This window comes from Mus caroli, unplaced genomic scaffold (genome assembly GCF_978045245.1).
Source record: "Mus caroli unplaced genomic scaffold, Mus_caroli_1 scaffold_10, whole genome shotgun sequence".
In the NCBI taxonomy this organism is placed as follows: Eukaryota; Metazoa; Chordata; class Mammalia; order Rodentia; family Muridae; genus Mus; species Mus caroli.
The window spans coordinates 82627329-82699417 of NW_028227265.1; the positions used below are offsets into that span (position 1 = coordinate 82627329).

At 44.5% G+C, this 72089-nt stretch overlaps 1 protein-coding gene and 2 pseudogenes across 2 annotated transcripts in view; 1 reads left to right on the forward strand and 2 right to left on the reverse strand.

The window, feature by feature from the left end:
* The window catches only part of Ing2 (inhibitor of growth family member 2), an 8266-nt gene extending 8082 nt beyond the window's left edge, over positions 1–184 (forward strand). For both annotated transcript variants that reach the window (XM_021170004.3, XM_029480953.2), the window contains exon 2: positions 1–184. This exon is cut by the window's left edge and continues 2028 nt beyond it. The gene's annotated coding sequence lies outside the window, so the exon portion shown is untranslated.
* Positions 185–27224: 27040 nt separating this feature from the next.
* On the reverse strand, positions 27225–27984 carry LOC147002454 (uncharacterized; annotated as a pseudogene).
* Positions 27985–48395: 20411 nt separating this feature from the next.
* Positions 48396–48616, reverse strand: LOC115031856 (U2 spliceosomal RNA; annotated as a pseudogene).
* Positions 48617–72089: the final 23473 nt, after the last annotated feature.

Genomic DNA, 72089 nt, shown 5'->3' on the forward strand with positions numbered 1-72089 from the left:
TGAATGTCGGGTGATCGATCGACCTAGAAAATGAGTTGGCTTAACCATCTGCAAGGGCCTTTTGAAATTTCAGTGTTGTGCCGTGGTGAACGATTTTAACAATGAAATGGCTTGCTTTTCTCTTTCATTAATGTCCTTCATCCTGAGGTATGATGACAGTTTTAAGGGCGAGCTTAGAGGCGGGTAAATGAACATTGTTTTATTTCCATCCCAGGGTATTGTGCTTGGTGACTATCATCTTACTTCTTAGTAAGAAATATTAGGTAGTATGGTATTTATTTTTACTATAACTTTGTTGTGTTGTAAAGAAACCCATTTCCCTCTTGAATGTAGCTCTTTTACTGATGCCATTTATAATGTAGTCAGTAGCACCAAAGCTCTCCAAAGCTTTGAGGTCTGACTATGGAGAACTTAACTGCTCTTTTAATTCATACTGTGTGACAGAGATCCCCAAACATTCCTCATAATGGAATTACCTTAGTTTGAAAGCATTGGTACGTGGGCCCCAACCCCAGCAATTGAGATACAGAATTCATTTGGAATATGACTTAAGCATTAGACTTTTTAAAAGGTCCCCATTCTAATATATAGAAAAGTTTTGAAACCACTGCCCTGTTTTGAAATTTTCAGCTTATTGAAAACCTTTGGGAGGTTGTCAGCATCAGACATTTGTGACTCTATAGCTCCCACCATCTGTAGTTGAGCGCTGCTGCCTCTGCACCAGGGATTTGCTCTACCCTATTGTGATATGCAAAGAGGTTCCCTCTTGAGGACCACACATTCTAGCAGAAAGTCAGATGTACAGAACATTAAGTAACTGTTTCCATGGTTAAATGAAAGTAAAGCACAATAAAAGTGGAAAGTGAAAGAGGGGTGAGTATGTATCAGACACAGTGGGTTAGGAAGGGCCTCTGGGGAAGCAGTCAGACCTCACAACAGTGGGGTTGGGGGTAGGGTAGGGTAACCGACACAGCATTAGAATACTGAGGAAAAACCTGGAGAATAAAGGCTTTGGAAATCATGGTGAGCAGTCTGGAAGAGCATTGAAAGACTGAGTGCCTGATTTGTATTTAAAGATCAGTTTGGTTATTGTGAATAGAATCTGTCCCCCCCCCCTCCCCCCCACCCCGCCATGGAAGTGAGGGGAGGGAGATTAGACAACTCAGAAATATTTGCCTCTTAAATGGCAGTTTAGATTTGTGAGGTTAGCTATGGAAAGGCTGTCTAATGGTGCCTATCTAAAAAAAGAATGTTAAAGATTATCTTAAAGCCAAAAAGTGTGTTTATACACTGTGTGTGATGCTCAGAGAAGCTAAGAGGACATCCAGTCCTCAGACCTGGATTATAGACTATGAGCTGCCTCATGAGTGCTGGGAACTGGACTCAGGTCCTCTGGAAGAACAAGAAATATTAGCCACCGAGACCTTTGGTTTAAACGGCATAGTTGATTTGATCTAGGGATTGGAAAGCAATTCGGTAACAAGGGTAACTCTTAGATCTTTGGTCTGAGGGTGAGGATGGAGGCTCCCCACATCTGGGATGGCAACCAAGTGGTTCTGAAAGAGAAAGGAGTTTACACTTGGGTTTGAAATGACTCTCAGATTTCTAGGGCAACCCAATGTGGAGTCGTGGGTTTGACAGGCTATGGGAAGAGATGGGATAAGCATTGGGAGAGTCAGTGGGATTGAGGTAGTGCTGCTCCACTGTCTGCGCCATCTCCACTTGTTACAGTGCAGAGTCGGCTCAGTAGATCAGTGTAGGGGCTGAGAGTCAGCACTGTAAGCGAGACTAGCTGGTGCTGATGCTGTTGTTCAGAGATCCACACCATGAGGAGCGGCCAAGATAAGTCATCCCAGAAGAGGAGGGAGTTGGCTGGGAGCTATTCCGACATTTGAAATAGGAAGCAGCTGAAGTGCCTTCCCGACCCTCAACAACCCAGAAAAGTGGTCCACTCTTTATTCCTGAGTAGAAATGTTCTGAGAAGAGCATCAGCATCTCAGTCAGGCGCCTTCAAGTAAGACGAGCACAGAGAACCATCAGGTTGATTGGCTGAATAAGTTGCAGGTATGGTGGGTGAAGAACCCAACATGGACCACAGGAGGACTGAGGTAGTTAACAGGACTGTAGCTCAAGCTTTGATGCAAAGGGTTGAGCAAGGCTGTTCTCCTGATTTAAATATGTACTAGTACTTGTTTGCAAGAAATGTTTTGGGTAGTGGCGGGGTAAGACAGTGAGTGAAGACAACAGTCTGAGTTTTGAGATGTTTAGATTCCAGGATGCATAGGGGTAAAGGCAGATAGGTAGCTAAAGATGGTCTGGGGACCATGAGATTGTACATTCCTGGTGAAGAGCCGAGGATGGAGAGGATGCTGGAAATCTGTAGGAATTAAAGATAAGTGTGCGAAATGTTGCTAAGGAAAGTTGGAACAAGAATAGTTCAGGGAAAGTCAGTCTGAGCTATTGCTATGCCACGGGGTTGGGTCCTATTTGCAAACTGCCTGGGTCAAAATATGAAAAAAAAAAAAAGAAAAAGAAAAAAAATACAAAATAGCCCCTCTAACTCTCTGAGCCAGAAAAATGGCATTTCCTCTATGTGTGCCCACTCGTCCTCTGCAGCATCCGGCCTCGTTGCCCTGTGGAGAGTGGAGAGGCGCAGCAGTGGATGGAGCAGGTGGGCTCTGCTGCACTTTCTCAGTCAAACGCTGGTGCTTTGGTGGAGAGCCAGGGATGGTTTCAGTAATGTGTGTCAGTTTGGACTTAGCTTAATTGTGATTGCTTGACCGTGGTGCACAAGCCGGGAAACTGTTCAAGTGTGAGGGCTGTGCTCTGAGTCAGGGTTCCAAAGGCTTTTATCTGTGAGCCTGGTCAGGTCCCTGCCCTTGGCCTGCAGTTTGTGTAAGTAAGAAGTGAGCAGTGTAGAATGGTTATTGGAAAAGCTGCCATCATTTATGTCTCTGGCGATGTCTGAAGGATGAGTGTTCCTGATCTCAAGCTAACTATTTAGGGTTTCTAAAATGCCAGCTTTTAATTCATGCATGTGGTAGCTAGACCTTACAGCAGGATTATTATTTTAGACACCAGGCAGGAGGACTAGCTCAATAGATTTAGCCATTTCTGTCTGCTCTTTGAATCACATTTTAAGGTATCACTCAATACTTTTTTTTTTAAGATTCATTTATTTTATTTATGTGAATACACTATAGCTGACACACCAGAAGAGGGCGTCAGATCTCATTACAGATGGTTGTGAGCCACCATGTGGTTGCTGGGAATTGAACTCAGGACCTCTGGAAGAGCAGTTGGTGCTCTTAACCTCTGAGCCATCTCTCCAGGCCCAATACTTTATTTTTAAAACTCATCTATGTAAATCTATTTTATAAATACAAAGGTATCATTTGTGCATGTGAGAAATTAATGTAACAAACCAAAGCAGTGGCATTCTATGTGTGATTACTTGCAAGGTCAGACCCCAGAGTCCACCCTTATTAAATAATGTGACTAGTTAATACTAAGAATGAAAAACCAAAATACCAAACAAATGAAAAGTATTTGGAGAATTTTCCTGAATACTTCCTTATCATGCTCCTCCGAGAAATAACTTTACCAACAAAAGCTAACCATTGCTTTTTTTTTTTTCCCCACACTTAAATTAACATTCTCTTGACCATTGTGGTAGTACACACCTGTAATCGCACCACTTGGTTGGTGGAAGCTGAGGAATGAGAGTTCAAGGCCAGCCTGGATTATGTAGTGTCTCAGGACACAAGACGGATGCCTTGCATGAAAACAAAATTCTTAAAGCTAAAAGTCACAGGGTTTCTATAAAGCCTGCCTACAAGATGCTAATCAACATTATCCATATAAACATTATATAGACTGATCAAAAGTCAGTATGCTGACCCATAGAGATTTTAGTGTGGTCTGTTTTTTTATCTAAGAAATCCCCCACACCTATCCCAGTGCCTCATTTACAAGTTGAGAGAACTAACTTTCTTTCTTTCTTTTTCTTTCCTTTTTTTTTTTTGAGACAGGGTTTCTCTGTGTAGTTCTGTCTGGAAAGCGGATTTCTTGGGCCAGCTTTATACCATTGCTTTTGGGCCAACTGTTCACAGAGTTGGAAAAAAAAAATTGTGAAAGCTATCTACATGACTTCCTTGGTTATTCACCCCCAGTCTAGGGGGTCTTCCTCCAAAAGTAGAATGCCCAGTTCCTTACAGACCGGACATCAGCATGTTCGTGGTCACCATAAACACTGAGGGAGTGAGATTTTCATAAGATGGAATATTGTGGCATTTTGGGTAGCTACGTGCCTATAAACACAAAAGTATTCTTCACAGATTTTGAGAATATTGGAAAAACAATTGGCCTGCTTTCTTAAGTAGGTCCTTAGTCCCCTTGACCTTTGATGGGACTTAAGTAACGTGTTGACCTTTGTGACTCAGCACGTGATGACACATGGTCCTCAGACCTTACTCCAGTCAGGAGGACCATGTGCTTCTGAACTTTGCCTCAGGCTGGTGTGAAGAATGTTTTTCTTTTTTTTCAGTTTTTCAAAAACTGCTTAGCAGCTTTGCCTTGGTTTTATATCTTGAAAAAGCACTTGGTTAGATTTATATCTAGCTTAAGAATAAATAGGCTCTGAGAAACTGGGGTGCCCAAAGGCTTAGGTTTTGAATATGTGGATTTTAAGTTAGGTTTTAATGTGTTTTGTTTTAATGTTCTGTCTTTTTATGAGACAGGGTTTTCTTGTATTCTTGGCCAGCATGGAACTTAGCGTGTAGACCAGGCTGGCCTTGAACTCAGTGATCCACTTGCCTCTGCCTTTAATTCTAGCCCTAGGATTAAAAGCGTGCGCCCCTCCTAGCCAGACAATGTGTAGTTTTACGCTTCCCTCTCAGCTGTGTCTCAGAGAGCAGTGTTTTACTATGTTCTTACTCTGAAGATCAAAATCTGATTACTTTGTTTTACCGCAGCCTTTAACTTATTTATATAGTATGTTAACATTAGAAACAGTCTACACGAAACAATGGGTCCAACTGGCTGCTTTCCTCTCCAGGCGTTCAGGTATTAGCCTAGCAATGTGGAATTCCGCCATCAGCGACAAGTAATAATGTTAGTTCCAAAAGAATGTACCTTATCAAGAATGTAAAATGGTAGCACATAACATTTCTAAGCTTGAAAGATGGACTTGAATTGTTTGGGTTTTTTTTGGGGGGGGGGTGGGATGTTTGAGTGTGTGGCATGCCCCAACTAGCAAAAACGTCCTTCAACAATTTTTAGAGTACATTTTAGTTTTCTGTTACTAAGCGTCATTTCCTATCAATTTGAAAAGGGCAAGTTCTCACAGATTAAAGAAAAGAGGGTGTCTCTTTTTTTCTTCCCCTCCCCCCCTTTTTTTGTTGTTGATGATGGGTTTTTTTGTTTTGTTTTGTTTTTTTGTTTTTTGTTTGTTTTTCGAGACAGGGTTTCTCTGTATAGTCCTGGCTGTCCTGGAACTCACTTTGTAGACCAGGCTGGCCTTGAACTCAGAGGTCCACCTGCCTCTGCCTCCTGAGTCCTAGGATTAAAGGAGTGCATCACCACTGCCTGGATTGGGTGACCCCGATTTTTGGCCCATCCACCAACTCACCTTTTCCTGTATCCTCATACTGGAGTCTTGATGTCATTTGAACTGTTGCTTAAGACTTCAGTCTTTCTGATTAATCGTAGTAACTATATGTGGATGTTAATGGGAATGTCTGTGTTTGAAGCCTCCCTGAGCAGGTCGGATACAGCTGATGGTGGTAATGTTCAGTAAGAGATGTATAAGCGACCTTCTCACTTTACAATCAATTGAATTAGCTTAGCTTCTTGATTAAAGAGGCTTAGATTTTATAACCTTAAATTGAAGATGGTAGCCTTCATTTCTGATCAGACAAACTCCAAAAGGGACTCCTGCTAGCCTTGAACTCATTTCTAGGAAAATAAGCATGACAAGAGACGGGTGATAATGAGAATCTTAATTTAGCCCACATATTTTTATTACCAAATGGGCCGAGTAGATGCTGTGAGAGGTTTATTAGGATTCAATGTCATGATGTTCCTTTGGCTTTAGAACCTATAAAGTTCCTTGGAGAATGTCATTGTTGTTTCAGAGTAACCAATATAATCTGTTTCTGCAAAATGCATTTACTGGAAAGTCTGGATTGCTAAGCCAATGGCACAGTCAGAAATTTCTATAAAAGAGAAGTACGGAGTGTAGCTGGTACTCAAATGTAAGGAGCATATAAGGCGCCAACTGCAGAGACAGGGGCTAGCTGGTTGCCTGAGATTTAATTCCTGGGGTGACTGTGGGAGTTCCAAATGTGCCATTTCTAATACAGGTCACTTGTTACTGAGAGAGTGGAACATTTGTCTTTTAGGTTTTTTTCACCTCGTTAGTTGGTATTTCAGGAAAATAATCAAAATTTTCCTGGAACGTATGTATGTGTTGGGTGGGTTTTTTTGTTTTTTTTTTTTTTTTTTTTTTTTTTGTCTTTTGCATTTTGAGACAGGGTTTCTCTGTGTAGCCCTTGGATGACTTAGAACTCACTCTGTAGACCAGGCTGGTCTGCGACTCAAAGAAGGCCTGCTAATGCTTTGTGAGGCCTGGGATTAATTAAAGGTGTGCACTACTTTTACCACTACCAGGCTTTATATACTGATTGTTAAAGATTGTAGGGGTGTGTCTGGGGGGGTGTTACCTGAATGTAAGTTTGTACACCATGTATATGCCTGTGGAAGGCAGAGACAAGTGAGGTCAGATGAGGGCGTCAGATCCTCTGGAACTGGAGTTACAAATGGTTGTTAGCCACCACGTAGCTGCTGGGAACTAAACCTAAGTTCTCTGGAAGAGTGGCCCATGCCTTTTTGGCAGATTAGCCAGCTTTCCACCGTGGAACTAAGTTTAACTTAGGGCAGTTATTGCTTTGCTGTAGCCTTAAGTACCATGCTGGATTCTAGAAGCAGCAAGCTTCTCTGTCCATCTCACAGATAGCTTGTTAAAGCCGCTTTTGAAAATAGCTCGTGCTTATTCAGAAGAGGCTGAAGTGTCAAGTGGGAACAGAGATGATACGCAAAGGGAGGCCTTCCCTTTTCAGAATCATCTTTTTTTAAGAAAGAAGATGACGAAGCTTCCACCCCGCTCTCCCTAGTGTGTCAGCTCAAGACTTGCAGTCTGCTGGGTTGGGGAAACCAGCTTTGTACTGTCATTGCTTCAGGATAGCCTTAAATGCCATGCTAGATTCTAGAGCATCCTTACAACCCTAGCTCCTTTCCCGGAGGGATGGCATTTACAGGGTTCTGGGAACAGAATACATGCCATCGTGCATTCTACTGCCGGGCTGCCCCCTTTGCTCCTGCTTTAAGCTTTAAAGATCTTAGGGAACAACGGAAAGAACTATTTTCTCAAGGAGCTTCAGAATTCACCCATGAATTCTTATAATGGTTCAACAGAATGAGTTAAAGAAACAATTAGCAATATTTATGATGTCTTTTAACTGCTAACTAATGATACTAATATTAACTCACTTCAGAGGAAACTATATATAGTTTGGTTACAGAGTGGTATAGTCCGACTCAAGAATAGCAATGCATCATTAGGAGACTGAGAGGAGTTGGGGAAGTATCCGGAGGAAGCAATATTAAAGGTTAGTTTACAGGTACATTAAAGATCTAGGGTATAGCATTTCTATTTCATCCACTCACTCAATTTTAAGTGGTTTGCTTTATTTTAAAGTAATACTATAAAACATATCGGAAATTACATCTTTACAATCATATAAACTTATAATTAACCATTTTAGAAGTCAATTTATATGTGTGAGAAGGTCTATAGTTGTGGTTTTGTCTTTTGTTTTTCATCTTAGAGGATGCGAGAGCAAAGTTTTATTAGAAACTGTTGACATGAACAGTCCACTCATCACTCTTGGTCTTTACTTCCTTGACTTACACTGCTTTTCCACCGCCACCACCCTCTTCCATGGTGTTAGACATCACAGCGGCCAGTGTCTGTGGCCACTTCGTACTCCTGCCTCTCCTCAGACCTCCAGTCCTTCCAGAAGATGATTAACTCAATTGTTTGACTCAAACAAGAACAAAGTTCATCAGAGTTCTCTATTGCTCCCCCTCCCCCACCACCCCGTGTATGTGTGTGTGGGTGTGTAAGTACTTGTGGAATCCTGAAGTTGATGTCATGTCTTCTTTTGCTCTCTATTTTGTTTATTGAGGCAGGGTCTCTCACTGAACCTGGAACCTGCCATTTTTGCCTAATCTAGTTAGCTACCTTGTCCCGGGTCCCTTGTCTCTACCTCCAGAGTGCTGGGATTACATAGATGGGCTGCAGAGCTGCCTGGTTTTTATGTGGGGGCTGGGAGTACTTATTTTGACCCTCATGCACAGCAAACCATTTAGCCACTTGGTCATCTCCCCAGGCCCCCGACACCTGCTGCGTCCAGCAGAGCTACCCACCTCTCTTCCCTGGGATGGTGGCTCTTCTCAGGTTCAGACTCTACCAGACGCTACTTATGCACAGGAACTTTGTTCCTAAAAATAGTTCCTCTCTACATTTTCTAGCTTTCCACTCCTATTGGATTTTTCCTTTGTATTGCTATGTTTCTAATTTTAAAAACCAGAAAGAACAAAATAGCGAAGATAATAGACCACATCTCATACTAACTACTATTCGTGTGTGTGTGTGTGTGTGTGTGTGTGTGTGTGTGTGTGTTCCTTAAATCTGAGGTAGCTCAAGAGATATTCCGGGGGTTAAGAGCAGCCTTTGATGGTCTTCCAGAGGCTCTGGGTTTATTCCCAGAACCAACATGGCTGCTCACAGCTGTCTGTAATTCCAGTTCCAGGGCATCTAATGCCAACACTCACGCAGCCTTAAATGCACACACATATATATAAGCAAACAAAACCTTTTTTTTTTTTTTTTTTGAGTTTTGTTTTCGTCTCTCCCTCTCTCGAGTGACTCTGGTGTGCCACACGAAGCTGATTCCCACGGTCAGCTTTGACTGGCCTGCCATGATCTTTCCCTGCTGGCACTGGCCTCTTCCAAAGGTGCTTTCTTCGTCTCCAGAGTTGGAATACCCGTGTTGGTCACATGGTTCTGTCCTCCTGCTCTGCCAAGTCTTCCTCTGTCCCAAGGACTGAGGTGTTCTAGGCTAGGCCTTCAGAACAGTCTAGGATCCTAGGAAACGACACACTTTCTCTGATGGCTCTGATGACTGCCAGAGGCCTACCTAGCTCCCACATCTAGGTTCACACAGTCAGCTGCCTTCCCGCCTTGGTCCTTATGTTTCTCAGGCTAAAATTTATGACGTCATCTTTGACTCTTCCCTTTCAGGGTCCCAAACCATCTTGTTCTGTGAGCCCATCAAAATATATCGAGCAGCCCGCCATTCTGTTCCTCCCCTCATCAAGACCGCCACCAGTCACCTCTGGGACGACTGTCAAAAGAGCCTGCTGACCAATCTTTTCTACGTTCACTTAATTTTGTATGATTATTGCCTCCAAACTGGCTAAACAGATTCAGCCAAATCAGTCTTTCCTCTTTTTAATTTCCTGCAGTGGCTTCTTATGTAAAACCTACAGGTCTTGGGATGGCTTAAACAGGACTCTTTTAGTCAGGCCTCAAGCTTCAACTTCGAGTACTCTCCTTTCCCCACTCGATTCCAGCCACATTGGCCACCCTGTGCCCCACCCTGTGCATTTCCAGGGTTCTCCAGCCACCGGTGTGTACTTCCTATGCTTCAAGCCCATTATCTTTGATTTCTATTTTGCTTTTTCCTTCTTCTGAGGCCACCCCACAAACATTCAGGCTCTAAATACCCTCTGTTCCTCCTTCCCACAAAACCTTAGCCAGCCTCGCTTGTTATTGAAGAAAGATTGTAACATCCTCTAATCAGAGGACGGCTATTTGAAGTTTACCTGCTCAGAGAATGTCATAAAATGAGCTAAAAGGATGCGTCTTTAGTTTCTGTAAGTTTGATAGAGTGTATAAAGACCTAAGCAGGAAGAGAGAGCACCCGAATGAGAGGAAGCGTTCCTAAGGTGTGTTATCCACTTTATCGTGTCTCCGTCTCTTCCTCACGTCTCAGGTAAGTTATTTGAATGTCTCCTCCCACTAAGATGTAAGCTCCTTGCGAGCAGGAACCGTGTGTGCCCCCCACCCCCAACAGCTGTACTTTCAGTGACACACAGTCTGTTCTTAATAAATATTTTTTTGAATAAGTGTCATGATACATTTATTAATCGAGTCCAGTGTCTTTGGTTCCTTAGGCTACAGAAGCTAGCTGGCCCATGTCCTTGTACACACTACTCAGTAGAACTGAATGCTTCAGATAGGAGAGCCACCTGTCAGGGCATCCTGGGAGCAATTAGCTGTGGCACTTGGCTTGGTTTGTTTCCTGTTGCTGTGATAAAGTACCCTGACAAAGGCAACAGAGAGGAGAAAGGGTTGGCTTGGCTCACAATTCCAGGTACAGTCCATCATTGCGGGGAAGTCAGGGCAGCAGGGACTCAAAGTGGGAGTCACACTGCAACCACAGTCAAGAGCAGAGAGCCATGAAGTAATGTCTGCATGTCAGTGCCCAGCTCTCTCCCCACTCACACAGTGAAGGAGCTCCCTCTGCCGTGGTCCAGAGAATGTCCTGATGGTTTCCCTCAGCCCAACCAAGATTCCCCACAGGCATCACCACAGGCCAACCTAATCTAGACAAGTCCTCATGGAACCTCCATTCCCAGATGATTTTAGACCATCACGCTGACAACCCCCGACCGCCAAGTGCACATTAGCTACACTCGTTCTTTTTTTTTTTTCTTCTTCAACTTAATGAGTTTCATGCAGCCTTTTGTGCATACTTTCTATTGATCTTCTTTCCTCTTTCTCTCCCCCATTTCCCGCCTCTCTGAGTCCCCTTCCTCTCTCCTCCACTTCTGCTTTCCTGTCACGTGTACTCTGATACACCCACCCTTAAGACCTCTTTCCCTTTCTTACGGTCCCATTTCTGACTCATGACATACACTCTCCTACACACATATACATATATATTAATTAGCTCTAGGATCTGCATAGGAGAGAAAACATATTTGTCTTTCTTAGTCTGGGGTATTTTACAACATAATTGACAGTTCTAGTCACTTTACTGCATAACATTTCACTGTGCATGTGTGTCACAGTCTCCTTATGTATTTGTCTGTTGATGGACACTTAGGCTGCTCCATATGATGTTCCCTCTTTAAAAGGAGAGATGGTGCAGTGGTTAAGAGCACAGGCTGTTCTTAAAGAAGACTCAGGCTCAATTATCAGTGCCCACATGGCAGCTCACAACTGGTTTAGATCTCCAGGGAATCCAATGCTCTCTTCTGGCCTCCACAAGCACCAGACATGTGTGCGGTACACATATATACTATACACACTCGTGCACAGAAATAAAAAGAAATATTAATTTTTTAAAAAGTGATTCATTAATTTGGTTCCAAAGCAAAGAGCTTTGTTGCTAACTCAAGGAAATGAGAAATTGTTAAAGGAAGATTATGTAAATATCCCATGATGAACGCACTAGAAGGATGATAAACCATCACAAAATACCAAACTGCTTAGTGGACAGCTTGGTTAAAATGCAGGAAGACAGGGCTCTCCGAAGTTCTACGTGAACCCTTGACCTAAAAACAAAATTGTCACCTGCTATAACACTGGCCACCATATATCTAGGGATTGTTACTAACAGGTGGCAAGATGAAGGACCAATTTGCTACTGTTTCTGTGTTAAATTGTAGACAGCGATCATCTCCTCTTCCGAAATTAAGACAGCACAGCGTTAAGAGGGTATCTCCCAGTACTGTCTCCACCAAGGGACAGATGCTGTCTCAGAGTGTTGTTTTCCATCCAAAGAGGCTGGGGATACCCAAGCAAAGATGGCTTCAAAGAAGCACTGAAAATACCGCATCCCCCAAAGATAAGGACCGGCCACAGCCTGGTATGATTCAGGGAAAGGGAGATGTAAAAATAGCTAACTGTTGCTAGCTGGGTACCCATGCCAGATGAAGTGAATTTTCTTCAAAGCAGTCTGCTGGTAACCTTCAATAGCCTCAAATGGTCTTCGTCAGCACATGTCTTTAGCCATTATTGGTTGGTTAGCTTTAACACTGAACATCAAAATCTCTTCTTGTTGCTATTCTAATGGAGCTTAGAAGATCCTTGGGGGTTGTGGCCAATGGTAGTATGTTTGCCTGGCATGCACGAGGCTCGGGGTTTAAATCCCCAGTACCACTAAAAATTAAATAAAAAATATACAACAAAATAAAATAAAATATACACATTTAATAAAATAAAATAGACAAATTAAATTTTAAAAATACATTACAAATTCTTTACAGGAGCTCAGTTGTAGTGATGATTTTCTTTAAAATTTCTTTAAAAAAACACAGAAATAAGAATATGTTTTCATTTTAATCCTTCAGATTGTCCAGAGCAGTTGACTAAGATTTTGCCTCAGGGTGTAGCAGAGGCATGATTTTGCCACCAGCAGATAGTTTCTGTGATGATGTGACACTGAGGATTCTGGGGACCTTTCAGAGGATGTATAAGTGCTAGGGCTCCGAGAGAGTCAGGGTGGGTTGTTGGTTGTTGATTGGTTGCTGTTGGTGCTTGTTGGTCAGGGTTTGTTAAGTAGGTATGCACAAAGAAGAAATTAGATATCCTGATGACAAAGCTCAAACTTGCCCCACAGAACTCGGTACCCCTAACCAGCAGGAAGTAATTTAACACCATCCCCTCCTGTCCTTCCTCTCCTTTCTTTTCTCTTCTCTGGTGTTAGGGAGTTGAAAGGATAGAGACGAGTAGAGGAGGCGAAAGAAAAAAGAATTCACAAAGTAGCAGAAGAGCTATACTCAGTCAGTAAAGTGACAGGCATGAGAACCTGAGGTTGATCCCCTACACTATGGGAGGAGCTAGATGTGGTGACACAAGTTTGTAATTCCAGGGCTGGGAGATAAGACATACAGTGAGACCTGGAGCTCACTGGTCAGCCGGCCTAGTGGGATAAGGCCCAGGCCAGTGGGAGACTGATTCGAACAACCGAGGTGAATTTCTCTTAAGGAACAACACCTAAGGTTTATTATCTCCAGCCTCTGTACATAGATACATGCATGCACAGACACAGACACACACACAGAGACACAAACATACAGACACACACACAGACAGACACCCCAACACCCCCACCCCGCACAAACACACACAAGATAAATCAGTGAAGGTTAGATTTTTTTCTCTACTGGCCATAGTCCTGCTCTCTGAGTGTGATTCTATGAACATACATTTGACAAATGTAAAACAAATTATCGTTGGTCACTCAGCTGGGTCGGACAGGATCTGCAAAGAGAATTTACCACGTTTGCTTTTTTGCTTATTGGGTTCCAGTGCTAGATTTGTTTTTTTTTTTTTTCTTTCTCTGTCTATAATGAAGTCTTTCCAGTTATTTTGAGTTGGGAAAGTAGAGCTTACAGAATATATGTGCAACAAACATCGTTGACGGGCAAACGGCAGCAGGAGAGAAGTCCAAGCCATCTCTAGGTCCTATTTGCTCTCATCAAAAGCTGGTGTCCGAGAGCCTGGTGTGGTGGCTGGACAGCATCTTATTCACTTCCAAAAGGCTTTCTTGTTCCTCTTGGGTTTTGTGAGGCCTGACTGTGTTGTCATTTCCCTAAACTGCCTGATTGCTTTGGCTGAAAGGACACCCTTGAGCTGGGGAGGCAGAGGCAGGCGGATTTCGAATTTGAGGCCAGCCTGGTCCACAAAGTGAGTTCCAGGACAGCCAGGGCTACACAGAGAAACCCTGTCTTGAAAAACCAAAAAAAAAAAAAAAAAAAAAAAGGCCCCCCTTTTCCTCTCCTCTGGCCCCTTATTTGCATTTGCTGTACTTCTTTCTCTGGCTTCTCATCCGGAAGTGTCACCCGATGTCACTTCAGCCCCGTTCTTCTGCCACTTTCTCCACACTCCTCTGAAATCTGACTATTTTGGTCGTCAGCCACTACCTTGCAGATCCACACAGATCTGCTGCTGCTGGACACCCATGCTCTCTGTTTGGCTTCCCTAGCAGTTCCAGTAACAGCTTGTACCAGTATGTGTTCTGACATCCCAGGTCTCTCCCAACATCCATGCCAGTAATCCTACATAATTTTTTTCCTCCCAAGGCAGGTTTCTCTGTGCAGTCCTGGCTATCCTGGAACTTGCTCTGTAGACCAGGCTAACCTCAAATTCAGAGATCTGCCTTCCAAGTACTGGAATTAAATGATGTGCTTCCATGCCTTGCTTGATATACCGTTTACTATGGACAACAGAAAACACAGTTTCTTCAACAGGCTTCAAAGTAGAGCCGTATACCAATGCTCAAACTGCTTCTTTTTCTCTCTTTTAATTACTGGTCCTATGGCTGTGCACTCCTGTAATCCCAACACTTGGGAGTCTGGGGCAGGAAGATTGGGCAAGTTCAAAGTCAGCCTGGGCAACATAATGAGACCCAATTTCAGCAAAGGGTATTGGTCCTACTTTTATATTTGAGTCTTCTCTTTGTTGCATGCTACAACATTTAGACAAGCTTGAAATTAATTTGGAATTAAGAATTGCACAATTAGCAGGACTCAAGTCTAACCTAGAGGTGTATGTGGAGGGGGAGGTTTTATTGGCACAGAGGACCTTAGAGCAACCTGGGACATACCTTGTAGGTCTTTGTGGGTCACCATGCACTAGCAGTAGAGCTATATAATGACCTAAAGACAATGCATGCTGAGCGGTGAGAATGGTTTGAAAACCAGATAGGAATTTGGATAAGGAATAATTCCCTCTGGATTCTTTTGCTAGTCAGCAAGAAATGTACATTGCTATCTACCTACTACCACACAATTGCAGTCTATCCTGTGAACAGCCTGGGACCAGGAATGTGACCTGTCCGAGTCTGCACATTACTTGGCTACAGTCATGCCTTCCCCCGGCTTAATACTATTAAAGCTGGTGTGTTAATCTGCATCTGCCTATCTCCTGCTCTCCCCTTCTCTATTAGCTCAAGCTAATAGAAAAACAAAGATGTTATTTATTTCCCCTCTTAAAGCTTCCAACCTTGGTTAGTTAATAATTGATCTTCAACAAATAGCTCTTGAGCAACTAAAGAACTTTTCCATTGCACAAATCCTCATACCATCTCATCTGGCTTTGTCTAAGAGAGGGCCCATTGGTGTTAGGGTCCCGGAAGTCCTGGGCCAAAGAAAGGGGAGATGTGTGGTAAGAAGGCTCAGCAGGCAATGGTGCTTGCTGCCAAGCCTGAGTTTGAGCCTCTGGATCGACGGATGGAAGGAGAGAAGCAAGTTGTCTTCTGAGTTCCCCATGCGCGGAATAAGTAAGGCACGTGGACACACCCTCATCGTTATTCATTTTTTGTAAGCCGTGGAGTAAGGTACAGCCTGGAATAGTCTCTATAGTGAGAAGCATCCCTTGGTCTGCTTTCTAGGCTCCTCACACATACCTTGTCTCAGTAGTCAGGATTTGTAGCAGAGGTAAGTAAGGCATGGGTAGGACTTAAGTCAAGGGCCGCACTGTTCTTGTCGCGATTATTTTATGTCAACCAGCACAAAGCAACTCCAGGATAGCTTCATCTATTCATGCAACACGTTTTCAAGACAGGGTTTCTCTGTATAGCCCTGGCTGCCCTGGAACTCACTCTGTAGACCAGGCTGGCCTCGAACTCAGAAATCTGCCTGCCTCTGCCTCCTGAGTGCTGGGATTAAAGTCGTGCACTACCACTGCCCAGCACTTTTTTTTTTTTTAAAGATTTATTTACTTATTATATGTAAGTACACTGTAGCTGTCTTCAGACACCCCAGAAGAGGGTATCAGATCTCATTACAGATGGTTGTGAGCCATCATGTGGTTGCTGGGATTTGAACTCAGGACCTTCAGAAGAGTAGTCAGGGCTCTTAAGTGCTGAGCCATCTCTCTAGTCCCATGCAACTCTTTTTTATTTGGTTTTTTCTTTTTTTTTTGCTTTTTTTTTTTTTTTGGTTTTGGGTTTTGAGGTACGGATTTTCTGTGTAGCCCTAGCTGTCCTGGAACTCACTCTGTAGACTAGGCTGCACTCAAACTCACAGAGATCCACCTGCCTCTGCCTCCCGAGTGCTGGGATTAAAGGTGTGCGCCACCACGCCCCGCCCACGTAACATTTTCAAAAGTGTCTTTCCATTGTGGATGAAGCACTTTCAAGTCTTTTAAGAAGTTTGGATAGAGCAGTTACTGGGACTGTCACATTTTCTGCATTAGTCTCTTCTCTTGGTTGTATTTTTTCTTCCGTTTTCCTATCTCAAGGTTTCCAAGGAGGCAGAGAAAGGTGATTGAGAGTGGCCCATGCAGTCTGGCTGGTATTTCCATGCAAGTTTGGAATGTGCAGAATCAGCCCCAGCTATCAATAAAAGTAAGCAAGACTCTAAAGCAATGATCTCAAGAATGCAACTGTCCAGACACAGCTAAGCCCCAGTCTAAAGAACTGGCCTGTTGGGAGGCTGTCTTTAAGACAAGTCAATGACACTGGGTCTCAGTTCAGAGCAGTGCCTGGATTCCTATCATTCCCAACTTTGTTTACCTTCTTGGGGAGATCAGCTTAGCCGCTGACTGCATGCAAGGATGCATGCCTGCCTGCTTTGGGCATCCTCAGTTTCCAAGGGTTTGAAAGCCCCTAAGACAGACCACCATGAGGTCACCATGTAGTCCTTGCAGAAAAATTGACAAGGAGATCCATTGCTCAGAGATCATGAAATACAGCAGTTTGAAAGGGTATGGAATGTTTACCTACCTAATAGGATGGGCTTCCCGGAGTCTCATCTCAGCCTTTAGTGATTGACTTCTGAGGAAAGGCACTGGGTCAGTGGGGTGACATTAAATAAAGCAATCATTAAGAATGGTGAGCCATGGCAGTTGCACGGGCTAAAGGCATTTGTCACCAACTGTGATAACCCAAGTTCTAGCTCCAGAACCTACACAGCAGCAGGAAAGAACCGACTCCTGGAAATTGTCCTCTAGCTTCCAACGTGTGTGTGACACCCCCTCCTCCCAAATAAATAGATGTATAAAAAAGAAAACATTACTGACAATGGCCTGCCCAAGTCATATACTCTTCAGATATAACCTCTAGAAAGGATAGGGCAAAGTGAGATCACAATATAAAAGAGCAACCAGAACAAGTCAGCATGTGAGTAAGCTGGCATGGATATTAAAAAATAAAATAAATCAAAGCTGGGGGCTGCAAAAAGAGGGGCAGCTGTGAGCTTTAAAAGACAGGGTGCACTCATAATTGGATTCTGCCTGAATAAAAGCAGCTATAAAAAGACACATTGGGGTGCTAGGGTTGGAGCCCCGAGAAAGAGTGCTTGTTGAGTGTGCATGAGGTCTTCCGTTCAAATACTAGTCCCGAGAAAACTATATTGCATTAGAACAATCGAGAAAAGGTTGATTATGACCGGAGATTAGATTATAGGAACTTATTACTAATATTTTTAGATGTGATGATGTAATCACGATTATACATCATGCTCCCGGATTTGGGAGAGGCATGCAGAAGTATTTAAGCGTGAAATTTCATGATAACTGTAATTTGTTTTCTAGCAGTTAAAAACAACAGCCATGAAAGTAAATCAACTATACACATACAAACAAACACAGCCATTATTAGATCTTGGTGAGGGAGGAGCTTCCTGTGGCTTTCTGGCCGTGCAACCTGGTCTATTTGGCACGTTCTAAGCTGTCTAGGGACTCTAGTTTAACAAGGTGGCCAGCTGTTGAGAAACTTCACCCAAGTTGATCTCTGACCTCAGTGTACACACGTGTGCACGTTCATGCAAAAACGCCCTCCCCCAACATGTGCATACACGTGCACCACGTGCCCTTAGGACAAAAATGTGCCCTTAGTACAAAATAACTGGTATATGGTAGCGATTTTTTTTTTTTTTTTTTGGTTTTTCGAGACAGGGTAGCGATTTATGTGGTATTCTTCGTTGTATGAAAATGACAGCAAGCAGCTCATTGCTCTTGGAGATGCTGAAAGCTGTGGTTTCAGATCTTTGCAACACAGCGTGATGTGATTGCCATGAATGCTTCAGGACATGCCCATTCTGCTCTTCACCCTGTGGTTGGAAATCTTCACTTCAATTTTTTTTTTTTTTTTCTGCTTTGGAACTGTCTTGATTGGCAGAGGATCCTTGAAAATGTCAGGCAGTCCGCACAACCAGGAAATGGGCTCATCCCTTTGCTTTGGGATAGCAGGCACTCTCTTCGGCTGGACCTAGAGAACTCTTTCTGTGGGAACCTGCAAGGATTGCTCAGATGTTGGCCCCACGCTGATCCAGAAACTGGGAACCCTGCTTATGAGGAAACCTAGTGGTTGCTCAGCTGGAAAACCCAGGCGGCTCAATCCTAGTAGGTACTAACTGGATAACTCTGTTCTTGCCATCAGAGAGCAGCTCCGTCTCCAAGGAAGGGATGCCCAGAAGCCTCGGAATTTCCTTTCCTTGCTTGACTGTATTCCAAGAGGCTGCAACCAGTGGAGACCGACTGTAGCTGGGGAAAGCAGGTTCCTGGCCACAGAAGGGAGCTGTAGTTTTCTGATTACAGTATAGTTCTTTCATACCATGCCATCCTTTGGGAATATTTCTTGGCTGGGTGTGGTGGCACTCACCTTTAATCCTAGCTCTCAGAGGCAGAGACAGGCGGGTTTCTGTGAGTTTCAGGACAGCCAAGGGCAATGTAGAGAGGTCCTGTCTCAAAAAACAAAACAAAACAAAACAAAACCCCAAACCAAAAGACTATTTTTTGATGAGACAGCTAATACAACTTTGGGTGTTTGTTTGTTTGCTTGTTTGCTTGCTTTTGAAACATAATGGCCAGGTATGGTGGTTAATGCCTTTATTTCAGCACTTGGAAGACAGAGGTAGATGGATCTCTCTGAGTTAGAGGACAGTCTGGTCTTGTATAGGGATTTCCTTGCCAGCCAAGGCTACCTAGTGAGACTCTATTTAAAAAAAGAAAAGAAAAAAAAATCAACGGAGGGAGAGATGAGAAGAATTCAAAGAATCAGTCCATTTATACAGAGAAGTGGGGTCGAGCTCCCAATTTCTCTTTATCCACCACTTGGGTTTAATCATATTCTGCACACTGCTGCTACTTGAGCATAGTCAGCCTGATTCCAGTTAACAATGGCATGTGGTGCTTTGAATGAGAATGGCCCCCCCATAGGCTCATCTATTTGAATACATGCCCCCAGCTGATGAAGTATTTGGAAGGATTAAGAGGTATGTCATTGGGGATAGACTTTGAGATTTCAAAAACACTCACCAGCTGCACACACACACACACACATACACACACACACACCCCGACCACAGTCTGTTGTCTGAAGATTGAGATATAAAGCTCTCAGCTCCTTCTCCAGCGCTGTGCCTGCCGGTGAGCCACCACGGTCCCCACCATGACGATAATGGAGTAACCCCTGGAAACTGTAAGCCAGCCTCCAATTAAATGCTTTTTTGTTTTGTTTTAAGTAAGAGTTGTTTTCTGGTCATGGTGTCTCTTCCCAGCAATACAACACCAGTTAAGACAGAGTGGGTCATTCTAAGGTTTCTTCCTTGCATCTCCGTGTTTTGTTCCAGATTTTCCCCATCCCCATCACAGTATGTGAGCTGGGGTCACTTTTGGTAGGGCTGTGAAGCAGAGGACTCCTGAAAGAAGGGGCCAGCTTCCTTCAGTATCCACAGGGAATAATGACTTCCAGGGCCCCTGCAGTATGCAAATCCCAGACACTCCAGTCTCTGGGGCAGATTTGTATGGCGGTTTCATATCAGCTCCTGATAGTGTGGTCTGAAGGGGAAATAACCAGAGTGGAGCTGGGGATGTGGCTCGGTTGGTAAAGGGCTTAGCATGCACAAGGCTCTACGTTTAATCCCTGGCACCACATAAACCTGGTACATGCCTGTAATCCTAGCACTCAAGGTAGAGGCAGGAGGGGCAGAAGCTCTAGGCTTTCCTCAGCAAGTTCACAGCCCACCAGAATTACCTGAGACTTTGCCTCAAAAAATATATATCATATATAAATAAATAGATAAGGAAAAGATCAAAGCATCTATCCTTTTAGACAAAGAGCAATAAATCTATGAAAAGATTGGCAGCATCGATGGCTCGATCTCTGGACTAGGAAGTGAAGTCCTAGGACGTTCGTTACCAAGGGAACGCAGAAGCTTCTGGATCACAGTTTGTTTATTCAGCTCATTGCAAACCCAGCTACCAGCAATGTCATGTGAAGGACATTCCTCAAAAAAAGAACCTTTATGTCTGGTCTCGTGTAGGAAAGCACTGGTGGTCCATTGGCCCTTTCTGAAACCACACTTCCTATCTACGGACTCCTATCCATACACTGGCATGGATGCCTATCCGTACACTGGCATGGACGCCTATCTGTACACCGTACACTGGCATGGCACAGTCTGAGCTGTATATCTGAGACTCCTCACTGCCGTCGAGCCGACCATCCAGGATCAAGCCGGGGCCAGTGCTGTGATTACACTTCTTTCATGTCATGCAGGGATCACCTGAGGATGGTGAACTCTGCAGTCTCTCTCAGCTCAAACATCCCACGAACATCTGTGTCCATTGGCTTAGCAAGACTGTGCAGACGTTCTGCAGCTGACAGGTGAAGTGTGGACTCCTGCTTGCTAATCCTTGAGTTGAATTTGCCTCCGAATACTAAATCCTTTCTAGGGGGTTAACATGTATGGAAAATATTAGAGTTATTGTTTTATCAGAAGTAAAGAAGAAGAAAAAAAAAACAAAAATGGTTAATTTAAGGGAAGAACAAAAATCAAACCAGGCTTGATTCTTCCATAGCTGAATCAGTGCAAACAAAGGCAAAGTGTCTCCTTGAGGCACAGACAAGGACATCAACATCAGCGGTATCCATAGGTTGGTCGTTCACTTCATCTCTTTAGAGCCTGCCTAGTTGGAACAGTCTTGGGCTTTTCACTTCTCACCTTTTTTTTTTTTTTTTTTTTTTTAGATTTTTAATATTTCTCCCCCCCCTTTAAAAATAAAAAGCTTTATTCATTTTATATCACTCCTGACCTTTTTAGAATGTTCTAGTGCATTAATCTCAAGTGTTGAACCTGGGTCAGCCCTGCTGAGACCCTCTCAATTAAATAATGCACATCTGAAATCTCCAAGGCCAAAGGGCACGCTCCCTAGCGATCCTAGTTTCCTCTCGCGTCCTTTCTCCGCAAGTCTCAACTGTTTTGCTCACTATAACATGAACTGAAGAAATTAATCTTTGTGCAGGGAGAGTCTTTACAGAGGTCTTTAGTGCCATTTAGTAGAGCCCCTTTATGACCATAAAGTGACTCCTAATTTTTCTATAATTGCTGTCGAGGTCCAAGAATTCCTGAAGGAAGACTCTTTGGAAAGGCAAAGAGTGTTCATTCTGCAGAAATTACCAGCACGCAGTGGTTGACCATTCATCAAAATGGCGACAACCTAAGGGGCTTGTAGGCCCCCTTTTACGCAAGGTTAGGGAAATTTTCCAGAAGGGTTAGGTAACCTCTAATATGATTGGTAGGATCAAAGCAGCGACATTAGTACAATTTTGACTGGTTGCTAAGTTGATTTCATTGTAAGTGGTGAGACCTTGAAGGATTTTGGAAACCAGCTCCGTTCTGGCCTAGTTATCTCCTCCAGCCAGGTGTCCAGAAGCTGACTCGGCTCCAGACTGAGCCTCCCTAAGTTAGGACTGTCACTGATCAACAGTGGCTTCCTCTGAGGAGCCCAGATTGCTTCCTGGGGAATTGAAAAATTTTATTCCTAAGGGTTTTGGACCTCTCATTTTTACCTGAAGTCTAACAAATGTAATTAATCTATGCCTTGCTTTGAGTTTGACTCATGTTTTTAATGTTTGGTCCCAGCTTTTTACTTGGGAGGCTGGGGAGCTGTCCCCCCACCTCCTGCCTGCTTTCCTTAGCTTTTGTATTACTTCAGAAACAGTTACCCCTGAAGGTACTGCACTGACAGACTGAGCCTCCTGGATTGCCTGTCCTAATGGATTGAAATCTCTCTGAAACAGTGAGCTAAAATAAATGTTTCTTTCCTTGGGTTTTGGCAGACAGTTTGGCCACAGCAACATCGTGGTAACTAATGCAGTCTACTAACTCCCGTTCTTTTACTGCCTTGCAGGGGTAGTCTGTCCATGTAGAACCTTTCTGGATGGGAGGTTTGGAAAGGAAGGAAGGGCGAAGATGATTCATTCAGCTACAGTTTGGTTACTTAGAGCAAACGTCTAGGTACATCAGCCAATAAGGCTTCCGTAGACCAGGATTAGCTGCCAAACAGTTCCAAAGAGCTAAGATCTGGTATTCCTGCATTACCTCAGGAGAACCAACCTGAGCTCTTGAGAAAAGTGGGTGGGGAGAAGCGTTCAGTGTCCTTCATTGTTCTGTCAAAACTTTCTTAGGACACTAAGGATTTTTGTTATCATGAATGGCCAGTCCCCTTTGCTAAATGTTCTTCAACCATTTTCCTTGAGGTTAAATAAATACACACATACATGTTTCCAATGAAGTCTGTGTTTTCAAGAAGAGACTCTAGAAATCTCATTCGAGGTCAGCCTTTTCTATTTTTTGCACACTGCCACTGAGGGGCAACCCCTTTTACTTTCAAGCAGATAAATGGGTCAGTTTCCCCACAAATCTGATTACTATACTGGGGTAGGGAACAATGCCTTGTTCTCTGAACCCAAAGTTATTTTACTCCTGTGCTCAATTCAAGGATAGTGTGCACAGCATCCATTATAAATCATGTATTCATTAAATAGCTGACTTCATTATCCCCCTTTGAAAGTATGCAGCCTGTCCCAAACAATTAGCACTTAATTATGTCTCCATATCGCTGCCTAATTGTTCCATGTGTTGCTCTTTAAGTCTCCAGCCAGACTGCATGCCTCGGGAAGGCAGAGATGGAGACTTAGAATTCTTTGAACTTCCAGCACAGCAAGCAGTACTTGCTGGTCTAATTAACACTGTCACCGGCAGTGGTGGGTGTATTCAGAAAGAGATGACAGACAGCACAAGGACCAGCTAACTGGGAGAAAAACTGGGCAAGGCTGAAATAAGTTTAAAAGGGACATCGCAGGACATTTAGTGCCCTCTGAGAGACGGATTCCGTGTTTCTTTGCTGTTGCTAGACTCCGGCATCTACTATGGTGAAGCCTTGTGACACATTTTAAATATGATTCTAGTCTTTTCCTAAGGTTATAGCTGAGAGAAGATGAAGAAGGGCAGAACTGAAGACAGATAAAGACAATAAAGTATAAAGATATACTAGAATTCCCTTCTGAGTGCTTTGGGATCCAAGAAAGAAGTTGCCAACCAGCAATGTTAGAGAAATTTCTCACTGGGAAGAACAAAGCACATGTAGTGGATTTTGATGGAAGATTAATATTTGCTAGGGAGGAACTGTACAGGCCAAAGGAAAAAGTGAAGGGAAGTTCCAGAAACAGTTCAGACCCATCCCCTTCCATTGCTTTGTCACTGAAGGTCTGGAGACCCCTTATATGTTGTCAGTGACACTGCAGCCAATGACAGTGTAGAAAGGGACAACTTATAAGCACCTGTCTTAGGGGTTCTATTGCTGTGAAGAGACACCATGGTCAAGGTAACTCTTAATAAGGAAAACATTTAATTGACACTGGCTTACAGTTCAGAGGTTAAGTCCATTATCATCATGGTGGGAAGCATGGCGGCGTGCAGGCAGACATGGTGCTGGAGAAGGAGCTGAGAATACTACATCTTGATCAGCAGGCAGCAGGATGGAAAAAGTGACATATTTCCTCCAACAATGTCAGATCTACCCTCAACAAGGACATGCCTCCCAATAGTGCCACTCCTTATGAACCTAAGGGGCCACTTTTATTCAAACCACCACAATATACTACATCATTCAGAATGCCTACGGAGTAATAATATCTACCTCCCACAGCCAAAAAGAAAGGCAGCACTCACATTCCCTGTATCAGCTAACTTTTCGTTACTTTAATGAAATACCCAAGACACTTTACAGAGCAAGGTTTATTGAACCCACAGTTTGGGAGGCTCAAAGGCCTGTTACATGCATCAGTTCTGTCAGGATAAAAACCACATCACAGTGGAGGTGCAGTTATTGGAAGGACCCATATTGCCAAGCAGGAAGCCAGAAAGAGAGGCCCTGTTTGGACAAGTTACTTCCCTTCTTCTGGATCTTGACCCTAACAGCTTTGATGGTATCATTGGACCCAACGTAGAGGGTAGTGGTCCTGCCTGGCAGGAAGATCTCTAACCCACTGTCCCCTTGGCCTCCTCACAAAGAGGAGTATCTACTTTTCCCATTGGGATGACAACGCAACTTAAGGAAGGAAGGTTCATTTGGCTCAGAGCTCAACAGTAGAGTTCATCCTGGTGGGATAATCAAGGACTTTAGGCAGCTGGTGGCATCAGGTTCATAGGCAGCGTGGTGGTTTGTATATGCTCGGCCCAGGGAGTGGCCCTATTAGAAGGTCTGGCCCTGTTGAAGTAGGTGTGGCCCTGTTGGAGTAGGTGTGTCACTGAGGGTATGGGCTTTAAGACCCTCAGCCTAGCTGCTTGGAAGTCAGTATTCTGCTAGCATCCTTCAGATGAAGATTCTCAACTCCTCCTGCACCATATCTGCTTAGACGCTGCCATGTTCCTGTCTTGATAATGGACTGAACCTCTGAACCTATAAGCCAGCTCCAACTAAATGTTGTCCTTATAAGAGTTGTCTTGGTCCTGGTGTCTGTTCACAGCAGTAAAACCCTAACTGAGACAGGCAGTGAAAGACAGGAGTGTTAGCACTCGGCTCCCTTTCTCCATATATCCAGTGCAGGATCCCAGCCTATGGAATGATGTCACCCACAGTGGGCAGATCTTCCCACTTCAATGGACCCATTCTAGATAATTTCTGATAAGCATGGCCAGACTTTAACCTAATTCAGACAACCCCTCACAAGTGGGCCTAGGAGCTTGTCTCCTAGGTGACTCAACATAATCACAGCACGGATTTTATTTCCTTTGTGTATACAATCGTACATCATTTAACAACAGAGATATGCCCCAAGTAATGGGCTAGGTGATATTGCTGTTGTATAGACATCACAGACACTACTCACACAAAGTAAAAGAGCTAGGGGATCACTAGGTCCTATAAGCTCATGGGACCACCATTGTGTGTGTGACGTTTGTTGATGGTGAAAGACCCACAACGTGAGGACTCCCCCAGGTTCTGACTCAGGAGAGGTGACACCCCAAATCACTCATGAGAAACGGTCTTGATGAAAACTGCAAGAGGTTTATTTGGGAAAGACCAGTGCACTGGGGATGACTCGTATCTCACATAGGGGTAGAGGAATCAACAACGAGCTCAAGGGGTAAGGGGTTTATAAAGACACAAAAACCGCAAACACCTGGCATTGGGCTAGAAAAAGGCAAAAACCTCAAACACCTGGCATCCTGGAACAATGGGGCTATTTTAGACACAGGTCTAGGGGCTTAAATAATTTTTTACTCTCTGTCAGGATCTTTTATTCCCCACTTCTTCTAGTTATTAGTTCTAATCTTAGAACTTTACTTCAATCTCTTCTTCAAGGTTCTGCAGAGACTGGTACTGTTGTCTCAGCACCAACAGCTGGATTGCACTAATCCTTTCTCTTACAAAGGTCACTAACCTATTAAGAATCAGTGGGCCAAACGTTAGCAGCAAAAAGGTCCCATCAAAGTGGAAATGGAAATGAGGGTGGTTATTAAAGAGGCCTTCGGCCACCATGCCCCCGGGGGTTCTGTTTTGGGGGCTGATGCGGGTTGTCACTCTTTAGCTTCTCTCAGGACATGGGATTTTCAAACTCGAAGCCTAATTTATTCATTTGTTGATAGTGTTCTGGGGCGTAGTTGAAGCTAACTTCTAAAGAACGATGGGGGTCTTCAAACTGATTATGCTAGGTTTTCACGGTGAGGACCATAGGTCCTTGTGCCACTTTTTTGGCTTCTTGGTCAGCCATCTGATTACCTCTAGCCACAGGGTCTCGGCCTCTTTGATGTCCCCAGTTGGGTGAATGTCTTGAACCCTCTTGTTGACCTCTCTCAGATCTTGGACAGGTTGATAGTCACTCATACTGGGTTTCTTTACCGGCAACAGAGGGGTATTCCAGGGCAACTGACAAGGCACTAAAATACCTTGTTGTAATAGTCTCTGAATATGTGGCCTAATTCCATCCCTAGCTTTGTGGCTCATTGGATATTGCCGCACCCCTATAGGGGTAGCAACCGTTTTCAGTCCAACAACCATGGGGGTTACTCTGACAGCCATCCCCATGCCCCAGGTCTCTGCCCATGCCCTAGGGAAGGCATTCAGCCAGTCTCTTAGGTCTGGCCCCTCCACTTGCTTCGTACATTCATGCAGGCAATACTCTTCCTCAAGTTGTAGGGCCAGGATCATGGAGGCAGGAGATTCCCAACTTACTCTCGGCCCTTTTTGAGTGAATCTGATCTGGGCCTTCAGTTTAGTCAAAAGGTCTCTCCCCAGAAGCGGTGTGGGACACTCAGGGATGACCAAGAAAGAGTGACTCACTTGTCCTTTGCCTAAGTGTACAGTACGTGCAGTGGTCCAAGGGTATTTTTTCTGGCCCGTGGCTCCAATTACTATGTTTTTTTTTTTTTTTTTTTTTTTTTTTGGTTGTTGTTGTTTTTGAATTTTCCCAATGGTTGTTTCAACACAGAGCGTTTTGCCCCGGTGTCTACTAGAAAGTCCATAGGGGTCCCCTCCACAATCAGGGTTACCCTAGGCTCAGAGAGGGGGGTCCGAGCCCCATCTCCCCTAATCATCATCCTCTAGAGCCAGGACTTTAGGGGCCTTCCCCTTCTTCTTAGGGCATTCTCGTGCCCAGTGTCCTTTCTCTTTGCAGTATGCACATTGGTCTTTTTCCAAAGTTTTCTGAATGGGTCTTCTTCTACCAGGTCTAGATTCCCTGTTGCCCAGGTACCCTGTCCATCTATTTTCAGATCTACCTCTTCCCTCATGCTCTCCTACTACTGTGGCCAGAATCCTGCTTAAGTTTCTCTCCTGCCTTCATTCTCTCCTGCCTTCAATCTCTCCTGTTTTCCCTTTCTTCTTCCTCGCACTTTTCCCTCTCTTTCTTTTCTTCCTCAGTCTCTCTCCAGTTAAACATTTTCTCTGCCTCTCTAACTAAATTCTGTAAAGCCATGGCATGTAACCCTTCTGATCTCTGTAACTTTCTTTTAATGTCTGATGCTGACTGGCCTATAAAAGCCATAGCTACTGTGGCTTGTTGACCCTCAGAGGTCGGGTCAAAGGGAGTGTAGCATCTGTAAGCCTCCATTAACCTCTCTAGGAAAACAGACGGGGGGCTCGGTTGGCCCCTGCATTACTTCTCTTACCTTTGACAAATTAGTGGGGCATCTTGCCGCTCCCTTGAGACCTGCCACCAGAGCCTGGCGGTAAACTGTCAACCTCTCCCTACCTTGAGCCGTGTTGTAGTCCCAGTTGGGTCTGTCGAGAGGGAACCCTGCATTTATCTCGTTGGGCAAATTGGTTTGGGCCCCATTAATCCCTGGGACATTCTTCCGGGCCTCTACGAGAATTCTTTCTTTCTCTTCTGTGGTGAAAAGAACCTGCAAAAGCTGTTGGCAATCATCTCAAGTGGGCTGATGAGAGAACATTAATGATTCTACCAGGCTGGTTAGTCCAGCCGGATTTTCTGAAAAAGTAGGATGGTTAGATTTCCAGTTATGGAGATCAGCTGATGAGAATGGCCAGTACTGAAGAGTCTGGAGAGAGTGAGGGTCCGCAGGTGGCTCCACTGCACACAAAGGAAAGGCAGACATGGTGTCAGGAACTTCATCTATGAAGGGACGCTATGCGCTGGCTTCAGTCCCAGCTGCCGGTCCTCCAACTGCTCCAGGGGTGGCCTCTAGATGTCTCGGAGGCACAGGGACTGGAGGGGGCAAGGGATAGGGAGGAGGAGGAGGTGCTGGCCATTTAGGAGGCCCCTCAATCTCGGGATAGATCTTGGGGGGAGCTGAGGGCCGAGGCGAAGGCTCCGTTTCAGGAGGAACCTTCAGTTTCACTTTTGGTCCGTGGAGAGCCAGGGCTTGGGAGCCTGGCTTCCGCTGTGGGATCCATGGTTTGACCCATGGGGGTGGATTCTGGACAAGGTCTTACCACAGAGTTATGCAGGGTTATTGGTCCAGGTAGGACCCAGGTTCATCCTGAAAGACAAGGGCTTTAACTTCAAAGATTACAGTCAAGTCAAAAGTCTCCTCTGGTGGCCAGCCCACGTCAAATGTTGGCCACTTGGGAGCACAAAATGTCTGCCAAGGTCCCTTCTTGATTTCCATTGAAAGGTTGTGGGCCTTCGACCTAACTTCAGTCCAGTGATCTAATGTCAAACTTAGGGGGTTTATCACAGTCTGTCCCATCGTCCAAGTCATGAAAAACACAACAGACACAAGAGATACACACAGAAAGACTGACAAATATACAAAACCAATCCAAGGATGCAGAAGGTCAGGCTGGTCCTCACCCCCATCCCAGTCAGACTCCTGGAGTCCTTCCCCTCGCTCCAAGGCGTCCCCCATAGTGGCAGTCGGTGATCCTAGCCTGTCTGTCAATCACACTCTGGGTCTTGTCCCGTCTCCCGTGAGACGTAGAGACTGCAAACAGAAACTTCCAAACTTTGCCAGCACACAGAAACAGTTTCAGACAAGAAATCTCACCTCCAAGGGGGTCTTCAGAGACAAGAGTGGTTGCGCTATCCCGATGAGACACAGATAAACAAACCAACACAACAAGCACACATTTGTTTCAGAAAACAGGAAACAGACACTAATAACAGAGACACCAGCCGGCATGCACACATTCCAGAGGGGATCCTCATACCTCCAAGTTGATTCTTGGGTGTGAGGGGTGGTTGCATTTCCCAGCCAATGCACCAAATGAAAGACCCACAACATGAGGACTCCCCCACGTTCTGACTCAGGAGAGGTGACAACCCCAAATCACTCATGAGAAACGGCCTTGATGAAAACTGCAAGAGGTTTATTTGGGAAAGACCAGTGCACTGGGGATGACTCGTATCCCACATGGGGTAGAGGAGTCGACCACGAGCTCAAGGGGTAAGGGGTTTATAAAGACACAAAAACCGCAAACACCTGGCATTGGGCTATAGAAAGGCAAAAACTGCAAACACCTGGCAAAACCCGCAAACATCCTGGAACAATGGAGCTATTTTGGACACAGGTCTAGGGGCTTAAATAAGTTTTTACTCTCTGTCAGGATCTTTTAATGGACATGTTATCATGAAGCACATGGATTTTATGGTGGCTCTATGTTCAGTCTTCTGAAGAACTTCCAAAATGTGCTTCACCTTTTTCCTGTAACTTTTGTGTATTTTGTATGGGGTTGGCTGTGTCTGCACATGTGAATGTGGGTATGTTAAATAAGGAAAGAGATTGAAGTCAGGTGTCTTCCCTCACTGCCTTTTTCCACTTCCACTTCTTGAGACAAGAGTTTCTCTCCTTTTTTTTTTTTTTTTGGTTTTTCAAGGCAGGGTTTCTCTGTTTAGCCCAGGCTGGCCTCGAACTCAGAAATCTGCCTGCTTCTGCCTCTCAAGTGCTGGGATTAAAGGCATGTGCCACCACTGCCCGTCGAGACAAGAATCTCTTAACTGGGCCTGAAGCGTATCAGTGTGAGCTAGGCTGGCCATCCCGGAAGCTTCTGGGAGCCTCCTGTCTTCACTCACCCAGCACTGGGATTGCAGATGCATGCTGCCGTGCCAGGCTTTTTCTGTGGGTGCTGGGGACCAGACCTCAGACCCTCCATTTACTGAATGGGCACTTTACCAACTCAGCCATCTTGCCCAAGTCCCTTTGAGGATTTTCTGTCCCGTTTCCTTTCTCTCAAAAGTGATGGTGTCATTAATTGGGCGAACATCTACTTTAAATTAAAACATAACTTTCTCCTGAGTATTCAACGACAAAGGTATTTTCTCAAATTAACATGTTAAAGGATAACTAAGTGAAATAGGAATCAGAAGATTTGAGCGATATTCTGAGTGCAGTCAACCAGTAGAAGTCATAAATATTACATAAAACCAAGAGTCATTTTCTCCAACCTGAACACTATTTTACACATTTTATGAGCTGATTATACTGAACCATTTTCAGTACGCTTGAAAGTGGACCCAGGTGGCGAGTTCAATTTGTTGGTTTTCATATAGCGTGTTTGTTTCCTGAAACAGCAGATTGATCAAAATTAGTCTTCTGAACCAGAGCTTGGCATTAAAGCCTTGAGCAACATGTGAATAAAAGGGGCATTTCCTTGTAGGAGTTCTTACCTTTTCTAACCCGAGCTCAAAGATTGAGAATAAAAACATCTTCCTTCCATGGGTGTTTTGTTTCCCTTTCTAAGAAGGTGCACAGTGTCCACACTTTGGTCTTCGTTCTTGAATTTCATGCGTTTAGCAAATTGTATCTTATATCTTGGGTATCCTAAGTTTCTGGGCTAATATCCACTTATCAGTGAGTACATATTGTGCGAGTTCCTTTGTGATTGGGTTACCTCACTCAGGATGATGCCCTCCAGGTCCATCCATTTGCCTAGGAATTTCATAAATTCATTTTTTAATAGCTGAGTAGTACTCCATTGTGTAAATGTACCACATTTTCTGTATCCATTCCTCTGTTGAGGGGCATCTGGGTTCTTTCCAGCTTCTGGCTATTATAAATAAGGCTGCTATGAACATAGTGGAGCATGTGTCCTTCTTACCGGTTGGGACATCTTCTGGATATATGCCCAGGAGAGGGATTGTGGGATCCTCCGGTAGTACTATGTCCAATTTTCTGAGGAACTGCCAGACTGATTTCCAGAGTGGTTGTACAAGCTTGCAATCCCACCAACAATGGAGGAGTGTTCCTCTTTCTCCACATCCTCGCCAGCATCTGCTGTCACCTGAATTTTTGATCTTAGCCATTCTGACTGGAGTGACACAAATTTGGAGCTGTGACGAAAGGATGGACCATCTAGTGATTGCCATATGCAGGGATCCATCCCATAATCAGCTTCCAAACGCTGACACCATTGCATACACTAGCAAGATTTTGCTGAAAGGACCCTGATATAGCTGTCTCTTGTGAGACTGTGCCGGGGCCTAGCAAACACAGAAGTGGATGATCACAGTCAGCTATTGGATGGATCACACGGCCCCCAATGGAGGAGCTAGAGAAATTACCCAAGGAGCTAAAGGGAACTGCAACCCTATAGGTGGAACAACAATATGAACTAACCAGTACCCCGGAGCTCTTGTCTCTAGCTGCATATGTATCAAAAGATGGCCTAGTCGGCCATCACTGCAAAGAGAGGCCCATTGGACTTGCAAACTTTATATGCCCCAGTACAGGGGAACCCCAGGGCCAAAAAGGGGGAGTGGGTGGGTAGGGGATTGGGGGGGTGGGTATGGGGGACTTTTGGGATAGCATTGAAAATGTAAACGAGGAAAATACCTAATAAAAAAATAAATTAAAAAAAAAATCTTCCTGTTTCTACCAGCTTCCACCAATCTCCTTATATTCATACATACATGGGTGGGCCCACCAGAGAGGCCATTTCTTTAAATATTTCTTTTTACAAACAAAGCTCTCTTAGTTAGGGTTTCTATTGCTGCAATGTCACACCAAGACCAAAAAGCAAGGTGGGAAGGGAAGGGTTTATTTGGCTTACAGTTCCACAAGTCAGGACAGGAACTCATGCAGGGCAGGAACCTGGAGGCCAGAGCTGATGCACAGGCCTCGGAGGGTGCTGCTTCCTGGCTTGCTTCCCGTGCCTCACTCAGCCTGCTGTCTTATAGAGCCCAGGGCCACCAGCCCAGGGCTGGCACCACTCACAATGGGCTGGGCCCTCCCCCATCAATCACTAGTTAAGAAAATGCCTTACAGCTGTATCTTATGGAGGCATTTCCTCAAGGGGGGCTCCTTCCTGTCTGAGGACTCTGGCTCGTGTCAAGTTGACACGCAAAGGCAGCCAGTACAAAGGCTATAAGGTAATTATTGGAAGTCTCGATGGAAGACAATTCATATTACTTAAGGAACACAGTGCACAGTCAGTGATTTGGTGATCGCCCGTCTGGGAAAGCAAGCACCACTGCTGCTCTGAGCTCTGCCCTTCCCTGGCCTCTCCACACTCAAGGCTCCTCTCTCTGGAGAGAGAGGCCCCTGGTTTGAGCCAGTGTTTTCTGGATTACCTCCATCTTAGCCACCCTTTTGTAAACAGCCTATTCGCTGAACACTGCTAGACTTACTCTAACTTAAGTATATCCTCCTGTTGGGTTCCTGTTTGAGCCAGAAAGCTTAAAACTACTGTACTAGAAGAAAAGATTCCCTAAAAAAACTAGGGTCACAGTCCAGTGGTACAGTGTTCACCTAGGAGATACAGGGTTGAACCCAACCCCCATTACTGGATAGAGGTGGGAGGGGTGGGGTTGGAGAAAAATGGCTGAGAGGTTAAGATTGTGCACTTTCTAAGTTTGTTTCCTAGCACCCAGTTGGGTGGCTCACAACTCTCTGCAACTTGTGGAATTCAGTGTCTTCTTCCACCCTCCAAGGGTACCTGTACTTATGTGCCAATATTTACACATAGTTGCATACACGTGTACATAATTAAAGTATTTTTTAAAATATCTATCAAAAGCACAGACTATATGAATTTTCTCTAATACATGAGTCAAACTCTGGGCACGGTAGTGCGTTCCTTTAATCCCAGTCCTCGGGAGGTGTGGTAGGCAGATCTCTGAATTCCAGGTTGGTGTACAAAGCAAGTTCAAGGGCTAAAAACTGAGGAACAGTCAGACATTAGGCATCTATGGCCAAGCCCAAGTTGGTTAACATTAGCTAAATAGTTATTGTTAGGTTTAGGTCTTCCCATGATTCCTTGCTTCCATCAATAAGAGATACCAACACACTCAGAACATCAGCTCCTTATGTTTTTCTAGCTGGGCTGCCTTGTCTGGCCTCAGTGGGAGAAGAAGCACCTAGCCTCAAAGAAACTTGAAGTACCAGGGTTGGGGGGTGCCAAGGGGGCCCCCACCCGCTCTGAGGAGAAGGGGAGGGCTGGAGGAGGGAAGGGTTGTAGGAGGGAGCGACCGGGAGCGGGGAACAAAAAAGAAAGATCAGTTTCACTGCATACTTTTTTTCTTTTCTTTTTTTTTAAAGATTTATTTATTTATTATATGCAAGTACACTGTAGCTGTCTTCAGACACTCCAGAAGAGGGCGCCAGATCTTGTTATGGATGGTTGTGAGCCACCATGTGGTTGCTGGGATTTGAACTCTGGACCTTCGGAAGAACAGTCGGGTGCCCTTACCCACTGAGCCATCTCACCAGCCCCATTGCATGCATTTCTAAGACTGGCCCTTTCTGCTTTGCTTAGAAAGATATTCTTGGGACAACTTTTTATTTCCTCTTGCTTTCACTTTCCATGTATATCCAATTAATTTTGTCAGTCTCTTCCTTTTCTTTCTCTCTTGTTCTCCTCCCTCCCTCCTTCACTCCCTCCCTCCCTTCCTTCCATGCTTTCTTCTCTTTTTTTAGACAGTGTCTCACCATGCATCCCCGCCTGGCCTGGAACTCACAAAGGTCTTCCGGCCTCTGCATCTGAGTGCTGGGCTGAAGGTCCACTCTCCCGGTAACCCTTCTCTCATTGCCTCTGTACAGAACAGGCCCAGAGCACCTGGTGGCTCACACAGACCAACTGACACGCAGGACAGGCCCAGAGCACCTGGTGGCTCACACAGACCAACTGACACGTCTGCTCTCTTACCTTGTCCACCCTGTTCTGTTGTCTGAATTATCTCTGGTTTTTTTTTTTTTAAATTAATTACATTAATTTTCTTAGAAGCTTTAGCAGTCCACTGTTTATTCTGTATGTTTAGTATTAACTGTCAGGTCCAGAGGAAACTCCAGGTCCCCAGACTTCTAAAGGCAGTCTATGTATGTAGACATAAGCTCAACCTCTACTACAGGAGGATTTCTGGCAGTTAGATAAAACCAAGCCTTCCTCAGGAACTTGTGGATCTGCTTCCCATCTGCCAAAAGGAGTCATTTTCCTTACCTCTGGCACAGGGGACAGTGTTGCCTGCTAGCCTACATAGTGCATGCTGTCCCCAGGCTCCCCCAGTGTGACAAGTACCTGTGACCTATTTCACAGTCCTGCTAGTATGCTAGCCCTTCCCACGCTCCCTCCCTGCCGGCAGCTACTCGTTCTCCTTATAACCCAGCTATTGTCACTATGATCTGTTCTCGCTATTTTTACTATGCTTGCACCACTCTCTGTCCCCGGATATTCTCCCTTCTCCCAGAGATAGCCTTGGCCATGTCCAGTCTGCTGGCCAAGTTCAGCCTGCTTACTCTCTCTGCTCTGGACTCTTGCAGATGTCTCTGGCTGTTCTGTCTGTCGTATCTACAGTGTGAGGAGAACCTTCTCCTTTAACTGTGCTGTGGAGTCATCGCATGGCAGTTACTTCACTGCGCCTTCCTCATCAGTGCCAAACCCTCACAGACACTGACTGTGAAACTACCCTAAGAAGACAGAATGAAAGAATTTGACTTTCTGAGAATGTCTCCTAAGAACTTTGTATTATAAACATGCTTCTATGTATAGAATGCTCTTCGATGTTTTTTGGGGGGGGGGTGGGAGAGGAGGGTTCACTGGGTGTAGTTCTCTGTGTAGCCCTGGCTATCCTGATCTCTGTAGACCAGGCTGGACTTGAACTCAGAAATCCACCTGCCTCTACCTCTCAAGTGCTGGGATCAAAGGAATATGCCACCACTGCTCAGCTCTCTCTCTCTGTTTCTCTCTTCCCTCTATTTCCATATATATGGAATATATATGATATATATTACACATAATTAATGCATAATATTTTATGCAATTATATAATATATAACTGATATGTATGTAACATTATGTACTATCTACAATATGTGCTATATACTATAAGCTGTATATGTATAATATAAAATATAAATACATATTTATATATTATATATATCCTTTTTTTCTTTCTATTTTTAAAAAAGATTTATTTATTGTACATATATGAGTACTGTACCTGCCTTCAGAAACACAAGAAGAGGGCATTGGATCCCATTACAGATGGTTGTGAGTCACCATGTGGTTGCTGGGAATTGAACTCAGGACCCCCGCAAGAGCAGTCAGTCCTTTTTTTTTTTAAGATTTATTTATTTATTATATGTAAGTACACTGTAGCTGTCTTCAGACACTCCAGAAGAGGGAGTCAGGTCTCATTATGGATGGTTGTGAGCCACCATGTGGTTACTGGGATTTAACTCTGGACCTTCGGAAGAGCAGTCGGGTGCTCTTACCCACTGAGCCTTCTCACCAGCCCGCAGTCAGTCCTTTTAAAGATTATTTTATTTTATATGTATAAGTGTTTCCCAGCATGTATTTATATGTACCACTGTACCACACCCATGTCAGGTGTCCAAGGAGGTCAGAAGAGGGAGTCAGGTCCCCTAGAACTGGAATTAGAGTTGGTTGTGAACCATCACGTGGGTGCTGGGAACTGAGCCCAGGTTGTCAGCAGGAGCAGCAAGTGCTCTTAACTGGTGAGTCAGCTCTCCAACCCTGGAGGTGCTTCCCATATGACACCCTTGCTGTGCACGTCCAGAGACTTTACCTTCTCAGGAAGAATGGTTGATTTGACATGGGTGTGTGTGTGTGTGTGTGTGTGTGTAGAAGAGCTCTGGCTCAGTCAGGTCACAAGGGGATGTGGACACATGTGATTATCATTTCAATCCCCTTCTCACTGGTCAGTTTCCTTCCCTGTTCCTATTGGGTAGAGAGGGCGTATATTCCTCTCAAAGAAGACCCCAGAAGCTCATGATAAAATCTCTGGGTGAGTGTGGAAAGATTAAACTCACCTCCAAAAAGCCAGGATGCCAGGCACAAGCAACAGAAATCGCCAGGCTGTGTGTATGAAAGGCACCAGTGGTCTCCTGCATGGGGCCAGATGTCTTTCCCGTTCCACTTCTCAGACCGCCCCTCCCCCCTGTCCCCGCTCCCGTTCTGCTGACTACCCCTCACTGGTGCATGTCTTTCTTATGTGAACAGCAAGACTCTGTATTCGTATTTATTACACTGATTACCTATTTATTTCCTCTCCTCAATCCTGGAAGATCTTCCGGCTCTCAGTTAAAGGCATAGTAGAAAATGGATGTTCCTAGCCAGATCGACCCTCGCTCAAATCTAGGCTTTCCTACTTATAGGCTGTGTGTTTCTTAGCTATTTTGAGCTTTGTATTTTGATCTATGAAAAAAAAAAAGAGAGAGAGATCCATATTTCCTTTTTGGGCTATTAGAAGAAAACTATGTAATTCTAACCCAGCTGGCACATACACCTAATGTAGATTCCCTTACTTTCTATTAAACTTAAACTATAATTATGTTTAATAAACCCTCATACTGGGCTAGAAGCTTGTGTGCTCTTACAATTCTCTGTTGAACTCAAACTTATCGATTTGTGCTTTGCTCCCCCTCCTCTTGCCTCCTGGTGTTCTGTATAAACCTTGGCTTTGTATTGAAGCTACAATTTTTTTCTAAGTTTTTTCTAAGGCTCAGGTAGCTCTTGGTATTGACAGAAAGCTTCATTTCTTGGCCCCATCTTGTAATTATGAAGCCACTTATCTACACGGCTGGGTGCTCTCTGAAGCACTCTCTCCCTGAGCTCAATGCTCCTGTTAGGGGCTTACGTGGGCTCTTGAATGTGTGTCAGAGAGAGGGATTCCCCTTCAGCTCCCCAGGACCACAGATGTCTCCCAGGGAGAGCTCACTTCTCTCTCTGCCTGTCTGGTATAGGGCTGCATACCGCCCACCTCTGGCTACGCCCCACACCCCCACCTCAGACTGCATTCCGTTATGTTATGTCCACTTCCTTTTCCACTCTCCTCTCCTAGACAAGAATCCTTTCCTTTCTTCCTTTATCTGAAATCCTACACTTCCTTTATTCACAGCTGCGGGCTTTGGTCCATAAGACTTTCCAAGATGAAACAAATCACAATTGATATTTGCTTTGCCTTGAAAATATTTGGGGACTCGCAGGTAAATAGGTCACATTTTTGCAGCTTCTATGGGTTATAAGCCTGCAGGATAAGAGAACCGCCTCCCCAGCTGAACGTTTCCGCCTATTTCTAAGCTTACCTCTGCCCAAGGGAAACAGCAGAACCTTCGCCACATGCTGAAGTAAGTTACTGTTGGAACTAGGCTGTGGGACTGGCTGTTACTAAAACTTCCCCAGACACCACCTTAGTGTCATCACCTCTTAGTCTGTGAAAAATACCTGTGCTTAATTGAGAAGTGCGCCATGTAGGGTTAATTTTGCTTTAACTTTTGTACATTGGGGGTTTTTAAATGTTCTAATCATCATATTTTTTTCCCTTCCTGAATGCAGGTCCCCATGTAACTCTCTATCCACCCAACTTCCTGTTCTTTCTCTTTCTTAAAAACAAACAACTGGCCAGGCATGATATTGAACACATTTTTTTTTTTTTTGTTTTTTGTTTTTTGTTTTTTGAGACAGGGTATCTCTGTATAGCCTTGGCTGTCCTGGAACTCACTCTGTAGACCAGGCTGGCCTCGAACTCAGAAATCCACCTGCCTCTGCCTCCCAATTGCTGGGATCAAAGGCATGCACCACCACACCCGGCTGATATTGAACACATTTAATCCAAGCACTCTGGAGGCAAAGACAGGCAGGCGGGCAGATCTCTGTCCGTTTGAGGCCAGCCTGGTCTACAAAGTGAATCCAGGATAGCCAGGGCTACACAGAGAAACCCTTTTTGTGGGGCCAGGGAGCCTGGGGGCAGGTGGCACGTGTGTGTGTGTGTGTGTGTGTGTGTGTGTGTGTGTGTGTAGGAGCCAGTTCAGCAGTGAAGAGCACTGGCCATTCTTCCAGAGGTTAGGGCCTTGGTTCCCAGCCTCCACATGGTGACTTACAACCATCATACAACTCCAACAGAGAATCTGCTACTTTCTTTTGGCCTCTGAAGGCACTGCATGCTCTTAATGCACATACCTGTAGACAGGTGAACACTCATTCACATAAAATAAATACGTATTTAAAAAAAAAAGACCCCAGAAGTTGAAGCCACAAAAAAGAATGATTAAAATCAAAATGTGGATAGTTTAATACGAATCATGTCATGAAAGTGGGAAATAGCTGTGCATTTCCATTTCCAGATGTCATACATGGAGTATGACTTGTCCTGTCTCTTGGGACCAATCATCATCGTGGACAAGATAAGAGCAAGAACTTCAATTGGTGAGCACTCTTGAATTAAGCTCACTATTGCTCTACATACTTAAAGGTACATATGTAATTCTAAGTGTAAACAAGTTGAAGGATTGATTGGTTAATAGAAATGTAGAGCGCTGGATCACAGATTGCAGCCTTCTCCATGCTGCTATAGATGAGTATGCAGAGAGTTTGTCAATGAGGGACTGAAAGAAAACAAAATTGCTGTGGAGTGGAATCTTCCTGGAGCCTCCTGCGGGAACAAAACCAATGGCCCAGATAGAATCTTCACACTTTCATGTCCCTGCGATCTTACCTCATAGAAGGGACAGCCACACAGATGTGTGTATGGCCTGAATACTTACTCAAGATCCCTGGACCAGAGCCTGCAGCTGAGACCAACCTACAGCTCTAGCTCTGTGGTATGCATGAAAGGGTTTGAGGAGTTTGTGGTGTGTGTGTGTGGACCCTAGACAGCCAAGATAGGGCGAGTCTTCAGTGGAAGTTGCAATAACATTTGGCTTTTCCTGTGAAAGTCAACTGCGTGTAATGTCTTAAGATATTTCTGTATCCTGATTTGATTTGTATAAATTTCCTCAAGAGCAATATTAAAAAGAGGTCACAGGCATACTGGTCTGCATAGGGAGCCCCAGGATAGTCCAAGGTCACATAGTGAGACAATGTTGAGAGAGAGAGAGGTGGGGAGGAAGGACTGGGCAGGCCACGGGGAAGAACATAAATGCTTTAATGAATGTTTTTATTTTCTAGTTTTTACATTTCAAAGTTGAAACAGAAAAAAAGGCATATTTAAAAACAGAGATTCAGGATGTCAAGTAAGCAAAGCCATGTCAGTCTTTTTTTTTTTTTTTTTTGGTTTTTTGAGACAGGGTTTCTCTGTATAGCCCTGGCTGTCCTGGAACTCACTTTGTAGACCAGGCTGGCCTCGAACTCAGAATTCCACCTGCCTCTGCCTCCCAAGTGCTGGGATTAAAGGCGTGCGCCACCACGCCCGGCTGCCATGTCAGTCTTTAAGTTGTTTTGATAACAGTGTTCTTTATGTAGCTGGCCCCAGAGTCAAAGATATCTGCCTGCCTTCTCCACCTCAGTGAACTAAAGGCCACTACATTGGCCCATAACTTGCACACATAAAGGTTCTTTCTTTTTCTTTGTTTGACTTTGCTTTTGTAGTAGATTAAAATTACTGTTAGTAACATTTGGCTACCATTAACTAAGTAAGGTTTTTCAAACAGTGAGTGGCATTGGCTGTAAGGTTGCAGTGGTGTTTTGAATGAAAATGGCCCCCATAGGGCCAGAAGGAGTGGCACTGTTAGAAGGTGTGGCCTTGTTGGAGGAAGTTGTCACTGGGGGAGGGCTCTGAGGTCTCAGATGCTCAAGCCATGCCCAGTGTAACAGTCTCTTCTTGCTGCCTGCTGATCATGATGTAGAGTTGCTGTAGTCATGGTGTCTGACTTAATTAGGGTTTCCATTGTTGTAAAGAGACACCATGGCCAAGGCAACTCTTATAAAGGACAACATTTACCTGGTGTACTGGCTGGTTTTGTGTGTCAACTTGACACAGCTGGAGTTATCACAGAGAAAGGAGCTTCAGTTGAGGAAATGCCTCCATGAGATCCAACTGTAAGGCATTTTCTCAATTAGTGATCAAGGGGGAAAGGCCCCTTGTGGGTGGGACCATCCCTGGGCTGGTAGTCTTGGGTTCTATAAGAGAGCAGGCTGAGCAAGCCAGGGGAGGCAAGCCAGTAAAGAACATCCCTCCATGGCCTCTGCATCGGCTCCTGCTTTCTGACCTGCTTGAGTTCCAGTCCTGACTTCCTTTGGTGATGAACAGCAGTATGGAAGTGTAAGCCGAATAAACCCTTTCCTCCCCAACTTGCTTCTTGGTCATGATGTTTGTGCAGGAATAGAAACCCTGACTAAGACACCTGGGGCTGGCTTACTGGTTCTAAAGTTCATTCCGTTATCATCATGGTAGGAAGCATGGCAGCATCCAGTCTTGAAGCTAGAGGGACTGAGGGTTCTGAAGGCAAATGGGAGAGAACCAAATATCTCAGGCAGCTAGGGAGGAGGGTCTCAATCAAAGCCCATCCTACAGTGACACACACCAACAAGGACACACCTCCTAGTAGTGCCTCTCCCTGAGCCAAGCATATGCATACTACCACAGTGTCTCTTCTAACAATAAATATTTAACTAAAACATGTGTTTATAATTTGTCTCTTTCTACACTGTCTCTAGCTACAGTGGCATTGACTTCATATATGGGATCTCCAGGCCTTCAGTGACAGGAGCATTGGAAGGGGATGAGTTTAAACTGTTTCTGGAACTTGCCTTCACTATTTCCTTTGGACTGAAGTGAGATCTCATCCCATTTTGCTTTCCTTATGAATTCTAACCCAAGTTTTGTCCAAATAACCTTTCTTGGGCTCCCCAAGCATTCATCGCATCCACTCTTAAAGAATGTTAAGACAGTTAATTGTGTGTGTTCGCAGTGTGGGAGCTTTCTCCAGGCCCTGAGCAGCAGAGCTTCGTATGTGCTGTCACTACCATGAGAGGAGTCATGGGGAACACATATAGAGGAGAGATCCATATTCAGAGAGCCACTCAGTGTATGGGAATGTGTAGTTAGAGGTGGTGGTACATACTTGGAACTTCAGCAGTCAAGGGTGAGAGGGAAGGAAGGAAGAAAGAAGAAAAGAACTTGCAAACATAAAAGACAGCAGTTATAGAAGACAACAATATCACCATTAGCACGTGAAGTTTTACAAAGACATCAGGTATAGCTGGTCTTTGCTAATTTGTGGGCTCTTCTTTTGCCTACCCTTTACCCCCCTAGTTTTGCCCCTTATCACTAGATAGGAGAAAAAAAGGATAGAGGGGAGAGAGAGAGATAGGGATGAGTGAATATAATTTTTTCCCTCCTTTGTTTCTTTTCTGAGCATGACTTACTAACAAACCACAACCAATCCCCAAGAACAACCACCAGTCACTGACTCTGCCTCTCCAGGCCCTAGTATTTACATACCCTCTGAAAAGTTCTTAGAATTCACACAATCACAGAAACTATCTGCAGCTGGCAAAACCACACCTCTGCTAGAGCATGAGGCAAATCATAGTCACCTGATGTGGACAGTCAAGAGCATCCTCTTATCCCCACACCTGGGGTTAAAACAAAAACACATTCTTATAATATCTCTATGTTTTTAAAATAAACCCCAAATTCCAGAATTCTCAAAACTATCACTAAAATGGAGTGGTTTGTTTATTTTGAGACAGGCTTTCAAGGTCCTGGCTGGAGTCTAGTATACAGACCAGGCTGCCTTTGAACTCATAGAGCTCATCTCTGCCTTCCCAGTGCTGGGATTAGAGGTATGTGCCATCATGCCCAGCCTTGGTTTGTGTGTTTTAAAAATTTATTTATTTATTTATTCATTCATTCTTTCACTTTACATCCCACTCACTGCCCCCTCCTGGTTACCCCCTTCTTCAGTCCTTTCCCCATCCCCTCTCCCCTTCTCCTCTGAGTGGGTGAGAGGTCCCCCCTGGGTATCCCTCTACCCTGGCACTTCAAGTCTCTGCAAGGCTAGACCCTTACTATCCCACTAAGGTCAGACAAGGCAGCCCAGCTAGAAGAACACATCCCATATACAGGCAACAGCTTTTAAGATAGCTCCCATCCCAGTGTTTGGGATCCACACGAAGACCAAGCTGCACATCTGCTACATGAGGCTTTGTTTTAAGATGACTACACTGTAATTTCACTGAGCCAGTCTTTACAAACCCTAGCTTCTCTGTTCCCTGTCCAGTGAGCACACCTTGAACTCCATCTTTGGAAGCTGTCCTGCTTGATTGGTAGCCTAGACCCAAGGGTTCTTTTCACATGTCCTAGAAACCCCTCTGTTCCAAGCAGGTCCAATACCCAGGAAATGACCCAAAGGAAGTCTGTAGCTTCAACAATCTCTGGTTTAATCTCTGTATGCCCACGAGGATGATGATGATGATGATGATGATGTGTGTGTGTGTGTGTGTGTGTGTGTGTGCATGTGTGTGTAAAATGAGTCCATGAACTTGGAAATGAAGGAAATAGGGTTGCTCAAAAGGTTACATCAGAATAGAAATCTACTATTCTCAGTTGGTCAGAGACAAAGACATGCATAAACACATAGACCCCAACACAGAGCATTGTTTGCTTATATAATCTATTACCATAATGTGGGTGTTTATGCAATGTGGGGTGAGAAACAAGAGTCCAAAAGGCTGAAGGCAGGGGCCTCTGTGGAACTCAAGGATGTCACCTGGCAGAGAGGCACACTAAGTATACAAATGAGGAAAGCAGGCAACTCAAAGTGTATGCTGTTAAACATGGGAGTGACAAGTATCCTTTACTGGGAATCTGTGCCCATCAAGAGGTGTTCCGTGACACAGCTTCCCAAGTGCATGTGAGCTCTGGGCACCTGTGCTAATTCTCTTTCTAATCATAGTGAACAAATTGGAGTTTAGATGACTGTAGCTCAGTCTCCTCTCATCATTTCCCCCAAGTTGAATCAAATCTGGAACATCGACCACATATGGTTTGTTTGTTCCCAAAAGCTGTGGGCTGCTCTGTGAGATCACTCCATCACTCGGCCACTCAATCTCCCACATCACCGGAAGTTTCTTGTTGTCCGGACTGCTGTGCCTTGGAACACAGTATTGAGTAGAATAGATTCATCCGGAACCCCAGTGAACTTCCAAGCAGAGAAGTATAAGGAACTGTGACAAGGCATTAGGCTTTGAAGGAATACGGATTCCGAGTCTGAATGGAATGAGTGGGTTCAGGGAAGCTGTCAGAGTTCACATTCAAACATCGGACTGTTAGGTGGGAGGGGAGAGAAGACTGGGGGTGGGCAGATACAGAGAGGCAGGGAAAGAGCAATGAGGGAGTTCAGGTGGGCTCACATTTTAAATGCACTGGCAGGAAGCAAGACAGTGGGCAGAGGGAGGGCCCCACGAGCAAGCATTAAGAAACTTGGCATTGGGATTCATAGCCACTATGCCTCAAGATCTCTATGCCAAGACCCAGGTCAGAAACTTGTATCTCCCAGCCTCAAAGACCTGGATCATAGAGCATGCGCTGATCCACAGGCACCAGGCCAGATCTTCATGTGATGTGCCAGCCTCCAGTCCCAGAGCCATGGGGAAGATGAGGTAGCCCTTGGGTTTGATTTGGGGAAGCCCAGTTCAATGGATACGAAGTACAAAGATGACTTATTCTGGAAGTACGTGCAGTTCCATAAAGGCAAAGTGGACACCAACCTTCCCCCCTCTTCCCGCCTCCCCACATGCAACCAGCAGCCTGGCAGCGGTGAGTTTACTATGTCAAGTCCTTGTTGCTGGAGAGGGACATCTGAGCCACTCTAAGGTTCATGGGCTATGAGCCTTGAGTTGGGGACTGCGTAGAAACTCAAAGAGCTTGTGGAGTCCCTCCAGGTGAAAATGCTCTCCTTTGAGCTCCTCCTGGCTAAGGTCGAGTGTAAGCAGATGCTGGGGATCCACTCGCAGGTGAAGGACAAGGGCCTCTCAGAGCTAGACATGGCGACTGAGCGCAAGAGCAGCATGGAGGATACACGAGCGCAGGTACTCAGATGCCCTGCAGAAGCGGGCTGAGAGTCAGAGAGTCGGAAGCACCTGACCACTTCCACCGCCCATGTGGCACTCCAAAAGTCAGCCAGTGAGTGAGCAGCCAAGGAATACTACAATCCCCGAGTGACCAAACCCTCCAGGTTGCTGATGCCTACGACAGTTTCTGGGAGAGCAGGAAGCCCCCCTCGAAGGCCTCACTGCGTCTGCGCAAGGAGCCCCTGGCCATGGATGGATGGCAGGTCAAAAACCTATGCCCACCCCATCTACCACAAGCATGTCTGACCTTGGTGCCTGTTGAGCATGAATCTTGCACCCAAAACCTTGACTCTCAGAAGGAAGTTCAGGCGGTGGCATCCCTCCACCCCCATCTAGCCTTCCTCACTGGTTCCCGGGGCTGTCAGAGTGGCTCTCAGGCTTTTTGCATTAGGGTGGGCAGAGGTGATATGTGCTCCTTAGATAGACGCCTCTCCAGGGCTCAGCAGAGTGTACACACTTCCTGGTATAAATCCCACCTCTGGATTTTCCTTTTTGGGGAGAGGGACAGGGCAGGAATTGGAAGCTGTCACTTCCTTGTGAAGTGTGAACACACTTTAGCTATAGGCAGTTGTGATGTCCCCCGTGTTTGGGATCTATGTGCAAATAGAGTCCTCCCAAAGCAGGCATTCAGATCTGGAGCAGGCTTGACTCTGGTCAAATCCTGAGCCACTGTGAATTTGCTGGTGATCTTGAGACTTACTGGAGTGATTTTAAGGTTTTCCAAATCTTATATGACTCTTTCTTATCTCTAGCTGATAGAGCACATGTAGATAGGTGTACAGACAGCAGGATCCCGGCAGTTTTATTTCTGAGACTGGCCTTCTGGGGAAGCTGTTTGCTGTTCCGCATCTCAGACCTGGCGAGGCCTGGCCCTTTCCTGAGAGCTCCAGCTTTGCATTCCAGTCACTCCAGCATTGCAGGGATTCTCTTAGGAGGGAGGGCAGGTGGCCTGAGGAAGTCCAGTGTACTTTCCACGAGGAAATACAGTGTACAGATTGTCAAGGCCTCTCCCCTCCTAGGTGTGTCTCACACTATAGGAGATCAATGTGATCCAGATAGTTGAGTACATGCTAATTTAAAAATGCACATATTTTGCATTTGATTTCTACAGAGTTGAAATGTTGAGAGATTTTAAAAAATGTGTCAAGAAGCTTGGCATTTATGGTGAAGGCCGCAGCACAGCTCAACAGCGAGCTAGAATGATCAGATTGGCACTGAGCAAAATCCCTGGCTGTACAGTAATCAAGACATGGCAGTGGCCACAACTGTGTCAGGGATCACTGTAGAAGTGACTGTGGCTGGTCAGAGCATCCATGATGGATGAAGGGACAGACAGGGATTGGGAGTGCTGTTGTATGGTATTTAAGAACTCCACTACTTCTTATTATGGCCCGGCCAGCTACCAATAATCGAGTCAGAGCCTTATTGATTCATCTAATCAGCTTCAGCACACATTACTGAGCAATTACCCTGAAAGGATTCCTCTATGCTAGGCTGGCTACTTCTCAGCTGCACTTGCCAGTTACTTGCTGTCTGAGTCTCACGGGGGCAATTTCTACTCCATCAATCGGTCCCCAGGGGGCACTTCTCTCCACCATGAGTTTCTGGTCCATCTTGTCTAATGGACACCTCCTCCTCTCTCCATCTTCTTTCTCCTCTTCCTGGTCTCTCCTAAGACCCTTCACTCTATCCTCAAGTCCCACCTTTCTCTCTCTACTGTCTAATCACAGACTCTAGCCTTTTATTAACCAATCAATTAGCAATAAACTGGGGAGCAAGGTTTACACAACAGAGTCCAGCATACAGGAGAATTCTCTTCTCTGGATGGCAGCCAGATCTTTGGGTTCAGAATTTAGCATTTGTGTACATAGCACCAGACACACAGAGAGGTGTGGGGATGTGAGAGACTTTTCAGAGACAGAACTAGAAGGGCTTATGGATATTTATGGCATGAGAACCATCTGATCTGGATGTTTGATCTTTCACTTAAACTTGGGTTGAACCCACAAAAAAAGGAAAAAAATGCACATGGGTGAAGAAAGGTGTCTTGGGGCGAGGGAGAATGGATCAGCTACTAAAGTGTTCAGTGTGCAAAGCATGCTTGAGTGTCTGAGTTCAGTCACCAGTATGCACAGAGAAAAGCTGGGTGCGAGGGGGTTTGCCTATTGTGAATGAAAATTCCTGAATGGAAAAAAATCTGCATCTGGCTGTGAGTAAAAACCCCTGAAAGGAACTCATGTCTATAGAAACTTCTTGGCTAGGCTGGAGAGATGGCTCAGCGGTTAAGAGCACTGACTGCTCTTCCAGAGGTCCTGAGATCAATTCCCAGCAACCATATGGTGGCTTAAAATCATCTGTAATGGGATCCAATGCTGCAACAGTGTATTCATATACATAAAATAAATACATCCTTAAAAAAAGAAAGAAAGAAAGGAACTTATTGGCTGATTAGAATTTCAGTATTGTAGAGAGATGGAACATTATAGAAACAAAAGCCTGTTTGTAATCTATTGGCTTAGCAGACCACAAACTTCTACCAATCCAAAAGCCAAGAAGGCCATCAGGTAGCATCTGGATCCTGCATAAAAGCTTCCCCCATCTCCATGTACCTGACTCGCTGATGTTCTCACCAAGGTTGGTTTTTTTTTAATTTTTTGATTCTTTGTGAATTACACATCACGCACCCCAATTCTACCCACCTCCCTATAGAGCAATTTAGTCCAGCATCACGGTTGCTATGGCAAGGGAATCACACTCAAAGGCATCGATCTGTGTGATCCAGCTTGAATGTGATCCTACTGGAATGCAGACAAGCCACACAGCTTTAATCCCTCTGGCTGGAATATAGACACATCCTTAGTATATATCTTTAAGGTAAAATTAGTTTGTAGAAGGAAGAGCCATGTTTGAAAGTGACGTGTGATCAGACGACAGTGGGCTGAGTGGAGCTCAGTTGAATTCAGTTCAGTCAGCTGAGTTGAGTGCATGCAGGTCCATGCAGCGGAGGCAGCTGAAGCCAGACAATAAGGAGCCAGAAGATTAGAAAAAATTGCCAGAGTTTGATGCCAAACAGAGCAATTCAGTGAGAGGCCAAGAGAAGCCAGTTTACATCAGTCAGCTTGGCAAGGAGATTGAGCCAGAACAGCTGATTTGAACCAGCCAGCCAGAGATCAGAAATGGTGAACTAATTCAGCAGTAAGCCTCCGAGACAACAGTTACATCAGGCAAATAAAAGACACTTTTTACATCTTGCTATCCCTTTGTGTCTGTGCTCCACTCTTGCAACTCTCCAAGAATAAATAAACAAACAAACAAATACCTCATGGTGGAAGCTTTATGGTGTCACAATGTGTCCTACAGTACACCCTTTTGTTACATCTTTACTTGTAAATGGTAAATTGCAACGAGCCATTGGTCTGGTTTGAGGTCTATGGCTTCTACTACACCAATACTGGATCTTCACCAGGACTCCGGAGGCTCAGATAGCCTGTTGTTGTCCTGTGTCATGGGGATCCTGCAGCTTTGGATCTGCAGGACTGGCCCCTTCATGTGCTTCAGATGTTCATAGCTAAGGGTAGATGATGGGGTGGGACCACAATGTATTTTAAACTGGCCTTGGTTTTTGACTTTCTCTCTTCTGTAAAACTATAAAAATTTCTTAAACTTGCCCTGATTTGTGATATTTTCTTGTAGGCTTAGATTTTTCAAAACCTACTTTAATTAGGGATCTTAAATGCTTTAACCTCCCATCTAGCCTCCTGGGTAATGGAAAGGAAAGGTTATGGGGCAAAGGGGGGTGTGAAACTGTTTAGAAATTCCAGACTTCATTGTCTAGATAGCAGCGGTTCAATTCACACCAATCAGCAGTGGTAGCTCAATCTACTCGCAAACACCGTTCCTGAATCAGCAGCAGCAGCAGTTCTATCCAGAGGAAACCTTGAGGCTCTGCAAATCAGCCGAAGCCCACAGAAGTAGCAAGACGCCACTGGGATAGGACACCATCAGAATTTCTTTGGTGCATTTCTCTTTATGACATCACAGCAAATGACGATCAGAGAAGAGGCCACACTGTGGCCCAGTGTCTGTTGGGTAATACTCACACCCTTTCCAAACATCACGAGCCCTCCCAAACATCTACTCCAGCAAAACATCATGTGCCTTTTTTTCTGGGCAGTTTCCGGAAAAACACCACGTGTCTGTTCTCAACAAAACATCCTCTCACATGTCTGCCTCAGCAAAAACATCTCATAAGACCAGAAAAACACCACTTGACACAACCAAGTCTCCAAAGAAACCAGAAAATTCCACTGCATTCTTTGTTTTGTAAAACTGTTAAAACTTCTTTATTGGAACACAGAATTTTGGGGTAATCCGAGTCTGTGTCACCCAACACATTCTAGGAAAAAACGGTACCTTTTATTCTTTTGAGAATGAGAGCTGTTTCTACACTTGATCTTAGCCAAAAGGCCGAGAAGCAATGAGAGCTGTTTCTATTGTGCAGTTTTGGCTGCCCAACTTGGGGCCCCAGGAACAATCTTTTTTTTTTTTTTTTCCTTCACTAAAGGAATCAATTAGATTGGTGCCTCGTACCTGCCCAGGGCTCCCCTGTTGTCCAACATCCTGTATTGCCTTCTTAGTAGAAAATCAGCCCTTCCCCCAGATTTCCCTAATTTTGTCGATGGTCCATTGGTTTGTCCTGAGCTGAAGTTGGGATTCCTCTTGGCTACTTCCTGCTTTGTTTTGAAAGGGTTTTGTTTTTAACTTACCTACCTTTGCTTGCTCAGAAAGTGCCTTAGCCTGGCATTTGCTTTTGTTTGCTTGCTTGGACTTCAGGTCTCTAAAGGCATTTTGTATTCAAGCTATTTTGCTTGGGTTTTTTTTTTTTTTTTTTTTTTTTTTAATTTTGCCCACTTTTAGAACTCGGAAGGCATTTTGGTTTTGTCAGTCTTGTCTTTTTATTGCCTTTGAAATTGTTTTCCCCCAGACCCCTGGCATTCCTCCTCAAATCTACAATTCTTCATTTTCCTGATGATTCTATTGTGGCCTTGCCAAGCCTTTAGCTCAGGAATCTTTCTACAGGGAACTCTTGGGACACAGAATGAAATAAATGAAATAAAACCAGGTGTTTTTTTTTTTTTTTTGTCTATTGGAAAAGACACCACATCAAAGTATCTCCAACTCACTGGAAAGTACCTTACCAGTTTTTTTTTTTTTTTTTTAAAGATGTAATTATTTTATCTATATGAGTACATACTGTAGCTTTCTTCAGACACACCATCAGAGGGCATCAGGTCCCATTACAGATAGTTGTGAGCCACCATGTGGTTTCTGGGAATTGAACTCAGGACCTCTGGAAGAGCAGCTGGAGCTTTTAACCACTGAGCCATCTCTCCAGCCCCCACCAGGTACTTTTAACTACCTCCTGTGTTGTAAAACTTCTGGGGACAGACTCGTGGATTTATTTTTCCCATCTCGTACTCGTACCAACTCTTCCTTAGAACACATCCATGTGGACTTTAGAAAGATTGGGTCATACTCACCTTCCTCTACCTCATCAACCAAGAGCTTCAAGTAAGTATACATGAAACCAACTCATCTGTATGAGGATGTGTATCTCCTAGAATTTCCCCGAAAACTCTAAAATTTATTTTAGGATTTTCCCTTAGATAATAGGTACAGTGCTGATCTTGGGGATTTTTATATAATGTTCTCTTCTTAACCGTGTCTTTTGTTACGCCTGTTTGCTTGCCCAAACTTCCCATCTTAATTTAACCAACTCTTCATGCTTGAAAAGGTTTGCACCTTTCACTCCCTCCAGAAAGAAATTCTCTTATTATTCAATATGATTTAGATAGAGATGAATCCTAGACTTTGGACTAGCAGAGTTCCAGTTTAAAATCCACCCAAGAGAATTCCCTTTTTAGGGTACTTCTATTTAGAGCCACAGCTCCTGTACTCAAAGCAGCAGAATAAACTTTCCCACTAAGAAAAAAAGAAGAAAAAGAATTTTACCTGGTCCAACCAATTAATTACTGTGTTGCCACTGAAATTGCAGATTATATGTTACAATATATTCCAGGGTGTAATGGCCAACCAGTTGCAGCTGCCTGTGCATCCTGTCTCAGCATCACCTGTCCTGATGCTCGTTCGTTCCTTCGTCCTGTGAGGATGGCTGAATACCGTATGGTGAAGCTTATTCTAAGTCCTACCGTTTTGTTTTCAGACTCCATCTAATCATAGGGGGAATCTAAATTCAAGGTCCCAGGCCCTAGGGGAGCTGGGGACTTCCCCGTAGCTGAACAGCTTCTGTTGTAAACAGCTGTCTGAGTCCTGACACCTCAAGGACAACCTCTCCATCTTGCTGGCAGGGCCAAACAAGTTCATGTTCCCAGGCCTAGGAATGAAGGCCTACCCTACTTCCCCAAATGCTTTCTCAATTGTCTGTTATTCTGTAAAGAACATAGAAATTGCTGCTATCTAAACCAAGGTGCACACGTTGCAGAAATATGACTAATTTTGTCTGTTATGCCCTAATTAACCACATGCAGCTGGCCTGCTCCTTTGTCCCCTTCTCACTCTGAGCTCCAGACCTACGTTCTAGAGGAATGAATTAAGGACCTCGAAGCCAGGTGCCCTGGATAAAGGCCAGTCTCCAGCAGGTACTCCCTTGCTTAACCCATAATGTCAAAATACAATTGGATAACATTGCAGCTCCCTGGCCACACCTCCTCACTCATGTGTTCCCATGCTTTAAAAATGCTGTACAGTCTCCCTTTGGCAAATCGTTTCAGATCCTGGACTAGCCGCCTCCCTGAGCACTCAGAAAAATAAAGCTTTAATTTGTATGCTTCTGTACATGAAGTGAGTTTTCTCGGCTTCTACCCTGAGTGCCGCAGAGACTTATTTTCACTCGCTATGCAGGATAGATAGTTTTATGTCAACTTGACACAGGCTAAAGTCATCTGAGAGGCGGGATTAAGAAAACGCCTCCAGAAGATCGGGCTTTATGCAAACTTGCAGGGCAACTTTTAACTTAGTGACTGATGGAAGAGGGCCCAACCCATTGTGGGTGCTGCTATTTCTAGCTCTATAAGAAAGAGGTTGAGCCAGCCACGAGGAGCAAGCCAGTAAACAGCAGCACTCCTTGACCTCTGCCTCAGTTCCTGCTGCTGGGTTCCTGCCCTGCTTGAGTTGCAGTCCTGACTTCCTTCAGTGATGAAGAGCAATTCGGAAGTGTAAGCTGAATAAACCTGGTCAGCAGGCAGCAGGAAGAATAATGCCATGAATAATATCTGGTACCTGGGACAGGGCCGACTTCTCTGGAAGGGACTTAGAATACCCTGGTGTATTCGGAGGTTTTTCTTTTCCTGTAATGTAACTGCCCATTTAGTTCTCCAAACTGGGATCTGGTGCAGCACCACGATAGTAGGTCAGATCAGGCTATCACCTGCAAATAAGATTTACGGGGCTTTAGATACTGTCTTAGTGAGGGTTTCTATTCCTGCACAGACATCATAACCAAGAAGCACGTTGGGGAGGAAAGGGTTTATTCAGCTTACACTTCCCACATTGCTGTTCATCACTAAAGGAAGTCAGAAATGGAACTCAAGCAGGTCAGGAAGCAGGAGCTGATGCAGAGGCCATAGAGGGATGTTACTTACTGGCTTGCTTCCCTTGGCTTGCTTGGCTAGCTCTCTTGTAGAACCCAAGACTACCAGCCCAGGGATAGTACCACCCACAAGCGCCTCCCTGCCCCCCCCATCAACAACTGAGAAAATGCCTTGCAGCTGGATCTCATGGAGGCATTTCCCCAAGTGAAGCTCCTTTCTCTGTCATCACTCCAGTTGTGTGATGTCACAACTTGTGTCACTTGACATCACTCAACTTGACATCACTCAACTTGTGTCAAGTTGACACACAAAACCAGCCAGCACAGATACTGAAGTTTTTACTAGAATTGTAGCTAGCCGCTCCACTGGAGGTGATTGTCATGGATTCAAACAGGCCAGAACAGAGACTAGCGTTAAAGGATAAGGAACTGTTGCAAGTGCTCCAGACATCAAAAGTTTCATGAAGTACAACTCACTGTAGACATGGCGGTGTGTGTGTGTGTTTTAGTCAAGGAACATGATGAAATGGGTGGAGGATTTCTTGATTAGCCAATGAGGTCCCTACTAGGTCGGATTGTGTTCTTGATTATTTTGATTTTCAGATACAATAATTTATTTAATATGTCACATGTAAATGTTATTTCAGATACACAAGGTTTAAAAAAAAAGTCAGATGCAGACGATGATGGCTGGCAGTTTTGATATATTCCAGGAGTTTCTTTCTTTATGACCGTTACCAGCTATTCCTCAATCCTGAAGACTGCTGCCCTGCCTATTATTCAGCCTAACCCACACCAGATCCTAGACAGAGTCTCTTTGCTATGAGGAACCTTATAATATTTGATTTGTGGCCTCTGTGTGCACACAATGGGATGACTGACCAATGGTGGGTACTGTGAATGAAAATCTCCTCTGCTCCCCCCCCCCCCAAAAAAAAATCCTACATCTGGCTGTGAGTGAAACTCCTGAAAGGAAGTCATGTCTACAGGAACTGATTGGTTGATCAGAATTTCATCACCGTGAACAGACAGAATGTCACAGGTACTGAGACTAATGACCTTATTTTGGGCTAAGTTATGACTCTCCAGAGCAGCCATTCCTTGCCACCCTCTGTGTCAATGACATGATAACAGATACAAAGCCTTTTTGGAGATCATTAGCTTGGAGCCCGTAGAAAAACCTCCCCCATTTCTATGTGCCTGCCTCTCTGATTTTCCCACCAATGTATTTTAAACTTGGCTTGGTTCACGATGTCCTCTGTTCTATAAAAGTACAAGAACCTGTTAAACTACTTCAATGTTAGAACACGGAATTTGAGTCCATGTTGCCGGGCCATCGTCACTTATATATGTTCTATAAACCGTATCCTTTATCCCCTTGAGGTGAGAGCTGTTTCTTTCATCCAGACTGCAATCCCACGGCTGGGGTGGGGGCAGGGGGCATGGAGGCAGGAGGGTCTTTGAGGCTTGCTAGCCGGCAGGTCTAGTTGAATCAGTATATTCTAGGAGTGTGAGAGATCTTGACTCAACAGATTAACTGGAGAGTGATTTGAGGGACGCTCCTGGTATTGACCTCTGTCCTCTGCACATGCATGCACAGGTACCAACACACACAAATATGTATACAAACACATGCAAGCTTGTGTATGTGCTCGCGCACACACGCGCGCACACACACACACACACACACACACACACACACACACACACACAGATGTGATCCCTCCTCAGAGAAGGGAGAGGAAAGCTGAATGCAGAAAGGATCAAGTCATTTTAACATTTGCCCAGTCGTCAGCCATGACGACACTACCCCACTATTTAGCATGAAAGCATCTGGCAAAAGATCTCCTTGCTGCTTCTCTCTACAGAAGCCTGAGAGACAGAAACCTCCTAATACTGAGAAACTAAATGGCAGAATACATTGTGATCCATCTCAAATCCTTCTGTTTAGTCTGTCTTTGTTCTTAGGTTCTGTATCCCTACCCGAAGGCTTGCCGGAAGCATTCATTATCCCACCTCTTGGATATTCCTCTTGGATAGTTTCATTGCCTTGTTATCAGGCCAGCTGGTTTTGGGATCCTCTAGAGAACAGAACCATAGAGTGTATCTAAATATATAGAGGCTTATTTTGTGCACATGTCTGTAGGAGCCAAGAAGTCCTATGAGTGTCTGCTTGCAAGCTAGAGGTTACAGAATGTGAGGTGGGTAATCCAGCCCAGGTATGAAGCTTGAAGTAAGGGGGTGCTAGGGTAAATCCCGAAGTCTGAAGTCACTCAAGTCAGGGGCTCTGATGTCTAAGGGCAGGAGAAAATGAACATCTTGTGTAGGCATAATGGTATTGTGCACTGTGTAAAGAGTATCCTTGTATTACTCAAATGCTCATTTCTGTGCCCCCATATCTGGTCGCAAACCTTATTTTGAGAATCTCCTGTCTCAATGTTGTATGAGCATTGCTCACCATTTATTCTCTCATTTGTCAATAAAAGCTGATCAGCCAATGAGTGATCAGGGGAGAAATAGGGTAGGACTTCCTCCCAGCCAGGGGAGCGGGCAGGAGAGAGAGAGGGGAAGTGGAGATTAGCCACAGGGAGAGAGTCTAAGAGATACCATGAGAAAAAGACCTAGAGCAGAGAAAGCCTTAAAATACTGGGAGGTAGCCAGATTAGAATAGAAGATGAAAAGAGAGTAATAACTGCTCAGTTATTGTGCCCTTAAAGCTTGGTACATAAATATATTTGTCTAGCCTCAATTATTTAAGAGCAAAACTGCAAACCACACTTTTAAAAAGCCACTGACAGGCCTAACTTAAAGGAGTAACATAATTTAGCTTTCCTCTTCCATTTTCTTCCATCCTCGCCCTTCTGGAAACCAACAGTGTTAGCCCCATCTTCTGATTCTATAACAAAATGACCAAGACAGAGCTCTTTATCAAGACAAAATGTTTACTCGACTTCCTTTCCGGGGGTTAAAGCCAGGTAGCACATGAGTCTCCTTGGCTGTATCAGCCCCACGATGGGTGGAATCATGGAAGGAGAGTGTCCAAGAGGGACCAGCAGACTGTGCTGCCTGGAAATCCTCACCCAGTTTCTCTGGTTTTCTTACTTTCCATCTCTATTGAATGGCTGTTGTGTTTTCCTCAAACTTCCGGTTCTTTCCTGTCATTTCACCCTCTGCTTCTTTAATTGAAGCCATCAGCCTACAGCTCTCCATATCCTATAAGCTAATGGCACCTCCACTCTGTTAACCAGACCTCCCCGCCTAGTACTCCCGGTGACCTCCTCACTCCGATGTGGTTTCAATCGTCCCCTTTCAACCAGCGTCTGCTCACGACTTTCTTATCTTTCAGGAAAGAGAAAGCAAGCAAACAACCCAAAAGCCCACCGTTGTTCTTTAGCCCCAGGTAAGCAGAGGACGCTTAGTTTTATACTTTCTGTCTCTTTGCTTGTTGCTCTACCCACTCCCAGTACATTCACGAACTTCACAGAACTTCGTAGCAGGACCCTGATGCGGTTCTTGGCAGGACCACAGTGCTCCAGGACAGGACTGCGTGCCCACAGTGTCACTGTTGTTCAGTTTATCTGGGCTCTAAGCCACACTTAACACAACACTCCACCATTCTATTTGAAGCTTTCATCCTGTGCATGTCTTCTTGTTGTCCCTGACCCACCCACCCACCTACCCAGACAGGGTTTCCTGGGCTGCCCTGGCCCTCCTGGAACTCTCCCTGTAGATCAGAGATCTGCCTGCCTCTGCCTCTGCCTCCCAAGTGCTGGGATTAAAGGCATGAGCCACCACTGCCCAGTCTCCTGTGACCATTGGATGCCAGGATTCCTTGAGGAATTTTCCTCAAATTCATAGATCTTTATTCATCTCAGCTCTGTCATTACTATGTGGTGATGACTCCCAAATTGATGTCATTAGCCCAAACTTCTATTCTCAAATTTAATCTTCTTTGCTTTTCTTCTCTGCTTGAATCACATTTTTTTAAATTGCAAATACTTTTTTTCCCCCATACGATATATTCTTTCTGGTCACAGTTTCCCCCTCGTCTGTCATCTTCAGATCCTCTCCACTTATCCAACTCCATGTCTCCTCCTTCTCTCTCCTTAGAAAAGAAACAACCAAATGAATGAAGCAAAACAAGAAAACAGGAGAATATAAAGCAAATGAACAAGCAAACGGGAAGGAAAAACATCCAAAGACACACAAAACTCATAAACACACAAAATCAGAAACCCATGATGTTGATGCCGGGCATGGTGGCGCTCACCTTTAATCCCAGCACTCAGGAGGCAAAGGCAGGTAGGTCTCTATGAGTTTAAGTTCAGTCTGGTCTACAAATTGAGTCCAGGACAGACAAGGCTTGTTACACAGAGAAACCTTGTCTCAAAGAAAACAAACAAACAAACAAACAAACAAGAAACCATAAGATATAAGCAAAGACCAGTAAGATGAAAAATGCCCAAAGAAAACATTATGGAAACAAATAATCTCCAAAGCACCATTGAGTTCCTTTATCGTTGGCTGTTAAGCTGGGCTCAGGGCCTGCCCTTAAGTGTGGTTTGTATGTATACTCAGTGAGACTCCACTGGAGAAAACAAGTTTTTCCTTTGTGAGCAGTTGACACTCGTAGACAGCTGCTGTGTTAGGGGTGGGGGCTTGTGTTCACTTCTCTCAGTACTGGTCCCTCACCTGACTTAGACACCCTCCCCTCACCCCCGCAGGTCTTGCGTGTGCCTCCGCAGTCTCTGTGCATTCATGTGAGCATCAGTCCTCCTGCACCAGGAGGGAGGATATTGTTTCCTTGGTGTCCTCCATCCCCAATGGCTCTCACAGGCTTTCCACCTCCACTTTTGGGTTCCTTGAGCCTTGAGGAGAGGGATTTGAGCCTTGAGAGGAGGACTTTGATGAAGACATCCCATGTAGGACGGAGCATTCCAAGGTCTCTTCCTCTCTGTGTGCGTGTCATCCAGCTGTGGGTCTCGGTATTCATTCCAGTCTACTGCCGGAGAAGCCTCTCCGACGGTGGCTGAGCAAGATGCTGATTGATGCATACTGCTCGGGTAGCTTAAAAATGTCCCACACCACAGTCAGCTATTGGATGTATCACAGGGCTCCCAATCGAGAAGCTAGAGAAAGTACCCAAGGAGCTAAAGGGATCTGCAACCCTATAGTTGGAACAACATTATGAACTAACCAGTACCCCGGAGCTCTTGTCTCTAGCTGCATATGTATCGAAAGATGGCCTATTCGGCCATCACTGGAAAGAGAGGCCCATTGGACTTGCAAACTTTATATGCCCCAATATAGGGGAATGCCAGGGCCAAAAGAATGGGAATGGGTGGGTAGGGAAGTGGGGGGCGCTATGGGGGACTTTTGGGATAGCGTTGGAAATGTAATTGAGGAAAATATGTAATAAAAAATATTAAAAATTAAAAAAAAAAAGTCCCACACTCAGCACATCTAAGGCCGAGCGAGTCTCTTGTCTTTCTGCTCGAAGTTGGGCTTCTCCCATTGCTCCTTTCCTCAGCCAAGGGCTCTGCCAGGTATGCGTGTAAGAAGCTCTACAAATGCTGTGTCTAGCAACAGCTTTTCTTCCCCTTCAGAATTCAGTATAACTCTGCCAGTGTAACCCCCAGATGGGCCTTGAATCTGCCTCTGCTGCTACGTGCTAGTTTAAGCAATTTCTATGGATCTTCAGGGAAACCAGATCACACTCAGTATTTATTAATTTCCCTACCTTCTCCCTTCAGATTTAAGTCATAAAATCCAGAGGGTCTGGGTTTTCAGAGCCTGCAATAGAGAAACACTGGAGAGCAATGAGGCAGTCAGTCACCTAGTAGGTTCATATAATGAGCAAAAAGGAAATTTATGGCTACGGTGTTAACATTCTTGCAAAATTTATTGATTTTTTATTTCAATTATCTTCTAAGACAGTATGAAACATTAGTGTATAACTGACAACAATTACTTAATGGAAAGTACTCCTGCATAAGGATTAAAACTGACTGAAAATAGCCCACCAAGCTGATTGTTGTAAAGGGTGTGAGTCAGTAAACAAAAATTGACTGCACAGTCCTATTTTATATAAAATCAATTTGAGGAAAAGAGAAAAGTAAACAAATATGAAATGAAAATATTCCATATATATAAACCTAATACGAATCAAGTTCAAAGGAGGAAATTACCCCCCCCCCCCGACTCTTCAATGATTCCTAGTCAGGCAAGGCAGTTACCATATGTAAACAGCACACTCATTCAAAAGGGCACTGCCTGTTCAGAGTGCTGCTTCGAGAGAGGCCACCCGATAGAACATGCAGGAGTAGTTTTAACATGAAGAACCTCCCACCCCTCTCTCTCTCTCAGCCCTGTAGACTGGGCTCTTCACTATCACAGTCAATAGCTGCCTGTGAGTAACCATGACAACAGCCTCTGTACCAGTTAGCAGCATGTCTCAGAAAAAAAAAACAAAACAAAAAACCCCCAAAAAACCGATACAGTTCAAGGTCAAACATTGCGTTCATTTAAAAAATAAAAAAAAGCCTCATCCTGTTCTTCTGTACAAAGATGTCATTGAGCATCAGCCAAAATGTGAGGCTCCCTGAGTCCCCTGTGTTGAGATCGGGGTGGGGTTCCTATTTCTGGGCTTTTCTTTAAATCCGCTGGGACCGCCTGCTCCGGAAAGCACTGACCTGTTGCTGGAGCTGAATTTCGTGGCCAAAAAATATTTCCATTTAGTTTGTCCATCTTTGGGCCTGTGGTACCTGTTGCCGCTTGTCACAGGCTTCAGTGTGTCCAGGGCCTGCAACAGAGACCACATTCTCTTTTCTAGAATCGGCAGAGTAGTTTTTAAGAGTGTGTCTTATCACTTTTGTCTGACTTATACCTCTGTTTTAATAAACCATTGGCCTGGGGTTTACAGCCTGTGTCAAGAGTTCTCCAACTCTAGTTCAGAAACCAAGCGTAGCTCTCGAAGTTTATCACCTTTGCTAGCTCTTGGGCCATGGGGACAGAGCTGAGCAACTGTAGCTAAGACTCTGACCTGCAGAGTTTAGAATACTCGCTGCTTGATGCTCTCCATGAAAAGTTTCTGTATCCCACATAAATATCTTAACTTACGACCCATCTACTTCATGTTAGGATTCTTCCCACACATCCACTTCGAAGACAACAGTATAGCATTGAAGAGATGCCTTGGCAGGGCCTCTCTGCACTCCCAGCACCTAGGCTAGGAGGCTCAAGTGCCTGGAACTCCAGTTCCAGAAGAGCCAAAGTCTCTTCTGGTCTCCAAAGCCAACCGCAAGCACAAGTGTGCATAGCCACACATACACATAATTTAAAAAGTAAAGCTTTGAAAAGACCAGCCCATGATTCTAAAAAGAGAATGCTTGTTTTTGAAACAAAGTTTCATCCTGTGTCTTAGGCTGGCCTTGAACTAGTGAGCTTCTTGCTTCATTCTGCCTCTGGAATGCCAAGGTTAAAGGCCTGTACTGCCACCCCTGGCTTTTTCTTTTATTTCCTTATTTTATGTGTATGAGTATCTTGCTTGCATGTACCATGTGTGTGCCTGATGCCCTTGGAGGTCAGAAGACAACGTGGGATCCTCTAAATTAGAGATCATAAACAAAAATTGTTTATGAACTCTGTAAGCCACCGTGTGGGTTCTGGGACCTGAACCCTGGTCTTTGTTTTTAACCTGATGAAGCATCTTTCTAGCCACATACTTGGCTTTTTGAAAGCTATAGCTGTAGATGTATAAACATATAAGGTTTTGTTTTTGTTTTGTTTTTTTAAATGAGTAAAATGAAAAAACAAAACCTAACAAAACAAAAACCTAACAAAACAAAACCCCAAACCAGCCAACCAACCAAACAAACCAAAACTATTTTACTATTACTGTTACTTCTAGTGTTCTCTCTTCCAGATTCCTCTTCAGGGAATTCCTTTTGTATTAACTTGTTCTGTTTTCTTAGCCGAAGCTCTTGTAGCCCAGGCTGGCCTCAGATCTGCTATGGAGGATGAGGAGGAGGATGAAGATGGCTTTGAACTTCCGATCTTCCTGAATTCACCTGCTGTGAGCTGCAGTTACATACACGAACCACCACACCCCGTGCCCTGCGCCCCCCCCGCCCCCCCCCCCGCGCCCCCGCCCCCCCCCCCCCCCGCGCCCCCGAAGGTTCTTCAGATCAGAATCCAGAGCTTCCTGCATGCCAGGCAAGCGCTTTACCAGCCAAACTGCATCCCATGGCCTTTTCCATTTCTTGTGGCATGAATCTCGTGCTGATGGATATGATCACCTTTTTCATCTCAAAAAAGTCTTGTGCTTTCGAAGCTGTGCTAGATGTAACAGTTTAGTTTGGCAGTTTTTGTTATATTGTGCTTTGTTGAGATTTTGATTTTGTGTTTCTGGTTTCAAAAGTGTCACAGTGCACTTATTTATTCGCGTGTGTGTGTGTGTGTGTGTGTGTGTGTGTGTGTGTGTGTGTGTGAGCCCGCGCGCCCATCTGTAAGTCATGGTGTGCCATTGGACATCAGAGAACAACTTGAAGGAGTCTGTTCCCTCCACATGGGTCCCGGGGATCAAACTCAGGTCCTGAGGTTTGGCAGCAAGCCCCTTTATCTGCTGAGCCCTCTCGCTTGCTTTTCTTCTCTCCTTGTTATTTTTAACAAGTTGCTTCGGGTTTCTTCCTTCTTGTTTCTTGTGATTGGACGCTGTTGAGTTTTTTAGACTGCAGAGTTTCCCATCACACCCCGCAGTGCCAGCTATAACTCACCTAAACCTTTTAGGGCCCTCTGCTCATCCTCAGCAAACTCCAGTTCTACAACCACACAGCCCACAGCTCACAGCTCTCCCTCCCCACCCCCTCTGCTAAATTCCATGCACCCACGTGACTGCTCACAACCATCTGCAGCTCTGGTTCCAGGAGATCCCGAGCCTTCCTCTGACCTCTGAAGGAACGGCACACACGTGGTACACAGACACACATGCAAACACATCTACATAAAATAGAAAATGATAAATCCTCCCAAAGAGAAATAGTTTAATCTTTCCAAGGCCAGCTTTAACACTTTTAAGGTGGAATTAATAAATCTTCATGTAAGGCTGGTTTGACCTGGTCACTAAGACATTCTCTAATGTTTGCGCTAGGCACTTGTCGCAGTACCCTGTGTATCACAAGGCTTCTCCCCCATACTGTGGAAGTCAATTCTGTCCTGGCTGTGTAATCAGTGGGTTTCTTTGCTTCACCCTTAGGAGTGGTTCTGCCCCTGGATACAGATGGTTCCTCTAAACTTATAAGCCATTCGCTACCCACTTTGATAGGTGCTCTATCTGAGAGTCCCCTACCCCCTTTCCAGGTCACGCTCTCTGCTCTGGAATGCCAGCCTCCACATTTTAGCTACCTTGCTTTTAACTTCCCAGTTGTCTCTTGGATTCAGAAGGGATGCCAGGCTTTCAACTCCATCTCCCCCCACTCCCCATACTGTGCCCAGGAACCTTTCACCAGGTCACTTAGTGTGGTAATTCTAGGAGTGACTCATTATTTAACTTTTTATTATCTAATTTTTCTAACATGGACTAATTGTGTTCTTGTATCCGTCTGCAATTTCAACACTTGTCAAATTCCCCTCATCTTATGTTGTGTATCTCCCCAATATAATCCTTCTCTTTGTGCATTTTGAAGCAACCACAGACTTATGTCTTATAAATATTTCAGTGTCCATGTCTTGGAGTAATTAGTAAAGACTTAAAAAATGTAATACTTGCACATGGGAGGCAGAGGCAGGCAGATTTCTGAGTTTGAAGCCAGCCTGGTCTACAGAGTGAATTCCAGGACAGCCAAGGCTGACACACAGAAACCCTGCCTCCCAAATACACACACACACACACACACACACACACACACACACACACACTGATAATAATAATTAATAATAATAAGTTAGACATCAAATAATAATAATATTATACATATAATAATAGTTAGACATCAAAAGAGTAGCTCAGGTTCGATTTTATAGATTTGTATTTTATTTCATGTGGATTCATCTTTTGCCTGCTGTACGTCTGTGCACCATGTGTATGCCTAGTCCCCACGGAGGAGGGCTTCAGATTCCCTGGAACTGGAGTTATAGATACTTGTGGACCTCCTGGTGGATGCTGTGAATTGAATCCCAGTTCGCTGGAAGAACAGCCAGTGCTTTTAACCATTGAGCCGCCTCTCTATAGTCTCCTTCAATTTTCTAGGCAAGAACGATTTATGAGGTCCTGTGTACTTCTTCAGGCATTAATGCCTCACTCTTAGGAAGGCTAAGACTGACCGGGGCACGCCAGACATCTTAAACTACCCATCCAGCAATTTCTCTTATGGTCTTGACATCCTTCCAAAGATAATCTTAAATTAAGATTGGTTAAGCAGGCCTAGTATTTTTAGAAATGAAACTCTTGAAATGGTTTGGATGTGGTTGTAAGAATATCCTTGGCTCAGGCTGAGGCAATATCTCTTTTCTTGTTCTTCACCAATCTGCCTACCCTGTCACAGAGGTCCACTGGCCTGTTAGAGTGTCAATAATGTTATTCCAGTGTAAGTTTCCAGCAGAGGAGTCATACAACACCATATGAGATGCCAGATTTTAATGCTGAAAATTAAATGCAATAGGAGGTGGTTTGTGGTGTGTGTGTGTGTGTGTGTGTGTGTATGTGTGTGTGTGTATGTGTATGTGTGTATGTGTGTGTGTGTATGTGTGTGTGTGTGTATGTGTGTATGTGTGTGTGTATGTGTGTGTATGTGTATGTGTGTGCGCGTGTGTGCTGGTATGTGTGTGTGTGCAGATAAAATCATCCAGAAAATGCTTTTATCCTGCAATCATTCCTCTATTCTTCTGAAGGCTCAAGCTCTTCTTTTTGATGAAATTGTGTTTATTGTTCTTGGTAAGTAGCCAGTATTAAGTTGGCGACACTACAACGTGGGTGGAATTTGATGATAGCGTGCTTGATAGGAGAAGCTGCCTCTACCAATCATATGCCGTACGACTCCCTTTATAGGCAATGTCCAGAAAAGTCAAATCCATACAGACACAGGGGCTGGCAGTCCCACAGCACCTCAGGGACCAGGCATTGCAGGGGTGGCTTCAGATGGACTGATCTGCTCTGAAATTTCATTGAGATGGTGAGGCATTCTAAAATTATTCCATGATGGCAGTACAACTCCGTGCATCTATTAAGTCACTGAATTGAACACTCTAAATGGGCAAATTGTATGCTGTGTGAACTATGTCTTAATAAAGCTGTTATTAAAAATAAAATTGAGTTTCTTTCCTTTTCCTTCCTTTGGGCAGAGCTGAGGGTCAAGCCAGGGCCTCATTTGGCCAATGTACCGCTGCCTTCCTCCCTACTCTAGAAATGAGGTTTTTAACCATCTGTTCTTTTTAAAATTCTTCCTTCCTTATAATTCTTTTCTTCTCCCTTATTAATTTTTTTGCATTGATTTTAGTATGTGTCACAGTGTGTGTGTGTGTGTGTGTGTGTGTTTGTGTGTTGAGATCAGAGACAACGGCTTAGCCAATTTGATTCTCTTCTGCTATCATGTGAGTTGATCAAACCCTCATCATCAGGCTGGGTTGCAAGTACCCTTACCCACTGATCCCTTCTTCCTTTGGTTTTCAATTTTAAACTTCAATTAACAAGGTTATTGTGTTACCAACTAACAGTGAAAGATAAACTACCAATGTAACTGGCTTTGATAACTCCACCGGAACAGATTTGATTAGAAGGTTGTATAATGAATGCAGACTTAGAAAAACCCTATCAGATGAGGCTGTTTCCTGACTGAAGAGTGGGGAGCATAAGGTTTCCCAGGGCACACACAGATTAGTAAGTTATATGATGTTGATAGTTTATAACCAGATTTTTAAATGAAAGAGTGAGAGCTGCAGATATGAAGATGGGGAAGAACTAGGTTTGGTCGAATCTTGGGGTGCCTGGCACAAAATAGACTTGACAGCAATTCCCTAAAATACAAGCAGAGTAAAGGGGACATGAATCTATGAACAGCTCTGTTTGATTTCCAGTGACAGTTTACGAGAGAGCATCCGATCTTCCTTAGTACCCGAGGCTAGGGATGGTTGAGACTACGGCGTTCTAAACAATGGAAAGGTACACTTCGAAAAGCAAAACAACAAATACGATATAATGAAATAAAACTACAAAGAGAGCCCAGGTCACTGCTTAAAATACCACAAGGCTCAGAGGGAAGAATAAGCAGACCAAAGCCTCTGTTTGGAGCCTTCCCTGGTGTTTAGGCTGAGCTGGGTTGCTGTGGGAAGCCCATGGTGTTATCTGGAAGTTCCATTGCTGGGCTGTTGGTTTCCAACAAAGTAGTGTTAGGAGACAGTGTGTTTCAGGAATTACTGTGAAGGACTTCTTTATGCCTTCATCTTGAAACAAGTTCTTGCTTTTGTGAGACTGGACTGGTCAGGGAGCAAGCTGGTCAGTGGTTACAATGTAAATTTTGCTTCCTTAGCTGTTTGCCTTGCTCAGCGTGGGACCTCTCTCTTGCACCTGCTCCTGCTGTGTAATGACATGCAGTATGCACGATGTAGCCCAAGGGTCTCAGTAGACACTAATGCCCCACTCATGGATCTCCAGAACTATGAGAGGATAAACCTTTTTTTCTGTATGAAATACTAGGTCCCCAGGGATTTTGTTATAGCAACAGAAAGTCAAATAGAAGACAACATCTAAGGAGGCTGAGCAGTGTAAGGGGAAACACAGGCACTCCACAAAGTAAAGAAGAAAAAGGATCAGAAGGCATTGGCTCTTAATCTTTTACTTTTAATTAGATTAAATTTATTAGTAATTACTTTTTATGAGTAATTATTAAACTAACCTATTTGAATTACACTTATCTAATTAGATTAAGGCTTAATCTAAAAGGTTAACTAAAGCCAAATTCAAGGTAAATCCATACATGATCTTGAATGGTTCCCAGACACATTTGACCTATGCGTAAGAGACAAAGCTTGACCACAGAGTGAAGAGTTCTGAAATCCAGTTGGACCCGAGGTCTTTTGAAAGCAATTGCAGCCTCTTTCCAGAGTAAGTACATAATAAAATGCAGTGGAGGCAGGCGGATTTCTGAGTTCAAGGCCAGCCTGGTCTACAAAGTGAGTTCCAGGACAGCCAGAGGTACACAGAGAAACCCTGTCTCAGAAAAAAAAAAAAAAAAAAAAAAAAAGACCTTACTGGGAAGCTGGGGCTTCCGTTCAGTGGCGAGCACTCACCTAACGTGAGTGAGGTCCTAGGTTCCATTTCCAGCATTTCTAGAAAAATAAAAAAGGAAGCCATTGCCTTGAGCTTGCATTGGCACTGGGAAGGTGGCTCCATCAGCAAAGAGCTTACAGCCACGCAAGCTGGAGAGCTTAGGCTCAGATCCCTAGAATCTATGCACAAGGGAAGGTATGCCTGTAACCGGATAGCTGGGTAAGAGGGGGACTGACACAGAGGGTCCCTGAACCTCACTGGCTAGAAAGACTCAATGAACCAATGTGCTCTAGGTTCAGTGGGAGATCCCGTCTCAAAACTGGAGGAGGAGAAGACACCTCTGGTCTCTATACACCCGTGCGATGGCACACACCCCACGTCCTGAAGACATTCACGGAGTAATATTCTCAAGTTGTGATATTCTCAGGCTCTTCTCAGAAGATCTTAATGTTGGGTTGCACTTCTATAAAGAAAGTCATGAGGCTCTTTGCACCTTCTTTAAATGATTAGGTAAAGTTAAACTGCAGTCAAGAAGTTACAGAGGTTCCTTATGCATTCCATAATAATGTTCTGAGAATTTACTTCGTAAGTGTCCTCCAATTCTCTCCCATACTGTTCAGGCTGAAGATGCACTGGAGATCCTTCTCCCACACTTGGATGAACTGGTCCCTGACAGCACTGGACTGCTTGGGTAAGAGCCCTATGCAGTCACAAGAGGATTCCATTGACATTTAACATACTTTAGTTAATGCTCTCCAAAGACTGTGCCTGACCCAACACACACTGTTGTATGAGACTGTGGGGCTCAGTTGTGGATTTACCAGTTGACAGGCAGGTTAGCCTTTGCACCAGAGCCAAGATCTCTGTCATTCATCCTTTAACTCACTGGGTTATCAACCTCTATGATGCTTGTGACCCTTTAATATGGTTTCTCATATGACGGTGTTCCCCAGCCATAAAATGATCTTCGTTGCTACTTCATATCGTAGTTTTGCTGTTGTTATAAATCATAATGTAAAAATCTAAAATGCAGGCTATCTGATAGGTGACCCCTGTAAAAGTGTCGTCCAGTTCCTAAAGGGATCGAGACGCACAGGTTGAGAACTGCTGCTTTAACTGAACTCGTGAGCTTTGGTGTCCAGGAACACAGCACCCTGGTAGGGTCTCACCGTCCCCGCCACAGCAGCGTTGGTGACAGTTTTCTTTAGATCCTCACTGCAGATTTGACAGGATGTCAGGGAAGCAAAGTCATCATGTTACACAGCAGGAGGGCATATCAGCCAGGCTATTTATAACCTTGACCTTTTAAATGGCAGTGCTCAGTGCCTACTACATGGCTTTAACCTGGAGTTAATGATCCAAGTGACCCAGTTCTCAGTCCGGAGTCTTCTAATCGCTAGCGTTATAGTCTAATCCGGAACGAGCCATTAACACTTTAAAACTGCCAAGCAGAAGTGTGGAGCTTTATGGCGATATGAGATGTGTATGGTAACATACATCCTTTCAAGGTACACACTTCAGCTGTCTCTCACGTGTTTGTCAGATGGTGCGACAGGTGCCCTCTCTTCTGGACATGTTGTGCAAAGGCATCATGACGTGTGGTTCGCTGTGACTGGCTCAGCCATGTTATGCCACATGTCAAAATTTCATTTCTGTTTATTGACAGATAATTATTCCAATGTTTGAATCAGCCACAACTTATTTATCTATTTATCAGGTGGAAGATACTCACTATACATTTTTTCTATAAAAAATAAAAAGCCAGGATTTTGGATGGGGATAACGTGAGGACAAGATGTAGTTACTAGTGTCTCCCAGTTAGATGGCGAATCTGCCAGGATTCGCCACCAGAGGATTTAGATTCAGATGGCTTATAAGATTAGGATTCTAGTTGTTGCGTCCAGTGATTGAGTTACCATTGATTCTGAACTAAGTTTGTGTGGCGTTTTCCTTCACACAGAGGCTTGACTGGGTTCCAGAGAGAAGGGTACGGTGGTAAAGCGTGGGGTTGCCAGATGTGCACCACAAAGGCAAAGGGTGTGTGTGTGTGTGTGTGTGTATGTGTGAAGGAGATTTGAAGTATGGGGCTGTCTTGGTAATGACGCACCAGAGGGAATTTAGTGAGCTGGGTTGAGAGATTTCAGAGCACTGAGTCAGAGAGTCTCCATGAGATGAGAACAGACCAGCCATTGCCTGAGGATGCTCTTTTCTTTTCTCCTTTCTTTTTTTATTAGATATTTTCTTTATTTAATTTCCAAATGTTATCCCCTTTTCTGGTTTCCCCTCCAAAAGTCCCATATCCCATACCCCCTCCCCCTGCTCACCAACTCCCACTTCCCTGTCCTGGCATTCTCCTATACTGGGGCATCAAGCCTTCACAGGACCAAGGGCCTCTCCTCCCATTGATGACCAACAAGGCCATCCTCGCTACATCTGCACCTGGAGCTATGGGTTCCTCCGTGTGTACTCTTTCGTTGGTGTTTTAGTCCCTGGGAGTTCTGGGGGTACTTGTTGGTTCATATTGTTGTTCCTCCTGTGGGGCTGCAAACCCCTTCAGCTCCTTTGGTCCTTTCTCTAGGTCCTCCATTGGGGACCCTGTGCTCAGTCCAATGGTTGGCTGCGAGCATCCACCTCTGTATTTGTCAGGCACTGGCAGAGCCTCTCAGGAGACAGCTATATCAGGCTCCTGCCAGCCAGCACTTGTTGACATCCACAATAGTGTCTGGGTTTGGTGACTGTATATGGGATGGATCCCCAGGTGGGGCAGTCTCTGGATGGCCTTTCCTTCAGTCTCTGCTCCACACTTTGACTCTGTATCTCCTCCCATGGGTCTTTTGTTCCCCCTTCTATGAAGGAACAAAGTGTCCACACGTTGGTCTTCCTTCTTCTTGAACTTCATTTGGTCTGTGAGTTGTACCTTGGATATTCCAAGCTTCTGGGCTAATATCCACTTATCAGTGAGTGTATACCATGTGTGTTCTTTTGTGATTGAGTTACCTCACTCAGGATGATATTTTCTAGTTCCATCCATTTGCCTAAGAATTTCATGAGTTCATTGTTTTTAATAGCTGAGTAGTACTCCATTGTGTAAATGTACCATATTTTCTGTATCCATTCCTCTGTTGAGGGGCATCTGGGTTCTTTCCAGCTTCTGGCTATTATAAATAAGGCTGCTATGAACATAGTGGAGCATGTGTCCTTCTTACCAGTTAGAACATCTTCTGGGTATATGCACAGGAGTGGTATAGCTGGGTCCCCAGGTAGTACTATGTCCAATTTTCTGAGGAACTGCCAGACTGACTTCCAGAGTGGTTGTACCAGCCTGCAATCCCGTGCTGGTGAGAATGTGGATAAAGAGAACAGTCCTCCACTGCTGGTATGGATTCTTTTTTTTTAGTATTTCCTGCAACATAGCTGTGTGTGTGTATGTGTGTATTCTATTTTACTTCACAAATTTGGTGGACAAATAAAAATTTCAAACAGTCAGGCTTTGAAAAGGATCTGTAATAATCTATGGTATTGAATTAACTATAATGATTCCTTTTGCTTGAAGTTTGTCTTCTCTGTGCCCACGTACTTTGAACCATTTAATAGTCACAAATGTGTTCATCTTAGAAAAAATCTTTATGGAAACTGGAACAAAAATCATATTTTGCTTCCATGTCACTGTTCCTTTAATTTTATAATATTAATCATTATTTATATACTACATGCTAATTGACCAATGATGGTTATCAATGTATAAACTTCATGAGGACAGACTACGTCCTTTCACTCATTAGTATGTTCTGAATGTGTGTTTGGTTGGGTGATTGTCAGATGTATCTTGGATAAATAATTAATTTTAAGTCTTAAAAATAAATGAATAAAAAGCCAGATGTGGTAGCCCATGCCTGTTACAGCCTTGGGAAGCTGAGATATTGTGAGTTCAACAGCAGCTTAGGATACAAAGCAAGACCCTGACTCAAACAAAACCAAAAATATAGAAAAATACCAGTGGGTCACTTATAATCATAGAAACACCATTTTCTGTTCCTGATGTTCTTCACTTGTTTTTAAATTTTACTTTTATTTTTATGTGTGTGTGTGTATTTGTGTGCTACACACACAATGCTCGTGGAGGTCAGAAGAGGGAGTCAGATCCCCTGGAGCTAGAGTTACAGGCTGCTGTGAGCTGTGTGACATAGGTGTTGAGAACAGAACCCAGCTCCTCTGGAGAAGCAGCAAGTGCTTGGAGCTGCTGAGCCAGCTCTCCAGCTTCTTTAAAATCATTTAACAATTCTCATTGAAGTATAATTGCTTAGAAGTCTGGGTATGACCTATCACACAGAACATGAATGATAGAGTGTGTAGTATCTTATTTGGGCTTCTATGGATTTGTGCAGACTTCTCTCTGACGTTTGTACATCACATCCTACAACCTTCTGGTCCTGCTGCTGCAGTTGGATGGGTGTGCTTAAAGAACCCAATCACGAGGCATTGGCTAAGTCAACACAGTGTTTACTTGGTGATCTTTCCACAGAGAACAAGGACCTATAAAGAGTTAGAAACTTCCAGACTACCTCAAACCTCATCCACTCTTTATATCCAAGCCTTTAAGTGACCGTCCAGCTCCATCTATAGTGAGGACATATTCCCGTAGATTGTCAGGCTGCAGAGGAATCGAGCCCTCCCAGAAGTGATGACTCCACGTCCATAGAGGACACTGAGTCTCGTTCTGAAAATACAACCAATTTTTGCAGGATTATGTAGTTTGCCTGTCAAAAATCATTTCCACAAATGATGGTATGTTGCTATGTGAAGATAGGTGCTCACCACGCTTCCTGAAGCAGCCGAGTGGCTGCTGCAATACAATAGCATCAATTATCCTGTAAATGAAATGGTACCCTCAAAGCAGTTGCAGGCAGGCTGGACTGATTTGTAAGATTGATGAATTACACATTGCAGAGCAAGATGTAGAGGCAAAAAAAAGGGGTGGGGTGGGGTGGGGTCAAGGGAAGGCAGTCACACTCAAACTCAGGCAGCGAGTGTCCTGGAAGCACAAGTGCTGTGTTCCAGTGCTGGCTCAGCTAATGCGACACCAAGCTAGCACATCTGTTTAGTGAACTGTAACTTCAGACGGTGCAACAACTGTCAGAACTGAAATAATGTCTACAAAGGCACCCGAAGCGCATCAGGCATGCTGTGGCTAGAAGCCAGATCTGGAAGGATTCCAGTTTGGCCTAGGTCAAATGCTACTGAAGAGATCTTTGTTTTATGAAACAATTTCCAGGGCTGGGGAGAATGCACAGCGAGTTTAGTAGGTCCCACACAAGAATGAAGACCTGAATTCGGATGCCAAGCAGCCATGTAAAAAGCCAGACTCGGTGCGTGGTTGTTATCTCAGCACTGAGAGGCAGAGGCAGGAGGATTCCAGGAGCTTGCAGGATAGTCCGCCAGCCCGTCCACAAGTGAGTTCATTTTAGACAGTTATGGATAGAGTAGTAGAGGATTCTACCCACTCTGGTGTCATGTGCACACATAAACACACACACACACACACACACACACACACACACACAGATCAATCACTGCGGCAGTTTTTAAAGCTTTCACACCATACAATCAGTGAAGAGTGTCCCCAGTTTTGCTAATTCACTTTAATAGGGCACTGAGCAAGAACAGCATAGAACAAACACAAGTTTTATCGTCAATAAGTGACAGGAGGTCAGAGTCAGTTAGCCCTGCCACCGTACTAGATGTAAGTTCAGAGGAAAGTAGTTTTGCACGTCTCTTGATCACAAAACTCAGAATTTTTAATGTATCACAAAGCTGACGGACTTACAGGAGACACCGTGGAGCATTGATTTAGAATGGCAGCTAGAAGAGAGCTTAAAGCATTTGCCCGTTATCCAACCAGTGACTAGACGCCTTCATGTCTGAGTGAGTGCCTTCTCTTTCCATACAGGCCCAGGAATCACCAGTCCCATACTCTTTGTTGTCAAGTGCCCTATTCCCCACCATTCCCTGTCTCCCAGCCTGAAGAAAAGACAGGATCTCCAGAACCCAGAGGTGTGGGAAGCTGTCATAAGTAGCTTCAGGCATCAACTGAGATAAAGAGTCACCTGGGAAGAGGGAACCTGGGAGGAAGGACTGCCTTGATTAGATTGCCCTGTGGGCATGTTGCCTTTGGTTCGTGTTCTTCATCACAGCAACAGAAAGCAAACTAGGCCAAGTAACATCTGTTTAATGCCGATTCCATCATTAACCACCTTACTGTTTCAGTCCCTGGGCTGCCGGTGAAGTCTGGCTTGGAGGTTGTTACCGTGTCTTACTGATGACGGTTATCTTAGACTGTTTCCTGCTGCTGTACACAGTGTCTGAGTATAATGTTTAATGAGAAGGTCACTTAGCTCACCTTTATGGAGGTCCAAAGCACAGTGCCCGCTAGGCTCTGGCGAAGTTCTCGTGGTGAGTGACGTCACAATGACAGGAGAGTGTCTGGAGGACTTTTAGAACTCAAAAGTTCAGCCTTTCCCCTCCCTTTTTTTTTTTTTTTGTAACAATCTATTCTCATGGGAACCCCTTCACTCCATGAGACCAGTATTAATCTGTCAGAAGGATGAATGTCCACGATGGCCTAATTCCCTTGTGCTATGCCCCACCTATTAAACCAGTGGTCCTCCACCTTTCTAATGCTATGACCCTTTAAGACCGCTCACATGTTGTAGTGACCTCCCCTACTATAAAATTATTTAATTGCTACTTTGTAACTGTAATTTTGCAAATCACAATGTGAATATCTGATAATCGGGACATCTGTTATGTGACCCCTGTGGGGGGTCGCAACCTACAGGTGGAGAACCATTCCCTTACCTCCCGAGGTGCCATATGGTTTCCTACACACCATCAGGAGACAAAGCCCAGCTAAGCCAAAGCCCAGTTTCATATCCCTCCCAGACTCTGCAGAAAAGCACGGACAGTGACCTCTCTTCTTGTCAGCTTAGCTTTTCTGTGGAATGTTACAACTTGAATACATACCAGCACATCAGCCAAGCACAGTCCCTTCTCGTTCCCTTCAGACTCTGAGCCTGCACCATAGC